At 47.3% G+C, this 59,983-nt stretch overlaps 1 protein-coding gene and 1 long non-coding RNA gene across 2 annotated transcripts; one reads left to right on the forward strand and one right to left on the reverse strand.

Annotated features, from left to right (window-relative positions):
* Positions 1–4,810: 4,810 nt before the first annotated feature.
* LOC113898848 lies at positions 4,811–8,830 on the reverse strand. The gene is made up of 3 exons (XR_003512755.1): positions 7,989–8,830; positions 6,182–6,375; positions 4,811–6,086 (listed from the first exon to the last, which is right to left on the reverse strand). It is a non-coding gene; the product is annotated as an uncharacterized LOC113898848 (long non-coding RNA).
* An 821-nt stretch (positions 8,831–9,651) lies between these two features.
* MAS1 (MAS1 proto-oncogene, G protein-coupled receptor) lies at positions 9,652–28,927 on the forward strand. Its single transcript, XM_027551975.1, has 2 exons — positions 9,652–10,090; positions 26,351–28,927. Exon 2 carries the CDS (start codon positions 26,386–26,388, stop codon positions 27,361–27,363), a length of 978 nt encoding a protein of 325 aa, XP_027407776.1. The 5' UTR covers positions 9,652–10,090; positions 26,351–26,385; the 3' UTR covers positions 27,364–28,927.
* Positions 28,928–59,983: the final 31,056 nt, after the last annotated feature.

Raw genomic sequence — 59,983 nt, forward strand, 5'->3', positions numbered from 1 at the left:
GGGACTGTAGCCCACCAGGCTCCTCTGTCCATGGAGTTCTCCAGGCAAGAATACTGGAGTGGGTTGCCATTTTCTTCTCCAGGGGGTCTTACCAACCCAGGGATTGATCCCAGGTCTCCTGTGTTGCCCTGGAAAAGTGAATGGCAACCCACTCTAGTATTCTTGCCTGGAGAATCCCATGGACAGGGGAGCCTGGTGGGCTACAGTCCATGGGGTCGCAAAGAGTCAAATATGACTGAGCAACTAACACTGACGCTCTTGCATTGCAGGCAGATTCTTAACTGTCGGAGCCACCGAGGAGAGAGCCCCACTGCAAAACTGAGCCCTCTGTGGCACCAGGCAGCTCTGGCCTGCTTCATTTGGGGCAGGAGACGGAGGAGGATGTAGGTGGGATGGTCCAGAGCTGCGGGCCTTAGGAAAGCTTGTGTCTCAGAGGAGCCTCAACATTTCACTGCAAACTAGAGTAGAATAGAAGGCGGTGTTGACCTAAGTGCTGCACAGCCCTGTTCTAGGGTGGTCTTTCCTCTTGATAAATTGCCGGGGTCCAGCCCCGGCTGATCCAGGGTATTCAAAGTGGGGACGGCGTCGGCGAGGGTCAGGATACAATAGCTTCAATTAGATATTAATTAAAGATATAAAGAGTAATAGAATAAGGATAGCTCAGTAGGAAAATTCAGTGGAGAAAAGAGGCTGAGTAGCTTGGTTTACGCGGGAGACCAATAAAACTTCAAGACAAGAAGCTTGCACCACTTACGTAGGCCGCAGCCATCCTTCCGTTCTCCCGAAGGAGAGGAGACACTGAGGCCTCCCCGGTCGGATCTTAGAAGCCCAGGCATAATTAGTAAGCATGGCGGGTTCCGAGCTCCAGATGGAGACTCAACCAGAGTAGAGAGAGAGCGACATGGGGAGACCAGTATTTTGAGAAACTGATCCCAATTCTTTATTTTCCAGAGTCTGTTTTTATACACTGAGATGTTATACAAAAGTCACGTGGGGACAGCAGTCCTGACTTTTATTAAAGTCAGGTGCTTCACACAAATGTATACAGAGGTCTTAGGGGTGTTACATCATCTTCTGGCCAGGGGGGCCTGCTGACAATTTACGACCCTCTCCTTGTGACAGTGGTCAGAATTCTTTTTTCTCCAAGGGTGATTATTCTTAAAACAGACACCACCCAAATAAAGTTACATTCCTATAGGGTGAGGGTGTAGTGGGTTTTAGTTAAGGAAAGAATTTACTTAGCCTAAGGTCTAACGCGATTAATATCAAAGGTTAATAGTTATTTCTTCTATATATTCATTAATGTGTGTAAGGGCAGGGGATATGGAGACTTAGCAACAAACATTGGCTCAACAAATGAAAAACCCTTCACCAACACAATTTCTAATCAGCCCATTATACTTATACTAATAGTTTTCTAATTTTTCTAAGGAACCTGTTTTTAGAAGGTTTAAAGCATCTCGTGCCTCTCACAGTTGGGAGGCTGTGAGCAATCACATGTGGCCGGACAAGCCTGTCAGGCAGGCTAGAGAACCTTCAGAGGAGTTTGTAGGTTAAAACACTCTTATCACGCCCAGGAATTATTATTAACTGGCGCTCTAAGTTAACTCCTTCTCCAAAAGAGGTGGTGGGGGACAGCCCCCCGTAAAGTCAGAGGTGTAGGTGAAAGCACAAAGTAGCAAAGTAGGCAGGCTCTGGTTATGGGGGTAGATGCTCGAGGATTTCCAGGGGGACTCCTGAGGCTCGATCCCGCCTTTGCGTACGTCAAGCCTCCTTCCTCATGACCTTTGGCATGGGCGGAGTACCTCACTCCGGCCCCCAACAATAAATGTTCATTGTTCAGGACGCATCAGTGATGATTGCAGACTTCGGAGAAGGCACATTCTTCCAAGAAGGCAGGATGTGGTCACTCTGAACGCCTCGAGACTACCGTATCCAGAGGGTGATATTGACTTTAGGGACACTTAGGAGTCGACTCTTCGAGACAGCAAGGCACAGGTATTGTATGTCCACGCTGGTTGTGGGAGGGACTTGGGAGCATGAGTCTGGGCATGCACTGATGTGTCTGCCCAGGCCACGTGTCCTGTGCGGGTTGGCTCCCCCTGGGCCAGGATCCTTACATTTCAGGGTATGGGCCTCCTGCTAGAAGAATCCTCTTACACAGGGGTGATGCATGCAGCATGGTCCTCAGCCAGGGAAAGGTGGAGATCTAGAACCATCCACCAACTGCTCCCAAGGCGGCCTCAACTGGGGAGATTTAATGAAACTTCCCAAAGATGCTAGACGGTTGTGTGTCCTTAATGCCCCTGGGAAACATCTCAAGTGGGGGCAACCTAGGTTGTTCATCTCCATCTGGAAGGAGTGGAGATGCAGAATCCTAACCCAGCGGCAACTGCTTTCAGGGATAAACACAAGAACTGTGTGAGGAGCTGCTGATGCGTCCTGGGGCTGCTCAGAGGTGAACAGGTGAAGGCTGGGGGCCAGAGGAAGGCCTTGGGGGCTGTTGGGACACAGGGTGTTGCTGGGGAGCCAGGGCCTGCAGGACAGGAGCAAGGTGGTCAGCTGCTGAAGCCCCCCCCCAAGAGGCCTCTCCTGCGACAGTTTAGGCCTTACCTAACTGGTCACTGTTGTGAGCTGAGTTGCATCCCCCAGATTGATGTGTCTAAGCCCCAGCACCCCAGGATGTGGCTGTATGTGAAGACAAGACCCTTTAAAGAGATGGTTAAGTTACAATGAGGTTCTCAGGGTGGGCCCTGATCCAGATGACTGGGGTCCTTATAGGAAGAGATTAGGACACAGACACACACAGAGTGACGTGAGGAGGCAGAGAGAAGACGGCCATCTGCGTGCCAAGGAGAGAGGTCTCAGGAGGAACCCACTCTGCCGGCACTGTGACCTCAGACCTCCGGTGTAAGTTAGGCAAAATAATAAAGCCTTAATTTGTCCCAACTTTAAGCTGGACACTTGTGTTTTTGTCTGATACAAGTTTTATAACCAAGCACAGGGCAGCTGAGTAGGTCTAACGGAGCTATGGTTGCAGGAGACATTTAACTATTGTTTTCTTCTGGCTGCAGACACCGCAGAGTGTCCTACTTGGGGGCAACATACACATATTGACTTACCAATATTGAGCTTGTCATATGGGTTGTTTTCAAACAATGGGAGCAAGGCTAGTTGGATCCATTTTCACCTCTGTGACCTGCCACCCAGATTGCCTGGCAGTTACACAGTAGGCCACAATAAGGCACTCTGGTTTTGCAAAAGAGTCACAAGCCCTTACCCTCTAAAATACCGCAGGCCTAACGCCCAAGGACCCCCTCAAAACCCTGAGCAAACAGAAGTCAGCAGCATGGCATCATGTTATATTCAGAAGCATTTGCTAGGTGCTAATTGTAATCAGTGGAGACAGATTAGTTCAGCAAACCATCACCTGAGGGCTTTGGAGTTTCCCTCTCAGTGACGTGAAGCCAGGTATTTGTCAAACCACCTGTCCGTGCTCAGCCCTGGTGTTCTCAGGGAATGTAGATGTGGTTCCTTCTCCAAGTGGTGTACAGTGCAGCTGGGGAAATTAAACTAACATTCAACAAAGAATTAGAAAACAAGCAGTATTTAAAATTGTGGTCCCAGGCTTCCTTGGTGTGCTCAGTGGTAAAGAATCTGCCTGCAGTGCAGGAGACCCGGGTTCAATCCCTGGGTCAGGAAGATCCCCTAGAGAAGGACATGGCAACCCACTCCAATATTCCTGCCCTGGAGAATCCCCATGGACAGAGGAGCCTGGCGGGCTACAGTCCATGGGGTCACAAAGAGTCAGACACGACTGAGCGACTTCACTATAAACTACCTGGATAACAATGAGTCTACTTAATATCTGATCATGATGCATGATCCTTTAAGAGACAATTAAAAATGACTGCCAAAACAATGGGTGTATTTGAGGAAGAGATAGTTAAAGCTTCCTGATACTTAGTAGGAACACTTATAAACATTTTATTTACAGCAAAAAAAAAAAAAAAATCTGCCCCCCAGTGCAGGACACACGGGTTCGATCCCTGGTCTGGGGAGGTCTCCCATGCCTGGGAACAACGAAGCCTGTGCACCACAACTATTGAACCTGTGCTCTAGAGCCTGAGAGCTGGGACTACTGAGCCCACGTGTCCTAGAGCCCAGGCTTCACAAGAGAAGCCACCACAATGAGAAGCCCACACACAGCACCTAGAGAGTAGTCTCCAAGACTAGACAAAAGCCCAAGCGGCAACGAAGACCCCGCACAACCCCAAACAAGGAAATGCATACAATTATTAAAAGGTAAGTAAAAAGAAAATTGTGGTACTAACTTTATACATAATTGATTTATTTAACTTACCCTTTCACTCAGCCTATGCCAGATGAGTAAGACTTTATCTCTGCCTCCAGGGCCTAAGTGTCTGGAGGTAAACAGACACATAAACAAGTAACTCTAATAAAATAATTTAATAGGTGCAGTCACTGAGCACCCAAGAATGGATGCTTTTGAACTGTGGGGTTGGAGAAGACTGTTGAGAGTCCCTGGACTTCAAGGAGATCCAACCAGTCCATCCTAAAGGAAGTCAGTCGTGAATATTCATTGGAAGGAGTGATGCTGAAGCTGAAGCTCCAGTATTTTAGCCACCTGATGCGAAGGGCCAACACATGGGAAAAGACCCTGATGCTGGGAAAGATTGAAGGTAGGCGGAGAAGGGGCCGACAGAGGATGAGATGGTTCAGTAGCATCACTGACTCAATGGACATGAGTTTGAGCAAGCTCCAGGAGATGGTGAAGGACAGGGAAGCCTGGTGTGCTGCAGTCCATGGGGTCTCAAAGAGTTGGACATGACTTAGCGACTGAACAACAGCAACAACAAATCACAAAAGTTAGCGAACTCTTCTGCATGGGTCCAAAGTCCCAGCTATTCAGGTTAGCTACTTGTGGTACTCTCAATATGTGAATTTTTGTCATTTGAAGATGACTGATATTTTCAGTCTCCTTGAAAAAATTGTAGGTGGAAAAACATTGTTTGCCCAAACCCATAGTCATTGGCAGAAAAAGACAATGGGTAGAAGTTTAATGTGTCCAAATTTGACCTTGGACTAAATTTGTAATTTCAGACATTCTTTTAAGTAGCCCTGTGGGACATTTGGAAAGGCAGGTCAAAAATGTGTCTTCAAGCTTCCTAGAAGGAAAAGAAAACCCCTAATTGCACACTTTATGGTGTTCTATTGACATAAACAAATTGGCTGCTGCAGTCCCTCCGGATGCAGAAATCTCTGACAGGAGACTCTGGAGTTACGGTGGGAAGCCTGCTAGCCGGTTCCAACATGAACACAGTCTTCATCTTTTTATGTCTCTCTCTCTTTTTTTTAATAGAGCCTCTAAATGTTAGCTGATGAATATCTCCAAAGGATAATTTAGAAAGTACAGTTTTATGAAGGGCCGAGACAATGCTGGCCAAGAATGCAGGGCTGAACCCAGGGTAATATTTAGAACATCCAGAGGGATGGACAAACTCCATGACCCCAGGCAGTGCTCCAAAAATACTCTTTCTCACAAGTGGAGTTTTCATGATGTTTGGACAAGGGAGAGCACACGATTACAATCTAGGTAAGGAATCTAGAGGGCAAGTGTCTATGTTGCCGATTCGGTGCTGACTCAGAGCAGAAGGAAACGGTCCATCTGTTATCATTAAGGAAGATGCCCGATGCTTCAGCTGTGTCTACATGGGTGACCGCCACACCACGAATGTCCCCACTGCCCCTCGGGGTCGAGAGCCATCTTGCTTGAGGACCACTGGCCTCATTGTGGGTCACTTCACACTCTCCTTGCAAAGGCGCTTCGTGCTGGGCTGGAAGAATCTTTCTGGCAGATTCTAAATACCGAGGGGAGACCGGGGGAGGCTCAGGGCAGGGGACCTAGTCCCCCACAGCAGGGCCTAATCTGAGCTCCGGCTCCTCCCAGAGTCCACGCGGAGGGGCTGCTTCCACAGCCTCTGGTGGGTCTGCTTTCCCCAGAGTGGCTCCCGCCATGGGCTCCCCTCCACCATATTCTCATGGTCCCCGGCACGCTGGCCTGCCTGGTCAGAGGAAAACATAGGGCAGGGTGTCAAACGTGCATTTCTCTTTAAGATTCGATGTTTAAGAAACGTGCACTGAAAGTAAAGATCCTTACTTGGGAGAGACCCAACTGATGCTGGGCCAGGGCAGGCGAGGAGAAGCAGGGCAAAGATTCCCCGAGGCTGATGGGATTCGGAGCAGATTTCTGTTCTCAGGGTTTTATCTTGGGCTTTTATCTGGCCAATGGCATCTGAGGTCCCTTTTGCAGGACTGGAGGGCAGAGGGCGGGGCCAGGCCCATTCTGAGATCCTGTCAATCAAACAGATGGGATAAAACTTCACTCATCACTCCAATCAAGCTTGCGAGTCCCAATTTCTAGCAGACCTGAAGTTGCTTAGCTGACAAATGGTGAACCGAGACAACTGGGGCTAAACGACTAGCCTGCCATTTTGAGGAGCTGCTGCTCCAGCACTGACTCTGGGGCCATCTTTCCCCGTGGACATGAGGGCTCACACCTGCCCCACCTGGGGCCTTTCTCTTGGTCTGAGCGGCCCGCCCTCTTCCTCTGCTAGCTCTCAAATCTTTCTAACTCTAAAGGGGAGTGCTGGCCTTTGGGAAGTTCTAAGTTCTCTAACTTCTGTGGTTCGTTGTTGCTGTTACTCGATTGCTAAGTCAGGTCCCACTCTTCATCTCCTGGAGTTTGCTCAAACTCTTGTCCACTGAGTCGGTGAGCCCACCCAACCATCTCATCCTCTTTTGCCCCCTTATCCTCCTGCCCTTAATCTTTCCCAGCACTGTTTGGGAAGGGCTTTGGGAAGCACTGGATAGCTGTTTCCCCGTAACCCAGGGCTTGATAGCCAAGGTACAGTAGAGGTCCGTCCAGATGGAGAGAACATCCTAGGATGTGACTGGAGTTCACTGGGCGTCCATGGGGTTAGCACAGAGCAAAGTCCACATGGCATTCAGAGGGTTTGGAACTTAAGAGTAAACTCTTGAGGAAACGGGGCTTCCGTGGTGGCTCAGCAGGAAAGAATCTGCCTGCAGTACCGGAGCTGCAGGAGACTCAGGTTCAGTCCCTGGGTTGGGAAGTTCCCCTGGAACAAGAAATGGCAAACCACTCCAGTGTTCTTGTCTGGAGAATCCCATGGACAGAGAAACCTGGCGGGCTACCGTCCATAGGTTGCAAAGAGTCGGACACGACTGAAGTGACTGAGCACGCATGCACACTTGATGAAGGAAAGGGTTTCTACTGTGTGTGGCTCTGTTTCTGGCTTCCACCACCTGATGGGTCTACCATTCATGTGTTGCTCTACTTCTGGGTCCACTCTGTGGCCTCCTTGGCTACCAAGCTTACTCCTCACTTGATCCCATAAAGCCCTTCCCTGGCCATGTCTGCCATGTTTCCCTGTTGTTTGATGGGATAAAGAGGGATGTTGTTTCTGTAGGCAACTTGTGGAGGTGAAAGCTAGAACTTCATCCCACCCTGGATGTTTGGGACCATGGAGTCCTCATTTTGGGCCTCTGCCGTCTCTGTTGCCCCTTCTCTCTACACTTCCCCCACCCCAGACTCTGCCTGCCTCTCAAGAGGAGGACGATTACTCACAAAGACCAGCCGGGCACAGAAATAGCCAACCTATTTGTGGTTTAAATGCAAGCAGTTTTATTTTTACAGAGAGTTGCTGCGTTTTCTCTAAGTATAAAGCATCATCTACCACGAGTGAAACGCCTGCTCCATCTGCAAGAGTCCCCGCTTTTGTTAGTGGTGCCAATTAGTCACAAAACAATCAGCGCCTCCCCCTACCCGCTTGATCAGAGGAGGAGAGTGCCATCTCCTCCAGGCTTCCCCCGGGGCGTCTCCTCCTACCTGGACCCCATCTGGCCACTCCAGGCACCGCTTCCCGCTGCCTTGTTTTTTTGTTTACCTGGTGACCGTTACCAGTTTCCAAATGTGGCATCTTGTTCCCTGCAGGATGGACAGATGCCTCTGCTCTGTTAGGAACTGGGAGAAGCAAATTGGGGAGGCCCTCTGTTCTGTTGACTTAAATCGTGACGTTGGAGACTTTCTTCCCGTGGGTCCCTCAGCTCAGAGTTTCACAGCCCCCGAAAGGACAGGGTGAAAGGTTCATAGATCCGGACAGTCCCTGAGCTTCTGAGGAGTGGAGCGCTCCCCGTCCTTCATTCCTCTTTCCCTTCTGGTCTCTTCCTTCCCGCCCGTGACCTTGGCACCTTCTCAGCCAGCCTGATCCTTCTCTCCCAATCGTACTTGCTTCTGCGTGTCTGATCTCCTCTCCTCCGACCGCTCCTTTCTCTCGGCCTGGCTGGTGGCCTCAGGCAGTCCCGGTTTCCCTGCAGTTTCTGATGATCCTCGGGGGAAAGGAAAGGTCTTCAGAAGGCTGACTCTCCTTCTTTGGAGCATCGCATCCAGGTAATGAAATCGCACTGAGTCTCCCCCATCTTCTGCTCTGCTGCTCAGCACTGCCTGCCCAGTAGGTGCCCGGACCTCACCTTGTTCTGCCTGCCGTTTGGAGATCTTCGGGGAGGTGCCCTGGTACCCCCCTCCTCTTCCACTGGAGGGCAGAGCCGCAGGTCAGGTTTCCCACAAGGCCAGTTTGGCTGGCCTCTCATCTTCCTGCTTATGAAAACAGTCCGAAGAAAGCTCCGTCTGTGGGTTCCTAAGGCTGCTTTCCCACAGAATCCCAATTTGCTTTCCTGCCCTCTGTTGATCGAGTCAGTCCCAGGAGTCCACAGCTACTTTGCCACAGTAACCATGAAGGAATACTTTGGGGAAAAAAAAAAAAAGGAATAAATGCTGCCACAAATGGGTGGTGGGGGTCTTCACCGCAAGGCTTGGCTACTCAGACCTTCCAGAAGCCTCTTGCTTGGTCTTGGCACCTTCACGTGGGGTCTGTTGACCAAGAAGAGGGTCTTGGGAGAAAGTAACTTGGCTGCCTGGGTGAGGATCTGCATCTCACAGAAACAGCTGCTCCCAGGAATCATCTTTGAGCCAGGCTGAGATGCGAGCTGGGCACTGGTGCTCGTCCACCCCTGGGACCCAGTTCTGGGCTCTCTCTCTCCTTCTCCCTCCTGCATTGCATCACGTTTGCACACTCACATGGGCATGAGACTCTCTGAACATGGGTTGTAGGAAAGGGAAGTGTCAGTCGCTTAGTCGTGTCCGACTCTTTGCGACCCCATGGGTTGTAGCCCGCCAGGCTCCTCTGCCCAGGGGATTCTCCAGGCAAGAACACTGGAGTGGTTTGCCATGCCCTTCTCCAGGGGATCTTCCCCACCTAGGGATCAAACCCAGGTCTCCCTCATTGCAGGCAGATTCTTTACCGTCTGAGCCACCAGGGAAGCCCTGCAGGAAGGGAGGGGATGTTTAATTGTTTAACCACATGTCCCTCACTGTGCAGGTGCGTTCCTACACCTCATTTAACCATTGCAGCTTTGGGTCGTGATGAGTTCCATTCTACAGGGGACAAGACTGAGTCTTCCAGAGCTTGGCAGAGATCACTTGGCCAGTCACAGGCTGAGTCAGGAATCTGAGCTGCGGCTGTCTTTCGGCTACACACGTGATTTTGCCCTTCTGTGCAGTGTTTCTCTGGGCTGTCTTCTTCCTCAACCCTGGCTGGCCCTGGTGGTTTGGGGTAGGGGGGAGGTCAGTCACCTCACGTGATCACCAGCCTAGTCCCACTCTGGATCGGAGTGAAGATTTTCACTTGAGCATGTCACTGAGCAATGCCATTTGAAGCACAGCTTCTGCTGATAAGCGTGGGACCATCTGCTTGGCACATCTCGAATTTTTTCAGCAGTGGGAGAGCAGCTCTGATTTCCTCAGAGAAGGCAGGCTGCAGCCTGCCTGGAGGGGATGTGGGCACAGGGGACCCTGCAGGTCGGCAGGACAGCAGCGCCCAGGACGCGAAGGTCCAGCCTCCCAGCCGCCACCTCTGACTCTCTCTGAGTGAATGGACTGCGTGAGCCTGCACCCTGGTTTCTAATTGTTCAGCTGACCTTGACAACCAAAGTAAGATTTTTCCATCTTCCAAAAGCTATTGCCCGGGCCACTCTTTCTGTGCTGGTGGTTTTAACGGTGTCTTAGATGTCTGCTCTGTGTTGCCAAAAACCTCTCTCTCCTGCCTTTGTTTTGGAAAACTTGCTTCTATTGCTGCATTAACTGTCCCCGGACGTCGGTTTTCAACTTTTGGGGTCGAAACTTCCACACTAACTTTTTCTTTCTGACTCGTGACAGGGGGCGAGAATCTTGGGGGCGAGAATCTTGGCAAGAATCTCAGTTCCCAGAGTCAGTGGTGGACTTAGAGGTGGTCAAGGTTGTTTACGGGGATATTATCAGGGATAAAGGAATTGGGGTTTGAAGGGGTTGTTACCGTGTGTTTGATTCCTCTGGGGACATCACTTGGCTGGAGGCAGCGGGGTTGAGTCTCCTCTGCCTTCCTCAGAGGGTACGGTGTGTTAGTCGTGGTTTCCGTCGCTTCTCAAGTCAGGTGCGCAGGTGGCGAGGTTCTGTTGAAAGGATTCCCCTGTTCTTTGATGTGAGCATCTTGGCAGCATTTCCCAGGCAGGGTGGGTAAGGGGAACTGGAGAGAGAACATGCAGGATTTCGTCCGATCGCTATGCAGAGAGCAGGGAGAAGGTGGTAAGAAGCCCACCGCTAGGTATCTTGAGCTTGGCATCATGACATTTGGGGCTAGAAATTCTTCCCTGTGGGAAACTCTTTCCTGTGGGAAGCTCCTAGGATGTTGAACAGCATCCCTGGTCTCAGCCCACTGGGTGCCAGTTCCCTCCTCCTCTCAGCGTGACCATCAAAACGCCGAATGTCCCCTCAGATATAAAATCACCCAACTCCCCCCACGTTCGAGATGAGTGGTCTAAGGTGACCTTGCTGTACCCTTGGGAAGGGAGTGAGGAGTTTCTGCTTCTCTGTGCAGACGGCTCGAGGGAACGAGGCATTTAATACAAGGACAGATGTCCCTGCCGGCACATTCCCATCAGATCCGGTGCCTGCCATGGAAATTCCACCTCTCGAATGGGTCTCTGTTTGTCCAGGTTACCGCACACACACAGAGGCAGGTGCCCGTCTCTCCGGAGCTGCACACCCGCACGGTCCAGCCTGGGGGCCGGTCCCTCCTTTCGGTTGCCTAGGAGCGTACGAAGTTTCAGGTGGCCTACCCTGGATGCTGGCTGGCTTCTCACTCTTGCTCTTTTTCCTTTCCTTTCCTTTCTCCCTCCTTCCCTCCCTCCATCCCTCTCTTCCTTCCTTCCTAAGACGGCTATGATAGCCTGAGAATTCAGGACCAGGGCGGACCTTGGGCACCTGAGTGGAGAGGGAGCTATGGCAGAGGATGCTTTTCTTTCTAGATTTTAAGAGAAAACTTCAGCAAGCACCTGAACAGAGCCTTTAAAACTCTGCCTTCTACCTCCTTGAAGCTGGAATGCCCCCATGACTCTGCCCTCTCTCATCTCTCTTGCTTTTCTGTCACCCTCGCTGCCCATCTGTTCACTGAGAAGTGAATGCAGGTAGCAGTTTCAAGTAGACCTGCCAGCCCGCTTCCTTAAACATCTATGGAAACCACCACGCTTGTTTTCTCTGCTTGTTGATTTATGATCTCAGTTTGGCGTTTCCATGAGACTTGTACTGGCAAAGTGCTTTTCAGTCTCTAGCTTTTCTGACACCCCAGGCTTCCAGAAATACAGTAAAATATGTGCCAACGCTGCGAAGAACCTGGGGTTCAGAGGGGCTAAGCTGCTTTGTTCAGGACTCACACCTGAACAAAGGTCAGTTGGAGTGAAAGTGTGGCTCTCAGGCAAAGTAGGATAAACAGACAGAATACAGTCACCCCTGGGACATAATTTGAACAATGTCCAACTTTTTTTTCTGAACATTTCTTTTGCATTCAAATGCTTTACTGACTATGATTCTTTTATGTTTGCGGGAGGGAGGTGGGTGTTATGTTCTATCATAGCCTGGTTCATCATCAGTTCAGTTCAGTTCAGTCACTCAGTCCTGTTTGACTCTTTGCGACCCCATGGACGGCAGCATGCCAGGCTTCCCTGTCCATCACCAACTCCCAGAGCTTGATCAAACTCAAGTCTATCTAGTCAGTGATGCCATCCAGCCACCTCATCCTCTGTCATCCCCTTCTCCTCCTGCCTTCAATCTTTCCCAATCAGGGTCTTTTCCAATGAGTCAGGTCACCAAAGTATTGGAGCTTCAGCTTTAGCATCAGTCCTTTCAATGAATATTCAGGACTGATTTCCTTTAGGATTGACCGGTTTGATCTCCTTGCAGTCCAAGGGACTCTCAAGAGTCTCCTTCAACACCACAGTTCAAGAGCATCAGTTCTTCAGCACTCAGCTTTCTTTTTGGTTCAACTCTCACACCATACATGACTATTGGAAAAGCCATAGCTTTGACTAAATGGACCTTTGTCAGTAAAGTAATGTCTCTGCCTTCTAATATGGTGTTAGGATTATCCTAGCTTTTCTTCCAAGGAACAAGCACCTTTTAATTTCATGGCTGCAGTCACCATCTGCAGTGATTTGGGATCCCAAGAAAATAAAGTCTCTCACTGTTTCCATTGTTTCCCCATCTATTTGCCATGAAGTAATGGGACCGGATGCCATGATCTGAATTTTTTGAATGTTGAGTTTTAAGCCAGTTTTTTTTTTTTTTTTTTACTCTCCCCTTTAACTTTCATCAAGAGGCTCTTTAGTCCCTCTTCACTTTCTGCCATAAAGGTGGTGTCATCTGCCTATCTGAGGTTATTGATATTTCTCACTGCAATCTTGATTCCAGCTTGTGCTTCTTCCAGCCCAGCATTTCTCATGATGTACTCTGCATAGAAGTTAAATAAGCAGGGTGACAATATACAGCCTTGACATACTCCTTTTCCAATTTGGAACCAGTCTGTTGTTGCATGTCCAGTTCTAACTGTTGCTTCCTGACCTGCGTACAGATTTCTCAGGAGGCATGTAAGGTGGTCTGGTATTCCCATCTCTTAAGAATTTTCCACAGTTTATTGTGATCCACACAGTCAAAGGCTTTAGCATAGTCAGTGAAGCAGAAGTAGACTGGTTTTTTTTTTTTCTGGAATTCTCTTGCTTTTTCGATGATCCAGTGGATGTTGGCAATTTGACCTCTGGTTCATCTGCCTTTTCTAAATCCAGCTTGAACATCTGGAAATTCTCAGTTTACATACTGTTAAAGCCTGTCTTGGAGAATTTTGAGCATTACTTTGCTAGCATGTGAGATGAGTACAATTGTGTGGTAGTTTGAACATTCTTTGGCATTGCCTTTATTTGGGATTGGAATGAAAATAGACCTTTTCCAGTCCTGTGGCCACTGCTGAGTTTTCCAAATTTGCTGGCATTTTGAGTGCAGCACTTTCACAGCATCATCTTTTAGAACTTGAAATAGCTCACCTGGAATTCCATCACATCCACTAGCTTTGTTCTTAGTGATGCTTCCTAAGGCCCATTTGACTTTGCACTCCAGGATGTCTGGCTCTAGGTGAGTGATCACACCATTGTGATTATCTGTGTCATGAAGATCTTATTTGTATAGCTCTTCTGTGTATTCTTGCCTCCTCTTCTTAATATCTTCTGCTTCTGTTAGGTCCATACCGTTTCTGTCCTTATCGAGCCCGTCTTTGCATGAAATGTTCCCTTGGTATCTCTAATTTTCTTGAAGAGATCTCTAGTCTTTCCCGTTCTATTGTTTTCCTCTATTTCTTTGCATTGATCACTGAGGAAGTCTTTCTTATCTCTCCTTGCTATTCTTTGGAACTCTGCATTCAGATGGATATATCTTTCCTTTTCTCCTTTGCCTTTTGCTTCTCTTCTTTTCTCAGCTATTTGTAAGGCCTCCTCAGAGAACGATATTGCCTTTTTCCATTTCTTCTTCTTGAGGATGATTTTGATCACCGCTTCCTGTACAGTGTTAGGAACCTCCATTCATAAGTTTGTCAGGCACTCTATCTATCAAATCTAACCCCTTGAATCTATTTTTCATTTCCACTGTATAATCGTAAGGGATTTGATTTAGGTCATATGTGGATTGTCTAGTGGTTTTCCCCACTCTCTTCAAGTCTGAATTTTGCAATAAGGAGTTCATGAACTGAGCCACAGTCATTTTCTGGCCTTGTTTTTGCTGACTGTAAGAGCTTCTCCATCTTCAGCTGCAAGGAATATAATCAATCTGATTTCGGTATTGACCATCTGGTGATGTCCACATGTTGAGTTGTCTCCTGTGTTGTTGGAAGAGAGTGTTTGCTATGACCAGGGTGATCTCTTGGCAAAACTCTGTTAGCCTTTTCCCTGCTTCCTTTTGTACTCCAAGGCCAAACTTGCCTGATGAGCCAAACAATATGAAAAATGACTCATCGTGGCTTGTATGAAGTGGGGGAATCTGAGCAGGGGAGGAACAGCCATCGGGGAGCAGCCCAGCTAGGTGAAGAGGGTGGTGGTGATACGGCAGGGCAAGAAAGCCATCTGCACAGCAAGGGAGGAAACCTGGGGCCAGGTTCAGATCTTCTGTTGGGAGACGTGTGTCCCAGGGCAGGAGACAGTGGCAGTGTTAGACACAGGAGAGTGATTGCCAGTAGCGGGGTTGATTGAATAGGTAAATGCTTGAGGGCGATGGGAGCCAGGTTTCTTACCATCAGAGACAGGAATTACAAACGAGAAGGGGAAGAAAACGAAACTGAACTCAGTGATGCTGGATCCAAATTGGAGATACTGATGTGAATTCATTGGTATTCAATGCATATGTAGAAACTTACAAAAATATGGATGTCAGTCTCTATATGTATGTATATATGTATTCATATACATATATTCCTTAGCTCTGTGCCTGGGAGCAGTGACACCTCAGTAGCACTGGGTATTCACAGTATCCAGATCTTGGCTTCTATAGCCCCTTCTCTGCTAGGAGGAACCAGGGCTCCTTGAGAAAAGCCTACTTCCAGGGACTGTGCAGGGAACATACAAGGTGAGTAGTGCCTGGTAAAACATCCGTTTTTTTTTGTTTGTTTTGTTTTGTTTTGGCTTGGAAGGCTAAAAACATCAGAGGAGGTATGGAACAGCCTTTTCATACTGTTCATGGGGTTCTCAAGGCAAGAACACTGATATGGTTTGCCATTCCCTTCTTCAGTGGACCAATACTCTGGCCACCTGATACAAAGAACTGACTCATTGGAGAAGACCCTGACACTGGGAAAGACTGAGGGCAGGAGGAGAAGGGGACGACAGAAGATGAGATGGTTGGGTGGCATCACTGACCCGATGGACATGAGTCTGAGCAAGCTCCAGGAGCTGGCGACGGACAGGACAAGCCTGGCGTGCTGCAGTCCATGGGGTCGCAAAGAGTCGGACGTGACTGAGCGACTGAACTGAACTGATGGAACAGCAGGGAAGCTCTGATTTCTGTTGTGGATCAGCTGAGGTTTGTGTGCTGCTATGTGAGGCCCAGTTAAAATCTCCAGGGCTATTATTAATAGCGTCTGATAGTCTGGAGAGATGTCTGAGTTAGAACTGTCAACTTGGACTCCATCGGGATATGATAATAGTTGAAATGAGGGAATCGAATGAAACCACCAGTGCATGTTTACAGAGTAAGAAGAGAGGAGGGCCAAGGATGGAGCCTGGTGACCCAAAGAGAGGGTGAGGACAGATCCAGGAAGCGAGACAGAGAAGAAACTACAGAGAGACAGGGGGAGAGCCAGAGGGAAGAAAGCACGTCCAGGCAGCAGTGTCCCCTCGAGGCCACAGCGTGGAGATGCAACGGCATCTCATAACACACGCTGTATCGTGTCTGGGTGAGGTGGGTGTGAGAACTCTATCATTCCTAATCTGTTTCGGGGGACTTGTCTAAAAGCTGTTGAATGGATCACTTTGCTTTAATTGTTTTCTAATAGAGCTGTTGATAGTGGTGATGACTGTGGTCACTCCATTTTGCAGAAGAAAGTAGTGGATGAGCAGAAACTGAAACCATTTTTATTGTTGTTCTGTGTTTGGCATTGGATAGATGGTGCTTTAATAAATAAAAATCTACCCACTGATGAGTAATAACATTCTCTGAGAAACAAAAAGTCCATTCCTTGGAACTTTAAATAAAAATCTTTACTACTAATCACTTTGATTGCGGTAATCACTCTGGTGACATTAAGGCCATTGCTAAATGTCCCCAAAGTTCTATTTGCCTCTTAACGTGGGTGAGTGAATTTCACACACACATCAACTATTGACAGAAGCCTGGGGTGGGCAGGAGAAATAGTGCCCACTTGAACCTGGGCAATGTAGGCTCCATTGCTGGCGTGGCTGCCAACTCAGTATGTGATCTTGCTAGTCATGAGCTGGATTCCTCACCTATAAGACAAAGAGTGGTTTACAGTATATATAGAATCCTTTCAACTTCCAAACCTCAATTATTAGCAGAGTACAGGCAGACTTGTAACAGTTGTTACTGTCCAGTTGCTCAGTCGTCTTCAATTCTTTGCAGCCCCCTGGACTGCAGCACATCAGGCTTCTCTGTCCTTCACTATCTCCAGGAGTTTTCTCAAATTCATGTCCATTGAGTCAGTGATGCCATCCAACCATCTCGTCCTCTGTCATCCCCTCCTTCTCCTGCCTTCTATCTTTCCCAGCATCAGGGTCTTTGTAAGGAAATGCTTTTAAGAAAACTTCAAGCTGTATCTTACATCTTCTACCCCAGTTTCAGAGGAAAGAATTTCTAACATATATGGCAAAATATTATATTTACAAAGAATTATTGCAGCTCTGTAAAAGAACATGAAAAAAGAATCTGTCAAAGAAGAAATTCAAGTGACTGTTAACATGAAAAATATTCAAACTCATGAGAGATCAAATAAATGCAAATTAAAGCAAAATGCCTTTTTAATCAGCTACCAAAGTTGGGAATTTTAAAAAGTGGAGATGCTGTGGGGACAAAAAATGTATATATGCTGTGAAAAAAAAAAAGTTATACTGTTGATATCAGTATAATTGGTACAGTTTTGGGAAGACAACTTGTTAAAATGTTTTAAAATCTTGAAAAATATTTATACTGTTTAATTCAGCAATTCCACTTTTAGAAATATGTCCTAAGGAGATGATGAAAGACGTGCACAAAATTTGTATCCAAGAAAGTTCATTATAGTCACTTGTTTTTTGAAAAATAATGGTGGAAAGTCAGAAGCAACTGGGATGTCCACAGTTAAAGGATTATTAAAAATAAATCATGGCGCATCCACACAGTGATAGTCAAAGTCATGTTCTTCTGTAATATATGCTGACAGAGAAAATGTTTCCAATATGACACTGAGTGAAAAAAAAGAAAGCAGGCAACCACACAGACTATAAAACGCAGTCTCAATTTTAAAAGACAGTGTATGTGAGATGGGGGAAAAAAAGACTAGAAAGAAACATCCCCAAATGTTCGATCAGGTTAATTTTGAGTAATGGTTTAATGTGTGATTTTTTTTTTCCTTACTGAATTTTCCAAATTTTCTTCAGTGAACAAAAATATTGTTTTATAATTAGAGAAAAAAGCAATGAAAAAAAGTTAAATCCCCCTCATTTTGTGTTAAGATTAAACTGGCTACAAAAATGAGCCCATCGGGGGAGCCCTCGGGTCCTCTGGGGCTGTGTAAGCCACACTGGCGGCTCCTTGGCTTCACGTGGACTTGGAATATGGAGACTATCCAGTGGTCTCCATCCAGCATTAGCAGAGTCATAATCAGGAATTAAATGAGAAAAAAAAAATCCTATAACATAAGAGAATGTGATGCCTTCTGTTCCTTAAGTAGGAAGGATTAGAGGCAGGCTAGATTAGAAAATTTATAACAGAGAAGCTATAAAAGGTAAGGTCTTAAAAATAGGATTCCGCCCCAGGGCAGAGTGGGATGAGCTCAGAGAAAGAATCAGGAGCTCCCAGCTGCTGGGCCTGCAGAACTGAGTTGGGATTTTATGTGTCTCCAGCTTCTCTTTAGTGGTCGGCAAAATGCGGGTGGCTGGTTAGAACAGTGGTTTCCAGACTGTTTTTTTTTTAAGTAGGAGACTGGAACTTGGGGGACCTGGATTCCCGCCCTGGCCATCAGGGTTCAGGATCCACGTGAACTTTCAGGCCTCGATGCTCTGCAGGGCCCAGGGAGCAGCGGACTCGGAGCGGATGAGTGGTGGAGCCCCCTGGAGCTGTGTGATGCAGTGACTCTGAACCCTACCCCTGCCGAGTTTTTCCCTGTAAAATGAGGGCAATGTCTCCTTCCTTCCTTATGTTGACTGAAAAAAAAAGAAACAACCCCCACTCAAAACCATACAACCTAAAAATGGATGGTGGTGTTCAGTTGTTAAGTCATGTCTGACTCTGCAACCCCATGGACCACAGCAAGCCAGGCCTCCCTGTCCATCATCAACTCCTGGAGCTTGCTCAGACTCATGTCCATCGAGTCGGTGATGCCATCCAACCATCTCACCCTCTGTCGTCCCCTTCTCCTCCCACCTTCAATCTTTCCCAGCATCAGGGTCTTTTCAAATGAGTCAGTTCTTCCCATCAGGTGGCCAAAGTATTGGAGTTTCAGCTTCAGCATCAGTCCTTCCAATGAATATTCAGGACTGATTTCCTTTAGGATGGATTGGTTGGATCTCCTTGCAGTCCAAGGGATTCTCAAGAGTCTTCTCCAACACTGCATTTCTAAAGCATCGATTCTTCAGTGCTCAGCCTTCTTTTTGACCCAAGTCTCACATCCATACATGACTATTGGAAAAACCTGGATTTTTCCTACTGGAAAAATCTACACATCCATACATAACTACTGGAAAATAATAGTTATGCTTTATTTGGTGGAAAAACAGAGGACAAAAGCTTGAGACACAGCGTCTCAGATCACTCTGAGGGACTGCTTCAGAGGATAAGAGTGGAACCAGGATATATAGGAGCTTTTGCAGCAAAGCCAGGTAGATGGTACACCAAAAGATTACTATTAATTAGAGAAAACCAGGCATCTCAAATTACGGGATTTAATGCTTATCTGTGTATGAGAAGATGTAAGGCTGGGCTCACTGAAATGACTCCTTTGATGTGTATCTCAGCTATCTGGGCCCGGATCCCGTGATTTTTCACCCGAGTCTCCTCAGGTGCACCTTTGGGGTGGCTGCAGCATCTGACTGCCTGATGGTGGGCATCAGGCCTCCATCCTGAGTTCCCTCGGGTCTTACCATCAACGGGGTGGCTCTAATGTTGGCACTTGACGGTTACAACATCCTTTGTTTACTGATAATGGCAGGCGATGTCAGTATTTTCATTCACACTTCTCAGCCTCCCAAGCCGATTGAAGGACCCAGAGCTGACCCGAAGGGAAGTCGCTTTGAACCCTGAAGTCCTATGTGACGGCATTCTCGCACTCCACCTGACGGCTGTCTCCTGGGGACTTGTAGGGAATAAGAGGGAAGAGAGGCTGGGATAGCGCTTCCCAGAATCATGCTCCACTCATATCTGTTCTCAAGCACATGGTGGGGTTTCCACCCACCACTGTGTTGCTGTGTTACTGACCACGTTGCAGGCACAGAGGGCCGTCAAGACATTCTGCCTCCATCCAGGACTGTCAGTTCAGTTCAGTTCAGTCACTCAGTCATGTCCAACTTTTTGCAACCCCATGGACACAATCCAGGACAGTCCCTGCCGGCTAAACACTGTTGTGTTGTATTAGTTGCTCAGTCGTGTCTGACTCTTTGCGACCCCATGGACTGAAGCCTGCCAGGCTCCTCCGTCCATGGAATTCTCCAGGCGAGAATACTGGAGTGGGTTGCCATTCCCTTTTCCAGGGGATCTTCCCGACCCAGGGATGGAATCCGGGTGTCCTGCATTGCAGGCGGAGTCTTTATGTTTTTTTGAGCCACCACGGCAGGTTTGCCACCTAGAAACAGACGTACATAAAGAAGATGCTGTGTGTGTTGAACAGAGGAGCCCACAGGACCAGGACTGGGTTGACCTGGAGACAAGTTACCCACGGTGGTTCATACTGCAGTGCTATTGCTTCCTCCCATCTTCCCTGCTATCTGAGCTAGACGGTCTTGTCAGTGAGTCGCACCCACCCTTCTATTCTCCTTATTCTTCCCGACCTCAAACACCCTAGTCATCCAGCCTCAGAGATGAATGGTATCCAAAATGACCAAGGTGCCCAGAGGAAGAAAGATTTGGGGAGCTGGTGAGCAGATAGGACCAGCTGTGTTCAAGGCACTTCTTGCTACCCTCTGCTATTTCACTTGAGGGACTGAAATTCAGTTTGGTCTGGTAAGTCTGGGAATGTCATTTTTAGTAATGTGTTCATTTAAGTAAAACCGTGCTGCAGCAGATCAATTTGGAGGGTTATTGTTAGTTTTTAGTGAGAATTAGTTTTAATGGGATTTTTTATTTGCTTTCCAACCACATCATGACCAAAGTCTGCCCAGGTACGGGATTCATGAGTTATATTAATCATTAGAGAACCTTTTATTAACTGTGGCTGCCTAGGCTCAAGACAGCGGTTTTCTTTCTCAGGTAACCAGGGTACATTTTCAGGGCCATTGTGATGGGCTTTATTTCTTGGAATAATTCAATAAATATTTATTGAATGGCTATGCCAAGTCCTGGAGAGTCAGACGTGAATAATACAGTTTTGCCTTGGAGGAGTTTGTGGTTTAACAACAGAGATGCAATTTTAACTCTATGGGGAGGAATGCCATGGCTATGGAGGTAATTAATGGGTAACACTGGAGTAGTGGAGGGAATATTAGAACAGGAAGGGATGGCAGCATGAGGGTCTGGGAGGGGCAGATTGGTGCAGGGAGCAAGGAGAACAGGAAATGAGGGGAGTGATCCCAGGAGGCTAGGCCAGAGGCCTGAGACTAGAAGAGGAACACGTGGTCTCAGGTGACTTCTGCATCTGAAATTTACTTTTTCATTTTCATTTTTAAAACAATTTTATTGGAGTATAGTTGATTTGCAATGTGGTGGTAGTTTCAGGTGTATACCAAAGTGAATCAGTTACACACACTGCATTTGGCAAATGCCCAGTAACAATGTTCTAAAGGTCTCCTATGTGTGTCTATTATTAGTATTTTTTAAATGCAGTTCTACTTATTAAAGGATGTAGGCCCTCAGGAGGGAGAACATACAGGTGAGCAGATCTGGAACCCACCCTTCTGTGTGTCCACTGATGCTTCATTCTCAACACACCGTGAACCCAGTTGCTGGTTCCCCCGGCCACTGTCCCTCCTGCTCCCGATCTCAGCCACCAAGCATTTGTCTACACAGCCTCTTCAGATGGGAGGCTCAGTCCACTCACTGCCCTGTCTCTCTCCCCCTTGGTGGACACAGGAATCTGACTGGCCTGCTCTGAAATGTCTCTGGAATCCGTTCGTTCCTCTAGCCACTGTCCTAGTTCTCATTTCTCACTGGGGCTATTTCAACAACACCTTACTGGCTTTCTTGCTCCGTCTGTAACTCCCTTCCATTCAGGCTGTAGACTGTGCAGGGTAACCTTTCTAAAACATGGTTCAGGCCACCTCCCAGGCCTGCACTGAAACTTTAATGGCTCCAGAGCTTTGCAAAGGGTTGTGTTTTTCAAACCATGGCCTAGGACCCATCTGCATCAGAATCCCCTGGGTTATGAAAATTCAGATTCCAAGGCCCCAGCCCAGGCTTCTTGAAATAGTGGGGCCCTGGAATTTGCATTTTTAATAAGGAACCCTATGTACTTTTTAAGCACTACTGTTGGATAAGTATAACCTATAAAATAAGTCTGATATTTAAAGAAGCATCATAGCCAGGCCTTCATGCTTCAGTCCAGTTGTTTCTATGTAAAGCCATACATCCACCCAGGGCCCACCGGGTTCCTCAGACTCCACCACCAACTTCCTGTGCCTCCTGCCGCCACACCCCTGTCCATCTGTTCTCTTTTCTTAAAATGCCTTTCTTTCTCTTCCTCAGCTAACAGACTCCTATTGACCTTTCAAGGCCCAGCCCTGTGAAGCCTTCCTTGAAATCCTGAGACGTGGCTTCCTGGTGTGTGCTTGCTCTGATGCGATCAGTCTCCTTTATTCCATTTCCCATACTGAATTAGTTTCAGTTCGGCCTGCCTCCCCTGCCAAACTGTGCATGAGGTTGTATCTTGTTTATTTCTGCATCTTTGACTCTTAGTATGGTAACTGAAACCTACATGTTGGTTGGAAAATGAAAAGATCACCTATCTTCAGAGAGGGACTTGGTGACTTGGGTTTGACTGTAATAGAAAAATGCAGTTTGGTCTCGTGGGTTGAAACATCTTTCCTAACTGATTTTCACGAGTACACGAGCGCTCTCATGCACGCAATGACAAACTAAAGGCTGAATGGTGCTGTGGTCCACACGAGATTCTGGCGTCTGAACCTGAGTCAGAAAGATTGTTCTTGTCCCTTTTCTTAGAAATTTTGATTAGGTCCTGATTTTACGTTCTAGTCTTCGATTTTGGTTTAAGTTCTCTTGGCTTTGACAGCCCCGCTAGACCTGCAGCAGCCAATACGGTGGCCACGGGCCCGCGTGGCCACCTACGTGTGAGACGTGGCTGGTCGGAGGCAAGATGCTCCGTGAGAGTAGGATACACACTGGGTTCTGGAGACTTAATGTGAAAAAAGAAACTGAAGTAGCCCATTAATCATTATAAATCAGTTACATGTTCAAAATGAGATTTTGAGTACACTGGGTTAAATAAAATATTGAAATTCATTTCGCTTGTTTCTCCTTATATTTTATGGCTCTCAGAAAACCTTAAATTACGCATATGGCTCACATTGCATTTCTGTTGGACAAAGCTGATCGAGACCCTTCCTCCCTCTACCATTTTTGTGTCTCAGGTTATTCTGTTTGTTTCTTCTCTCCCCCTGAAACACTATTACCACCACCACCACCACCAAAGCACCCAGCTCTGAAGTGCACACCATCCAACCATCTCACTTACCACCCCCTTACTGTGACCATCTACAGACCCCCGGGCCGCTCTCTCAAATTCCTTGAAGATTGAACACCTGGCTCACAGCCAGCTTTTCTCTAACGATGTCCTGTATTCCAGCCCTGTTTCCCAGTGATTTCAATGTCTATGTAGACAATTCTAACACTCGGGTCTTGATCTCATGTCAGAAGATATTGTCTTCCCGTCTCCTCTAGCTATTCACTCCCATGGTCATGCGCTACATGTATCAATACCAATAACCACACTTATCAATACCAATAATCAATACCCAAACCACGCCACCGCAGGCTCGGCTTTGGGCATCCCGCTCTTCGACCTCTGCCTCCGATTTTCCAGTTCTCTGCCTTCAGGACTCGGGCCTCAGCAGTCAGTTCTCTGACACCGATGGGATCTACAAAGGCTCCTATTTCCTGTTCACCAACTCTCACCTCTCTCCTGGCCTCAACTCTCTCCTAATCTTGTTGGATTCCATAGTCTCTGCACTTCAGTTCCTTTGGTCTCCAGTTTCCTTTGCACCAGCCCGGTAGAACCCCAATCCTGGCTAAATCCAACTCTCCTCTTTCTGCACATTCACACCTGGACAGCTGAGCCATAGCTGGAGAAAAACAAGTGCTAATCATCTCACTCAAGATTCCTGAGCCCCAGTCCAGGCAGGCTCTGTTTGCCTAGAAATGTTGCTCTCTTTCCTGCTTTCACTTAATTACATCTTGCCCGCTCTCCTTAAACTCATAACACCTCCTCATTCTTAGCAGATGACCTTGCTCTTGACTTTGCTGAAAACAGAGATACTGTACATCCAAAAGAGAACTTGTAACTTCTAACATCCCCTCTTCACTTTACCTAGCTGTCTGTACTTTAAACTGCACACTCGGCCTTCCCTCCTGCTCTCATGAATAAATTATGCTCCTAGTCTCCCAGATTCTTTTGCTTCCTTCTCCTCATCCCCCAACCCCTAAGCTTTGAAATGCCCCAAGGCTCAGTCCTTGGACCTCTTCTCCTTTTTAAGGACCCAGGTTTCATAAGCAATCTCATCTAGCCTCATGATTTTATACTTCACCTGTTCTCGCTGCTTCTGCCCCAACCCCAGCTCCCAACATGCTCCAAGACAGCTACATGTGGCAGCTGCATAAGATTCCCAAGCTCCGTATGACCCCTCCCAACCCGCTCCCCCTGCGCCTTGTCCAGACAACAAATGGCTAAAAGCCATTCTCTTTTCCTACAATAACTCCTGTCTCACCTGGTAGCAACTCAGAGTGCATCTAGACCCTAACCACGTCTCACTGCCTCCACAATTACACTCTGATTCCGCCGTGGTCCAGGCTTTTCTTTCCTCTGTGGCGCTTATTCCAATCGAAAATCCATTGGTTTGTTGCTGCTGTTACTGGGTATTGACTGCCTCCCACTGAAATATAAACTCCCAGAGGTTGGCACTTTGTCTGTTTCATTCACTGCTGTAGCCCCATTCCTGGAACAGTGCCTGACCTGAAGTTGGCATTGAATAAATCTTTGATGGACGAACTTGGGGAACACGGCTATCTCACACCTACAAACTTTTAACAAAGCCTGGTCTGTACAGCAGTGCCGTGGGACTGTGAATTCTGGGCCTTGCGTTGGGCTCCTGAGAGCTTTGGAGTCTCTCCCTCTATGGTCTGATTATGAAACGAAAAGAGAATGTGGTCCAGGAAAAATAATTTCCAGCATCTCAGCAGAGCAACTGAGGGGAGTGTTGGTAAGGAGAGGAGAGCTAGCTGTGTGGGCTCCAGGGTCTCATCACCTAGAATGTGACCACCACTCCCGCACCTGCTCCCAAAATAGCACGTCTAGGTTCTGTTCTGCCTCTGGTGAGGTCATGAGGAAAGGCGGCAGTCTGTGAACTAACTTTTTCTTTATTTTTGGCTGTGCTGAGTCCTTATTGCTGTTTGGGCTTCCCTCTAGTTGTGGCGATCGGGGGCTGCTCCCTTGGTTGCTGCGTGCTGACTTCTTATTGCAGTGGCTTCTCTTGTTGCAGAGCCTGGGTTTAGGGGCAGGTGGGCTCAGGAATTGCAGGCTCTAGGACACAGGTCAGTAGTTGGAGCACACAGGCTCAGCTGCCCCATGGCACGTGAGATCTTCCCGGATCTGAGATTGAAGTAGTTGGGGCACACAGGCTCAGCTGCCCCATGGCACGTGAGATCTTCCTGGATCTGAGACTGAACTGGTGTTCCTTGCATTGCAAGGCAGAGTCTTTACCACTGAGCCACTGGGGAGCTCCTAGTAAGTAACTTTCTAAAGGTCGATTATTTTGCACATATAGGGCCCTGGTCTGCAAGGACCAAAGCAGAGAACAATATTTTACCACCACCATCAAAAATAAAAAGCCAAGGACTCCATGAACAGAAGCAAAGAAGGTGACCTCTGTGGGCACCTGCCTTTTCTGTTCCCCAGCAGTGGAAGTGGCTTATGTACATTTGTTACATAATAGGAAAGGGGAGGGGGGCGTGCATACATTTATTTAGCAGTTCCTAAAGTGTGAGGGGAAATTGCTGATAATGGTGTTTTGCAGTCTCAGATATTTAGCATTTTACTGGGCTTGGGTCAGGGCTTTGTTTACTATTGATCGGTAGTGTTTTCCAGCGTGGTCTGGCCCATGGAGCTCGGGGATGTGAATACATCTTGTTGAAATGTGCCATCTGTTCCCCAGGGATGGTTTGCACTGCACACTTGGTCTGAGTTAGGTACACAGCTTCATCACAGATATTGAGACTATAGAAAACACATACTTCTAATTGGTCACACTTGTGAAAATATTGGTGCACTATTGAACCTATTTTTTTCTATGTCTCCCTTCTCACTCACCCATCACTTATGGCACTTTGTTCAGTAAAAGGTGACAGCAATAGTGTGGCCCCAACATGTACTTTGTCATCGAATTCTAACGCGGTTAACCTGGTCTCTCAGGCCAGGAGATGAAGGAACAGAAGATGAGATGATTTTCAAAACGCCGTTCAGAAAGCTTGGGCCAGACCAGAAATGGACACCAGAAACCTGATCCTCTTGCTCTGATGGACCCCCTTTGGTGCTGAACCACAAGCAACAGTACAGAGCCAAAGGCTGCCGGGGGGGCTTCCAAAAGGCCATTAGATCAGTTCTCTCTTGGTGAAGTGCCTCATTTTCACCTTCGTTGGAAAGAGAATTGTACAGTCCAGTAGACATGTTCTCCTGTATGACATGAAGGTTACAAGCCATAGCTGAAATCTTTTACTGCAATTCATCAACCTTGATTTTCTTTCTAAACTTATTTACAGAAAACTACCCGAAGAACCCAGACTGAGGCCCCCTCATGGATGAGGCAAACGGGACATCATTTGTTGCTGAGGAGCCCTCCAACGCCTCAACCAGCGGGAACACCTCCGTCAAGGACCCGCGCCGGGAAATTCCCATCGTGCACTGGGTGATCATGAGCATCTCCCCGCTGGGCTTTGTTGAGAACGGAATCCTCCTCTGGTTCCTCTGCTTCCGGATGAGAAGAAACCCCTTCACCGTCTACATCACCCACTTGTCCATCGCGGACATCTCGTTGCTCTTTTGCATCTTTATTCTGTCTGTTGATTATGCTTTAGATTACGAGCTGTCTTCTGGCTATTACTACACAATTGTCACGTTATCGGTGACGTTTCTCTTTGGCTACAACACAGGCCTGTACCTGCTGACGGCCATCAGCGTGGAGAGGTGCCTGTCTGTCCTGTACCCCATCTGGTACCGGTGCCACCGCCCCAAGCACCAGTCGGCATTCGTCTGTGCCCTCCTGTGGGCACTCTCCTGCTTGGTGACCACCATGGAATACGTCATGTGCATTGACAGTGAGGGACAGACCCACTCCCGAGGAGACTGCAGGGCCGTGATCATCTTCATAGCCATTCTGAGCTTCCTGGTCTTTACTCCCCTCATGGTGGTGTCCAGCACCATCTTGGTGGTGAAGATCCGGAAGAACTCGTGGGCGTCCCACTCCTCGAAGCTGTACCTGGTCATCACCGTCACCATCATCATATTCTTCATCTTCGCCATGCCCATGAGGCTCCTCTACCTGCTCTATTACGAGTACTGGTCGACATTCAAGAACTTGCACCACGTTTCTCTTCTCTTCTCTACCATCAATAGCAGCGCCAACCCTTTTATTTACTTCTTTGTGGGCAGCAGCAGGAAGAAGCGGTTCAAAGAGTCCTTGAAAGTGGTTCTGACCAGGGCTTTCAAAGATGAAATGCAGCCCAGGCAACCAGAAGACCACACGGCCACCACAGCAACCGAGACTGTTGTCTGACCAGCGGAAGGAGATCGTATAGACCAAAACAGTGGGACAAAGATGAGCCGCAGTTTGTACTTGGGAATGAAAATGAATACCCCCTAAAATACGATATGGAAGGACACCCTACCCCACATGCATGAGATGCAAATTAATGCTGAGGTTGTACTCTTGTGTTGTACCTTCTGGAAATGCCTGACTACGTGTCGAAATTTCATCCTTTCTGTAACTTCCAAAAAATTCCTTCTATTCCTCTTCAGCTCTCCTGGAAGCATTTCTCCATGAACTATAAAAATTACACCAGCAGGAAGGTTTACAGGTGTGTAAAGGCACAAGTATTTGATGAACCTTGAAAAAGTAAAGCCATATTGTAGGAAGAACATGAGTTTTGGAATCAGACTGACTCTGTCCTTTGCCGCTGGTTTGACCTGTTTTAACCCCCAGGGACCTCATTTCCTCAGTATAAAATGGAAGCAGTAGTAGTCCATACCTCCTGGACTTGTGGTGAAGATGACACTGGAAGATGAGGTATGCGAAGGGTCTGGCACACGTCAGTGTTAAGAAACATCAGTCTCTGTGACTCTTTGAAGTGGAAGAAGAAATACACATTTCTGTTTTGTAAAGCACACACACACTCCCACACACACAGCTCTATCATGTACAAATAATTGTTACATGTTTTTAAATGATGACTGTAATTTACAAAGGTCTTCTGTCCGTTTGCTGCACGAGAACTCTTTGTGGGACATCACCATCTGAGATGTTAGGACCCCCAACCGCTGTGTGCTGGGGCATCATTTTGGGTTGGGAGGGGAAGCATTTGGCCACCAGCACAGGAGTTCCTTGCGGCTTCCCTTCCCTCTGTGGGAATGCTTCATGAAATGAAAGTCTGTTTTGAAATCCTTTGCTTGATATAAATGTTCATGAATGAAATCATGCAGGTGATTGTGTTTTTGGAACCTCCTCCCTTCATGAAGAGGGTTATGTATTTATAGTCACAAAGTTCCCATTGGCACAACAGGCCAATAAATCAGCAGACAATTTGTTGGAACCAGGAATAACGGCTTTAATGGGAAAGCTAGCAGACTGAAAAGATGGCAGACTAGTATCTTAAAAGAAAAACCCCATCTTCCCTCACCGGGTTCCTTTTATTTCCAAGAGGGAGAGGGGCCCACTGCGGCACCAACTGGCACCTGGACCTCTTGCTCGAACTGGTGCCTGCCTCACTGCCACTGCGTCCTGCTCATCTCCTTGCCTTGCTCTGGAAGGAGGCTCAGCAGCAGGGCTGAGGACAGCATGGCCACATCTCAGAGGGAAACAGGACGTTTCTCCCCAGACAGACCTCAGCAGGATTTCCCCGCACTTCAGTGAGCTGTGGCTTACCTGTTGGGACCTGTGTCTGCACCTTCGGGCGGCACGTCCTAGCCTGGAGACCATGCTTGCTTTCCTGCTCTCCTTTCTGGGCGTCCCACGAAAAATGGCAATGCTCCATGTGGCTCTGTGGGGAGTAAAATGTTCACATCCATAAATGGGCCCATTACTATTTATGAACTTCCCAGGTGGTTCAGTGGTAAAGAATCCACCTGCCACTGTGGGAGACATGGGTTCAGTCCCTGGGTCGGGAAGATCCCCTGGAGAAGGAAATGGCAACCCACTCCAGTACTCTTGCCTGGGAAATCCCTTGGACAGAGGAGCCTGGCGGGCTACAGTCACAAAGAGTCGGACACGACTGAACAAGTATTTCTGTAACTGTTGGGCTCCAAAGGGTCAGAGAAGCTGTGATAACCTGGGTCTCAGTTGCCACCTGTTTCTGCTCCATCCCCTTTCTTTAACAGGAAATGGTCACCTGTAACCAAGGGGGCAGCCTCGCTGGGAGAGATGTATGAGGCTTTCCCACCCAGCCCAGTTTGGAGGTGGGAGGCTTTTCAGTGGGTGATGACATCTGATCAGAAACAAGGCAGCTTGCTTTCAGGAGTCCAGATGGATGTTGAGTGGTGACATTTAGGATGATCTTGTTTTTGATTGAAAACAGAGCATCTTCACTGGGGAAGAACAGAAAACGGGAGATCAGAGTCACTCTGCTTTGTTTATGTCATCTCCCCTAATGCCTCTGGGTCAGTGAAAAATGGAGCAACTTCATCTCGTCTCAAATGGATCTTGGTCTCAAAGAGGAACTCAGATACTCTTGGAAACAAGGAATTTTCACCCAAGGAGAATATGATGAACTAAATGGGAAGCCCCCCACTTACTGCCTTCCTAAAGCGGGGAAATTTAACGTAATAATGAATATAAAAATTCTCCTAATGTTTTAAAGAGTAATGCCTTGTAAAGAAGTGAGAGTCAGAATCTGACAGGGTTTCCAGGACAAATATCTCTCTCTTCATCTAAAACCTGCTCCCAAAAGTGATTTATAAAGTTAAAACTAAAACAAGAAGAGTTAAAATAATATGCAAATATGAAGAGGAGACTAGATCATCATTTATATCCACTGGATATTTAGACAATCTGCTTAAGTCATCATGGCTTACTAGGTGCCATTCTGAGAATTCCTAGGGCACAGGGATGAGGCTGCTAGAATAGAATGCTTGGTCTTGATGAAGAGGAAGGATTTGAAGCATTTCTGCTGCAAATATTCACACATGGCTTTCTCTGCCAAACTCCAGGATCAGAACAAGGCCAAGATGAGCAAGTAGAAGCCCCGGTCTTCTAGAATAGGAGAGGAAGGTACACACAGGCAACTACAGCTCCAAGCTGCACACAGTCAGTGTCAGGAGGGTGTTATAAACAAAGTTGGGTGGCAGTCAGGAGAAAGGGGAATCCAATCTTTTGTAGTAAAAGGGGAATGTTCCATGGAGGTACCCTTTGGTTGCTGGAAGGGAGGTGGGATTTCAAAAAACTAAGGAGCGAGAGGATTCCAGGCAGAGGGCAGGCAGGAGTGAAGGCAAGGACACGCCACATGGGGTGGGGGTGGGAGGGGTGCTGGGGAGCAAGGCCAGCCACTCTCAGTCTGCAGACCAGCTGGGGAAGTGGTCCTTGGAGACCCATCTGCTCCTGCCCACCACCCCCTCCTGTCTCTTTGTCGCTATTATTTTTGGCATCCTGGCACCACATTCCTCAAGTTCCTTGGAATACGGCTCCCAGGCCTCTTTCTCTTCCCACTCACATTGTCGTCCAGCCTGGCCAGGGTGGCATTCTAATGTCTTAGAATTTCTCCACAAGTCCTCCACTGGCCTGCTTCCCTGTGTCAATTCAAGGGACCTGCAGCTCCTCTCCTTTCTGGGCTGTACCCTGAGTCTCACTGCAACTCAAGCCAGTCTCCTGGAAACCAAAGCCCCATGGCGCGACTGTCTGATCACAATCACCTGCTTTCTCCCTCACTACCCCTGGGTTTCTACACCACAGAGACCCTTACCTCTGACTGTGGGCCCACCCCTTCTTGAGTCCCCTCTGTATCATCTCTCGCCCAGTCTGCGAGACCTCTGGTGGCCCGGGTCCAGCCACTCTCATCTTATGTGTCTCTTGAGTCTCTCACCCCCTCATTCTCTGTCCCACCCAGACTGCTGAGTGGAGCAGAGAACCCTCCCTTTGATCTTATTAGGTAAATAGAATAGGGAAAAAGGAGTCCAGAATAGCCGAGTCACAGCACCATAGATGTCGGGGGAGTTTGTAATTTCCTCGGTTCTGTCTCATTGCAACAAAAATATGAAGTGACGGACGGACCAGTATTACAGCTCTGTGTTACAGCTCAGTTTTATTTAGAAAGTAAAGGAAAATAAATCTTTGAGGCATGTGGGCATGCTGACCCAAAAGACTCGAAGAGAAGAGAGGCCCCCAGCCCAATTTTGGCTCCTCTTTTTATATGTGTTTTCTCCTCCCACTGGGCCTGCCCTATGTAAATTGGGATAGCCAGGAGTCCTGCTTGTTTTACCTGAGGTCCTAACTCCAATACTAGGACCTTCCTTTGTTCTATTTTTGTGGGCTTTTCCCTTCCTTGTCTTTTAGCCACCACCATTCTGGACTCCTTTTTGCTATTCTACCTAACCGCCTGATCAGGGCTTCTGCCCAGGGGTTGGAGTCCTAGCAGACTGGCCTCTCACCAGGTTCCCTTTAACTCCTCCTCCATCCACTGGGCAGCTCTTCTGAACTCCCTCTGTCTCCGCACTCTGCCTGGCACTTTCCCCTCACCTTTTTTCTCTCCTCACTACCCTGCTGGATCGATTCCTGAAAAAAGAAAAGCCGTTAGGCAAGAACTCTCAGATTCCCCCACCGAGGAGGACCCCAGCCCCCATAAACCTATTCATTCCACACTTGTTTATAGTTATCAGTCTTGACAGATCGGGTATATCCTGCTGAAAATAGGACCATTTCCCTGAGTACATTTTTACAAAGCAGTCTGATTGAGGTTAGATTCTCTGTGAGCAGTCTCAGTTGAGGCCATTTGTTCCCCAGGGCACTCCCTGTAAGAAAGAGAGTTCTAGGCTAACACTCCCTTTCTAATCTCTCTCAGCCAAGACCAGACTAAATGCTTGGGGCAGAGACCTCGTCTTACAAGGAGGGGAGAAGCGAGCGGACACTGCACTTGGAATGAGAAGAGGAGGGCTAAGGTGTACTAGGGTCAGCATGTTACCCTCTGACTCTGTTATCTATACTCTGTAGTATAGATATGTAGACAGTTATCTATATTGTCCAAAGCAGAGCCTGAGGCAAGGATTTTGTGTCTGTAGTCTCTGGGAATACAAGAGGGAGTGAGGAATTCAGACTGAAGCGAGGAAGTCAAAATAGGGTGACTCGGGGAGTACAGGGGCCCAGGACAGTGGGGACCCTCTAAGGGATGCAAGTAACTCACCTCAGAACTGTCCTCCTTGGGGATGAAAGTGGTGCCACCTCCCACCCCTCACAGGCATGAGCCACTCTCAGAGTGACAACCTCCAGCTCTTCTGGGCCTTTCCTGTGTCCAGGTGCAGTGTGGCTCGAGGTGAGAACACTGTTTGCAGGTGACCTCAGGGTAGCCCCGGAGTTGCCTGACAGATTCTGTTCTAATGGAGTAAGATAACCTGCCCCACAAAGTAGCTGTGCCAAGTCAGAGAGATAATGTGAGTGAAACTCCGTGTAAACTGGGAAAGCGCAGTGAAAGTGTCGGTCGCTCAGTCATGTCTGACTTTCTGTGACCCCGTGGACTATAGCCCGTCAGGCTCCTCTGTCCACGGGATTCTCCAGGCAAGAATACTGGAGTGGGTTGCCATTCTCTTCTCCAGGGGATCGTCCCAACCCAGGGATCGAACCTGGGTCTCCTGCATTACAGGAAGATTCTTTACTATCTGAGCCCCTAGGGAAGCCTAAACAGCCACCAAAAGTCAGTTGTTCCTTGAAGACATCATTCTAAGCAATGGACCAACCACAGAAGGACAAACACTACATGATTCCTCACAAGTGAGGTGCCCAAAGAAAGCAAATTCCTAGAGACAGAAAGTGGAGGGGTGGGTGCTAGGGGCTGCAGGAGGAGGAGCAGGGAGCTATTGTCTAGTGGGGACTGAGTTTGAGTCTGGGAAGATGAAAAAGCTCTGGAGACGTGGTGATGGCTGCACATCACTGTGAAAGTCCTTAATGCCACTGAACTGTATACTCAAAAATTAACATGGTGAATTTCATGTGACATCTATTTTAGGAAAATAAAACAATCAGTGCTCACACTTTTGAGGCAGTAGGTGTGCTTCTCAGCTCTCTTGATGGTGTGTAGCCCGTGCTGAGCACCAAGCTCATAGTATTAATGACAAGGAAAGGAGACAGACTTCCTCTGTCACCCAGGGTGCGTGGCCCTGGTGCTGTCCCCAGGGCCAGCACAGAGACAGGAGGTTAATCAACAACATAGCTCAGAGTCAGTATTTTCAGATGAATGTGGTCTCCTCTGAAGCAGACCCACTCGACCTCAGCAAAACCATGCAGAGGTCACAGAGGAGGCCTTTGGGGCTTGGGGGGCCTTGCAATCTATGTTTCAAGAACTCAGCTCTGCCATTTTTTTATTTGAAAGCAGCTGGAAACCATAGTAAATGAATGAGCATGGCTGTGTGCCAATTGTACTTTATTTACAGATACTAAAAATTAAATCTCGTATAATTTATGTGTGTCATAAAAATTCTTTCTTTTTTCTTAAACCATTAAAAAATGTGAAAAATCACTCTTAATTTGTAGAAAAACAAGAAGTGGTGGCCAGCTTTGGTGGCAGCTGTCCCATGCTACTCCTGACCTAGAGAATTTAGGGAATCCCTCTTCTGGAATTGCCTTCGGGTTGACAGCCCATCTACTTGAGATCCTGACCTCGCTGTTTCCTGGAGACTGGACTTTGGAAAAGGACCAGCAGACATCCGGACTCAAACCTGAGGGATGAGACTGGTGTAAAGCTGAGAAATGTCATTTTTCAAAAATCATAAGGTGATACTATTAGTAGAAAATGAAGAAGAAATAATCTATCATCGAAATACTCTTGGTTGTAAATATGATTTCAATTCTATTCTCAGAGACTGTTTTATTCAGCCATACCAAACTGTATTCTCTGAATCCAGAGGCACTTATTGGAGTTTTTCAGGAACTAGGAATGAAATATTGGTGAATAAGAATTCTTGTTAGGGTTTTAGAAGGATAAAACTCTCACATATGGCTCTTGGGTACAGCATGAATAAACCCTAATTGCTAACAAATTTAAAAAACAGAACATTCTTAATATTGGATTGATTAGTACTTGCAAGCTTTGTACCATCACCATCCTCATGTAAGAACATAAGCCTTGTCCCTAGTTGTGGGATAAATATTTCAGGATATTACTAATGCAAATGTCATGATCACACTGACGTACCGTTGTAGGCTTTTCATCAAAGCATCCCCTTTAGAATGACTCGCTCTTAGTCAAACACAGAAAGCTAACAATATTCCTTAGAACACAAGAAAATAACGGCACAATGAACCACCATTAAAAATCCTTTGGCATCCTTACAGCTTGAGTATGCACAAATATTCACGGGAAATCCAAGTGGGCTCCCAAGCCTTCCTACCTTCCTTCTTCCAAGGAGAGAGGAGATAGATGTGGCTGAGAGAAACCAAGGGGTCCTTTTCCTCCTGCGTCTGACTAAGTCAAAGACTCACTACCCCAGTGAGGGCAGCTCAGATTGCATTTTTGGAGGGCTTACCACCCCCACCCCCATCTTGCCTTTTATCTCTGCAGACCAAGAACAAGGGTGTTTGTGATTGAGTGTCAGATTTGAAGGGCCTTCTGTTAGACACATTAAGTAAGGAGATCAATGTTAGTCTCAATTGCATGGAGCGTGTCCATCAGCTGGGTGGCCCTGCTCCGTCCTCCCTGTCCTCTGTGTTCTCTGGGCCCGACCTCAGGGAGGCAGGTACAGAGCCCTCTCCACGCCCATCTGCCGGTGTTAATCATCACTCTTAGACTGCTGCTGCTCACTTTGACGTTTTTCTCACAGAATGTATCAGAGAAGGCAATGGCAATCCACTCCAGTGTTCTTGCCTAGAGAATGCCAGGGATGGGGGAGCCTGGCGGGCTGCCGTCTATGGGGTCGCACAGAGTCAGACACGACTGAAGCAGCTTAGCAGCAGCAGCACCAGCACAAAATTTATTCCTCACTTTCATTTTCCTTGTCTTAAAATCTGATGAACTGAGATGAGGGAAGATGATGCTAGAGATGGCCAAGCATCACTGAAGATACAGATGTCAGAGACCCTGGGTCCTCGTGTGTCTCCTCCCCGTGCTGGTGTGTGACTCTCTGCAATCCCATGGACTGTAGCTTACCAGGCCCCTCCGTCCATGGAATTTTCCAAGCAAGAGTACTAGAGTGGGTTGCCATTTCCTTCTCCAGCGGATCTTCCCAACCCAGGGATTGAACCTGGGTCTCCCACATTGCAGGCAGATGCTCTACCCTCTGAGCCACCAGGGAAGCCCGAAGGCAGCACAAAGGAGAACAAAACAAAACTGTAATGCTGGACGAGTGGCCCAGGAGATGGAGTGACTGGTCCCCTCTCTGAGTGAGCGGGGTGCTCATTAAAGCTGGTCCGAGTTTGGTGATGGCAGTATCAGGGAGGACAAGGCTGGACACTGGGGTCTTAAGAGTTGAGTGGTGTTTGTTAGATGCTGGAGAACTAACTGCGGGTTAAGGTTATCTCAGGAGGTGTCCCCAAAGACATGCCAGCTCCCTGCTTGGTCTGCAGCCTGGGACAAGACCAGGGGAGGACTCCTGTTCTCAGAGAAAGGCCTTCTTCCAGCCGAGTGACTCTTGGACTGGTTCCTGGTCCACAGGGAGATCACACCGAGAGGAAGCTTTGAGAAAGGTGATAGTCATTAGGGAGAAGAGTTTCACGTCTGGGTGGAGTCTGATAATGAAGACACTGGACTAGTACTTTGCACGACTTTGTCTCCCACTTCATTTTTCCAGTCGTTTTCTTTTGTCACATTTTGCAAAAGAAACAATCTGTGATGGGTCGTTAATAAAAGTAAGAAGATAATGTCCTGGTGATGGATCGTTGGGAAGCACAGCTCTGAGGCTCTGTGGACTTAGGCCGTCCCTGCTTCTTGTCCTCTCTCCCTCGGGGGAGTCGTTCTCACGAAGCCCTGCTGTGGTGTCCTGCTGTGCTGTACGGGTCACCCTGGACACAGGGCAGCCGGCATCGGTGTGTGACCTCACCAACAGAAAGTGCCTGGGCTGCTGCCCAGTGGGCTGAGTGGCGGCGTCACGCAGAGCTGGTCCGGCTACTGCTGTTGACACTGGCCGCGTCCCCATCGCCTGGAGCCTGGGCTGGGCCGCCTGTCGCCGCTGCCTGCCACGGGGTTACTGTGCTGGGCAGAGTCAGGACCCCGCTGCCGCGGGGCAGGTGGAAGGGGCTCCTCCCTCCAGAGGCCTGGACCTCTGCAGTCCACAGACGCTCCGCGTCCTCGGACCCTCGGAAACGGCAAATGCCTGGTCCGAGTCCTGGTTGGCCCACCGTCTTTGCGGCCCTGCGGTCCACACAGGCCCCGCCCCCATTTCTACGGACCACCCCCGACCTACCTCCTTCTCCAGCACAAGGCACCTCCAGTTACCGCATCAGCTCCGAGTCCAGAATGTCCGGAGGTTGCCTTTTCTTACTCTTTTTTTCTTTTTGACTATGCTGGGTCTTTGTTGCTGCTCGGGCTTCTCACTGCGGCGGCTTCACTTGTTACAGAGCACGGGCCCTAGGGCGCATGGGCTCAGAAGTTGTGACTCCCAGGCTCTAGAACACAGACTCAATAGATGTGAGGCACCGGCTTAGTGCTCCTCGGCACGTGGGATCTTCCCGGTCCAGGGATCGAACCCATGTCTCCTACATCGGCAGGCAGATTCTTTACCACTGAGCCATCAGGGAAGCCCCTCTCCCACTTTCTTGCCCTGAAATCCTGTTCTGGATTTAGAGGGAAGCAACGAAATAGGAAATTCTAAACATAAAGGCACGGGGTCGCAAATATCCATCATTTCAGTAATTAACCTCTGAAAAATTAAGATATTTTTCATTCAGTTTACATCCTGTTGAGCTTCAATTTGAGCATCTAAGTGATACATCTTATGGTACAGTTTTCACACGATCTACATGTGGTGAGTGGAGGATAATAAACAGTTATATAATGACCAGCAGCATGAGTTTTCCTTCAATTCTATGATTTTTCATAAGAAGCTATAGGACAAACTTTCTCACTGTTTCTAGAAACTTAGGCAACTTTACGTTTGGGTATGTGTGGGACTCATGTTTTAAACAGAAGGGGGAAGAGTTGATTTTGTGAGGCAAATTTTTCACATCTCTTAGAGCAATGTTCTTTGGTAAAAAAGATTCATTTCGTTGAAGCAGAGTTAATTTACAACAATGTGTTCATTTCTGCTGTATAGCAAAGTGATTCAGTTATACATACATGTTCTTTTCCTAGTCTTTCCCACTGTGGTTCATTACAGGATATTGAATATTCCCTGCGCTATTTAATGGGACTTTGCTGTTTGCTCATTCTATATTGAATAGTTTGCGTCTGCTAATCCCAAACTCCCAATCCGGCCTCCCCCTGCCCCCACCCCTGGGCGTCACACGTCTGTGTCTGTGTCTGTTTCAGGATAAGTTGTGTTATTTTTAGGTTCCACATGTAGGTGATGTCACATGGTATTTATCTTTCTCTTTTCGACTCACTTCATTTAGTAGGATAATCTCTAGGTCTATTCATGTTGCTGCACATGGCATTAGTTCATTCTCTTATGGATGAGTAGTATTCCATCGTGTATATACACCACACCTTCCGTATCTGTTGATGGACATTTAGACTGGTTCCGTGTCTTGGTTATTGTGCATAGTGCTGCTATGAACATAGGGGTGCGTCTATCTTTCTGAATTACACTTTTGTCTGGGTATATTCCTAGGAGTGAGATTTAGAGCAATGCTCTTTTCTGGACTTTGCGTGAGTTCAGAAGTAAGACCAACTGGCCACTCTTATGAGACTTTGCGTAAAGAATGACACCTACTTCGTGAGAAGTAGAAATTAATACTACAAGCTTGAATGGATATCTGCTATTTGACAGGCACTTTTCTTAGATTTAGTGAGATATCTATCTCAATTAATGCAGACTTATGAAAGTGTTAGTCGCTCAGTGGTGTCCGACTCTTTGAGACCCTCTGGACTATACCAGGCTCCTCTGCCCATGGAATTCTCCAGGCCAAGAATACTGGAGTGGGTGGCCATTTCCTTCTCCAGGGGATCTTCCCGACCCAAAGATCAAACCCAGGTCTCCTGCATTGTAGGCAAATTCTTACTGTCTGAGCCACCAGGGAAGCCCAATGCAGTCTTATAAGGACATACTATTATTATCCCTATTTTTCCGACCTACGTCCTCACGCCAGTTGATGGTAGCTGTGACTACGAGAACCCAAGCTGTGACAGTCTAACTCCAGACCTTCTCCTCATCTTACTTCTGTATTAGAATCTTTTTCATGGTGACCAAAGATGGCTTTCAGTGTGAGCTCTGAAAAGGAAGTGGAGAGATCTATATCGTGTAGATGACATGAGGAATCACTGGGGAGAGATTAAGACTTCCTTCCAGCTCGACATCTTTTGCAGAGATAAGCATGGCAGAGTTTCGCTGGTAGGAAAACGAAATCTTGCTGTTCTGGCTTCTCAGTTTTGTCCCCTGTCTTCCTCCCCCAATGCAGCAGCTAATAGCACTATTAAGCTCTAAGAAGAAACAAAGCTGGGGCCTCTCCAAGGTTCTCATCTCAGGTTTTCAAGGAAGGTTCTGTAGGATGCTAAGCTGCCACTCCCCACCCAGCAGACAGCAAGAACCGGGGGAGTGGAGGATTAGGGCAGCCTCTAGGGAGTGTCTCAAATTCCTGCTTCGTGGGCCATTTTTATTGACACTTTGTGGTGGTTCTTTGGGAAATGGATCTGGTGGCCCCATGCCTTGTAGATGTTCCTGTGCAGAATGTGGCAAGTTGCAGGGTACAGAATGAAAATGTAAGACAGATGGAGCTGGAAGCACGAAGGGCTGAAGCGTCTTCAGGGGAATCAGAGAGAAATCAGTCAATGTCACATGAGGCTAAAGGACATGACCAAACACTCGAGCAATGAGCGAAGAAGGCTGGAATTAGTTTGAGAAAGATAAGAATGAACAGTACACAAGATTATGAATAAAACATGAATTGTGTCATGGTTACAGGAATCGAAATCTTCTTTCATCAAGGAGCTTAATGTTTCAAAATAAAATTTAAGCTCTTTATGTACCCTGTCTCCCTCCCCCCTTTTGAAGCCCCTTCCTTTCCCAGATTGAGCCAGGGCTGACCCACCCACCCTTTTAGCCTCCAGAGAAGACCCCTCTCTGACAGCTCTTGTCTCAATAGCTGTTGAATGAATGAAGGAAGGAAACTTTCACAGCAAAAACTGACCATGAATAAGTGATTTGTCCTCTTTCGCCTTCTGTGTGCCAGGCTCAGATTCTGCTTTTGGAAATTCCATCAGGGCAGCCAAGACATCCACGTTGAATCCATTCCACTCCCACTGATCACTGTCTTTCAGTTAACATTTCTTCATGCATGTTACGTAACATGTCATTTACCTTTGTGTGTTTCGTAAAAAATGGTATCATGTTCTATGTAGTTTTTGTATAAAAATGATATCACGTTCTATGTAGTTTTTGTATAAAAATGCTATCATATTCTATGTTGTTTTCTGCAAATTGCTTTTTTCCCTGCACTCAACATTGTGTTGAGAAATTCCCCTATGCTCTTGTGTGTGGTGTAGTCCATTTGCTTTGACGGCTGAAAGACCACAGTTTATTTATTCTCTTGTAAGTGAATTGTTTTCAGGTGTCTTTTTTTTTTAACCAGAAATGCTGCTATTTAGAAGTTTTACTATATATGTCTTTTGGTGCTCTTGGGCGAGAATTCCCCTCGGGCACATGCCTGGAAGCGAGCTTGCGGAGGCATCATAGCGGAGTGTTTTCTGCAGTGTGATGGGTTAGGTGGCATGAACCAGCTCTCGCTTCCCCACACGTGAGTCCACCTGATCCATTCACTGGTCTGGAGGATCTGGCGGATCCTCTCTGCACATCTCAATGCTCCCAGTCGAGAGGAATGAAAACCAGTGTACTGTGGTAGACCTAATTTGCATTTACCAGAGTCTGAAAGAGCTGGACATCTTTCTGTGGTGATTAGCCATTTATGACTTGAATAGTGTCCTCTCCTCCCCCCCAAATTCATGTCCACTCCAAATAAATAAATAAAAACAAAAAAATTTACATGTCCACTCAGAATCTCAGACTGTAACCTTATTTGGAAACAGAGTCTTTGAAACTTATGCAGTTAAATTATGATGGGGTCATTTTAGACAAGAGCAAGCCTTGAATCCATTGACTGGTGTGCTGGGAAGGGTGCCACGTGGAGACACAAGTGGAGACTGGAGATGCATCTACACGCTGAGGACCGCTAAGGACGGCAGCAGCCACCAGGAGGCAAGGAAGACTTCCTCTCTCGAGCCCGTAGAGAAAGCATGGCCCTGCCGGCACCTTGAAATTTTTTCCACTGGTCAAATTTTTTAAAAAATCTCTCTGACAAGACCATACTGCCTTAATTACCAATAGCTTTAGATAAGTCTAGATATCCATTAGCGAACTTTCCTCACATGATTTATTTTTTGTAGGAGCGATGTAGCAAATGCTGTCATGTCTTCCTTGAATTCCTTTACTTGGCCATTTCACCATTAGTTTCTCAGGAACATTTCCTAATAATCCATTTTCCCATGGACCCCTCTCTCACGGTCTTTTGGGGAATGATTTTAACATTCTGATGTTACACGTACATTTTAGAATATCTTTTCGGGTTACATAAAATCCTATGGAGATTGTGTTTGGAATTGTTTGGAAAACGTAGATCAGTTTAGGTAGAGAATTATGCATTTATGATATGAAATATTTTTTACACATGAATATGAAATATTTTTCTATTTGTAAGTCATTTGAGCGAATTTCAATGAAGGTTTCGTTTTCTGAGTAATCATCTTGCACATATCTTATCAGATACATCTCTATGGTTTTCATGGCTGTTGTAAATGGTGAGGGTTTTGTTTTGTTTTAATTTTGCTTCCTAACTGCTGCTAGTGTGTAGAAATACAGTTTATTTTATGCTTGGTCCTATGTCTTTGATATGCCTGGTCATTTTTGATTGAGCTCTGGACTTTGTATATGAGAAATATGTACCAGGATCTCCTTGTCAACCTAGCGATTCCTTTTTTATTTTTGTAAATTAATTTTTACTGGAGTATAGTTGCTTTACAATGTTGTATTCGTTCCTACTGTACAGCAAAGTGAACCAGTTATACATATACACATGACCCCTCTCTTTTGGATTTCCATCCCATTTAGGTCACCATAGACCACTGAGTAGGGTTTCCTGAGGTATACAGTAGGTTCTCATTAGTGATCTATTTTATATACAATATCAATAGTGTATATGTGCCTATTCCAGTCTCCCAATTCATCCCACCCAATTCCCTCCATAATGTCTGTATATTTGTTCTCTATGTGTCTCTATTTCTGTTTTGCAAATAAGATCTTCTATACCATTTCTCTAGATTCCACATATATGTGTTAATATATGTTATTTTTCTCTTTCTGATTTACTTCTAGTGATTCTTCCTTAGAAGTGAAGTGACAGTCACTCAGTTGTGTCCGACTCTTTGTGACCCCATGGACTATAGCCCTCTGTCTATGGGATTCTCCAGGCAAGAATACTGGAGTGGGTTGCCATTTCCTTCTCCACTTCCTTAGAAGAATATTTTTAAACGCAAAGAATAAAATGCACGAGATTACAAAGAAACCAGTTATACTGAACTGTAGCTCAAAGGACCTGGGCGCCCACAGATCCTAGTTTAAGAACAGTGCAGAGGTTCTGGGTGATGTTGCTGTCCACCAGAGAAGGTTCACTGCAAGCTTTGGGGAAGCAGATGGAGTGGAGTTTGAGGACTTCAGCCCAGTCATGAGCTGAGCTGATTTGAGACTCAACTGCAGTTTTGGAAGATTCTGTCTGTTTCAGGTTTGCACTCCCGTGCCGGGGGTGCACCCTCCTTGGGTCCCAGTAGGAGCTTAGTTTACTTCTGCTGATTTCGAACAAAGAGAAAATCTCAAGCATCCCATGTCTTAGGGTATAATATATCTGGCAGAAGCAGCTATCTTTCTACAGATAATAGGCTCCGACAGATTGTAGATCTCAAGACACTTAATCACGGGGTTCTGACATTTAACAACTCAGGAGTTTGGAGTTTTGTTGGCTTTCAAAGATAAGCAGAACATAATAAGCCAAATAAATTATTCTTCAGTTTTCTGCTGAAAATGCTATAAATAACATTTTACAAGTTCTGTCTCATCTTTTTATGAGGAACATTAATTCTTCCTCTAGCATATTATTTTTGTGAAGGAAAGGACATTTCTAAATATATTTATTAATTACTGAATAACAAGACAAATGAAAGGTTGGGGTCAGTTGTCTCCTATATTTTCTTTCAATGATCCAAAAAATTGCATGTTTTTACTGTACAGTTCTGAACTTTTAGTTAATTTACATCGGGCTTTGGCAACAGAAAGGGTTATATAATTGTGCAGCTTTCTTCTACCACATAGAGATCTGAGTTTTGAAAAAATAATCTCACTATTTAAATTTAGGAAATAATGAATGCTTGGTTAAGAAGGAAATTTTTTAAGACTTAATTTTTTTTAGCGTTGTTTCAAGTTCACAACAAAATTTAGAGACAGATGCAGAGATTCCATGTATGCCCCCAGCCCCACATATGTACAGCCCCCTCTGTTATCAACAGTCTCCACCAGAGGCGATATCGGGCACCGCTGATGGATCCACACTGGCGCATCGTAATCCCCCGCAGTCCATGGTTTATGGGCAGTTCAGTGTGTGCTGTGGATTTGAATGCATAGTGATATACATCCATCACTACAGTATCTATCAACGGAGTAGTCTCATTGCTCTAGAAATCCTCCGTGCTCTAACTAGTCATCTCTCCCCCAAACCCCAGGCAACCACGGACCTTTTTTTTTTAACCGTCTCTATAGTTTTTCCTTTTCCAGAATGTTATTTATTAATAGTTGAAACCATACAGTAAGTAGCCAGTTCAGATTGACTTCTTTCATTTAGTAATTTGTATTTGAAGTGTCTTTTTGTGGCGTGACAGCTCATTTCTTTTTAACCCAGAATAATATTCTATAGTCTGGAGAAGGCAATGGCACCCCACTCCAGTACTCTTGCCTGGAAAATCCCACGGACAGAGGAGCCTGGTAGGCTGCAGTCCATGGGGTCACTAAGAGTCGGACACGACTGAGCGACTTTACTTTGACTTTTCACTTTCATGCATTGAAGAAGGAAATGGCACCCCACTCCAGTATTCTTGCCTGGAGAATCCCAGGGACACAGGAGCCTAGTGGGCTGCTGTCTATGAGGACGCACAGAGTTGGACATGACTGAAGCGACTTAGCAGCAGCAGTATGTACCATAGCTTATTTATCTACTCACCGATTAAGGCACTTTGTTGGTTCCAAGTTTTAGCAATTTTGAATAAAGCCACTGTAAACACTTATGCACAGGTTTTTGTGTGGACCTAGCTGACCTTTTCATTTGAAAAGACCCTGATGCTGGGAAAGGTTGAGGGCAGGAGGAGAAGGGGACGACAGAGGATGAGATGGTTGGATGGCATCACTGACTCAATGGACATGAGTTTGGGTGAACTCCAGGAGTTGGTGATGGGCAGGGAGGCCTGGCGTGCTGCGGTTCATGGGGTTGCAAAGAGTCGGACACGACTGAGCGACTGAACTGAACTGAACTGAGGTTTTCAACAGGCTTCCCTGGTGTCTCAGCAGTAAAGAATCCGCCTGCCAGTACAGGAGACTCAGGTTCAACCCCTGGGTTGGGAAGATCCCCTGGAGAAGGAAATGGCAACCCACTCTGGTATTATTGCCTAGAGAATTCCATGGACAGAGGAGCCAGGTGGGCTACAGTCCACAGGGTCACAAAGGATCGGACTTGACTGAGCGACTAAGCAACAACCACGTTTTCAGTGCTTCTGGGTAAATACCAAGGAGCAGGACTGTGGGGTCATATGGTATGTTTAGGATGTTTAGTTTTGTAAGGAACTTTACAAAACTGCCCAACTGTCTTCCACAGAGACGGTAACATTTTGCCTTCCCACCAGCATGAATGAGCCTTCCTGTTGTTCCGAATCCTCACCAGTAGTTGGCCTTGTCAGACTTCTGGATTCTGGCCATTCTACTCGTGCAGTGGTATCCCATGGGCATTTTAGATTGAACCAGTCAATCCTAAAGGAAATCAGTCCTGAATATTCATTGGAAGGACTGATGCTGAAGCTGAAACTCTACTTTGGCTACCTGATGAGAAGAACTGACTCATTGGAAAAGACCCTGATTCTGAGAAAGATTGAAGGCTGGAAAAGAAGGGGATGACAGAGGATGAGATGTTTGGATGGCATCACTGACTCGATGGACATGAGTTTGAACAAGCTCTGGGAGTTGGTGATGGACAGGGAGGCCTGGCGTGCTGCAGTCCACGGGTCGCTGAATCAGACACAACTGAGCGACTGAACTGAAGTGTTCTTTGTGTATTTTGAATGACAGTTCTTTATCAGATGTGTCTTTTGCAAATGTTTTTTCCCATCCTGTGGCCTGTCTTCTCATTCTCTTGACATTGTCTTTTGCAGAGCAGAAGTTTTAAAATTTTGATGAAGTTCAGTTTACCAAAATTTTTTTTGACTGCACCATCAGCTTTTGAGGACCTAGTTCCCCAGCCAGGGATCAAACGTGGGCCCCTGTCAGTGAAACTGAATCCTTACCACTGGAATGCCAGGGAATTCCTTATCAACTATTTTCTTCACAGATCATGCAAGAAGAATTTTTCCCTTTTGATTTTTTAAACAAATTTTCTCTTATTAATAAAGAATACAAAAATAAATACATTACAGTATTCTCAATATTATATTATTTCAATTACTTGAGAGCCACTAGAAGAAAAAGACAGTTCTTCATAGTATATAGATTTAAAATTGTTATAATTCTCCAACTTATCTGTTCAAATCAGTTCAAACATTTATGGAGCATCTTCTACATGCCATATACTATGCTAAGCATCAGCTTGTGGTCCTGGCTTAAAGAATCTATGTTCTGTACCAGGCTTCAGTATAAGCAGTGGAGGACTGTTCCATAGGCTGAGTGTACCAACAAGCCAGGGTCACAACCTAAGCAAAACAAAGCGTTTTTTGAACATGATATATTTGTTTTCCATAAACTTACTTAGCATTTTGCAGAAAAATCTAAATGTGATTGTTAATTTCAGCACGCATGTAAGCTTGGAATGTTATAGTTTAGTGTTCTTGTTTTGAAGTTCATCGAGGGCAGCTGGTGGACATCAGGACCTTTTCAGTGCTGGGCGCCACTAAAGGTCTCAGTGTAGTTTAAGTTCTGACTTTGCTATTCTTGGTTGAGATCAGCTTAGAAGATGGGGATGGGATACTGCATTCACCCTACCTGCTTCTCCTCCCCAGCACACCCTCAAGAATTCTTTGGGCTGTGGACAAGAAATTAAAGGAGGATGGGGACAAATCTGATGCGAAGAGCATGGGGATTTCAACGTTACCCTTCTTCCTAGAGTTCAGACAGGGCAGGAAGGGTCATAACAGAAGTTCTTCCAGGAGACGCGGTTGAGGCCGATCAAGGAGGAGACAAGACCACAAGGTGGCAGTGTTGCACAACCAGCTTTATTGGGTGACACGAGAGGTGGCCTATGAGAAGGTCCCTCTCAACAGGAGACGCTCCGGGGACAGGCGGCACGGCGCCACCACCTTATGGAGGAAGAGGACAGGGAACTCCCAGGGCAGAGGGGGCTTACACGTCCAGCTGGTGTCACTCAGCAGCAGGGTAAGTTGGAGTGCGCCCAAGGGCAGCAGGGCTCTAGGGTGGGTAATTTAATGTATCAACTTGACTGGACCATGGGGTGCTCAGATTTTTGGCTAAACATGACTCTGGGTGTTTCAGGATGAGATTAACATTTGAACTGATAGACTCCCCCTGCCCAACACGGATGGGCCTCATCCGACCCACTGGAGACTTGAACAGAAGAGGCTGAGTGAGGGAGAATGGGCCTCCTTTGCCTGCCTGCCTCCAGGTGGCGACCTCGCTTTGGACTTGGACTTGACCTGGACTCTACACCATCAGCCCTCCTGGATATCCAGTTGCCAGCTGCAAATCTAAGGAAGTATCAGCCTCCGAATCACAGGAGCCAATTCCTTATAACTAACCTTTTGTATTGATATCCATATCTTCTGTATCTATCTATCTTACCTATTGATTCTGTTCCCTGGAGAATCTAGAAGGGTCTTGTATCACCACCGGGCTCGTCTTCTCCATGGCTCATGGATACGTTATGTCTATGTGGGTTATTTCTGATATGACGATACATCAGCTTACGTGGCTCTGAACATTTTGGAGCAAGTCTTCTGGTGAACATACGTGTGCACCTGCGTTTGGTGTTTACTGGAGAGTGGGGTGGCTGCGTCGTGAGTGTGTCCGTGTCCCTCTTTAGGAGATAGGACCTGTCAGTAATGCCTAACGGAGCTCCAGACAGTCCAGCTCCAGCAAGGACCTACGCGTTTTCTGAAGTAGTGGCCCCGACAGCCGTGGACGAGGGTTCCTGTGGCTCCACACCCTCAGCAGCGCTTGGTGTCGTCAGGGTTTATTTTAATGATTCTGGTGCATGTGTAGTGGTATCTCATTGGTGTTTTATTTTGCATTTTCTTAATAAGTAAAAGGGTTTCCCAGGTGGCACTAGTGGTAAAGAACCTTCCAAACATTGCCAAAGCAAGAGATGTAGAGACGTGAGTTTGATCCCTGGATTGGGAAGATCCCCTGGAGAAGGGCATGGCAACCCACTCCAGTATTCTTGCCTGGAGAAGCCCATGGACAGAGGAGCCTGGTGGGCTACGTCCATGGGGTTGCAGACAGCACAGCACAGCGGGTGTGTTGGTTGCTGTTTCACTGGGTATGTAAAGTAGGTAGGCTCCAAATGGCTACAAATATATTTATTTAGACTATCCATGGAACAACTGAATGTATGAGAACCTGAGGTTGAGTGCCAGTGGGCTCTGAGCTAACAGTCCTAGGTTGTGTGAAGGAGAAAATGCCATGGGGACCATTTTAGGCAATGCGCTGGAACCTTCTCTGGCCCATTTATGTAACAACTCTGGAGGGAAAAGAGGAGAGTCCTTCATTAGTCAAAGTCTTGGTAGCTAATGGTGCTTTCCCTGATTCTTGAGTCCTCTTTGTTTCAGGATGGCAATGAGCTGGGGGATCTTACATTTCACGTGAACTCTCTGTCACTCCAGTCGGTCCATACCGCACCAGCGTGGAAAGGGGGGGCAAGGGCTCAGGTAACCATAGCAACAGGAACAAAAATAGCTGCATCCTCTCAGCCACCGTCTATGCCCTTACTTACCCCTGGCAGAGTGCCATGCAGCTCTCCTTGGCTGGCAGCCACTTCAGGGCACCTACTGCAGCTACTGTGTTTGCTTAATAATGCTTATCTTGTTTCAATAATTGAAATATATTAAATGCTTATTACAGAGGATCTGGGAAGTAGAAAAATACAGAGGACTAATAGTGATCAATACGAGAGATAACTCTTAACACTTTTATATACTTCCTCTTAGTAAACAGAGGAGCCTGGTAGGCTGCAGTCCATGGGGTCGAGAAGAGTCGGACACGACTGAGCAACTTCACTTTCACTTTTCACTTTCATGCATTGGAGAAGGAAATGGCAACCCACTCCAGTGTTCCTGCCTGGAGAATCCAGGGACAGGGGAGCCTGGTGGGCTGCCATCTATGGGGTCGCACAGAGTCAGACACGACTGAAGCGGCTTAGCAGCAGCAGCAGTAATTTTTTAAGCTTTTTATTGTGTATTGGGATATAGCCAATGAACAGTGTTGTGATAATTTCAGGTGAGCATTGAAGGAACTCTGCCGTACATGCACACGTGTCCATTCTCCCCCAGACTCCCCTCTCATCCAGGCTGCCACATAACGTTGAGCAGAGTTACATGTGCTATAAAGTAATTCCTTGTTGGCTGTCCACTTTAAATGTGGCAGAGTGTACCTGTCCATCCCAAACTCTCTGACTACCCCTTCTTCTCATCCTTCCTCTTCCTACTTTTAAAGGGGTATTTATAAATACTGAACATCATTACTGTTTTGTATTCATTTTTTTGCACCTTACATTAAACCATATGATTTTCCTGTGTCATGAAATACGCTTTAGAAACAAAATTCTTTTTGACCATGCTACGTGCCGTGAGGGATGCTCGTTCTGATACATGTTACAACACGGGTGAGCCTTGAAGACATCATGCTAAGTGAAATAAGCCAGACAGAAAAGGATTCCACGTAAGTGAGGTGCTTAGGGTGACGAGATTCATGGTACAGAAAGTCAAATGTTATTTGCTAGAGGTTGGGGAGAGGGACCAATGAGGGGCTGTTGTTTAATGGACATGGTTTCAGTTTTACGAGATAAAAAAGTCCTGGAGATGGATGGTGGTGATGGCTGTACAACACTGCAAGCGTACTTAGAACCCCTGAACTGTACACATAAGCATGATTCAGATGGTCCAATTTTGTTATGTTTATTTTCCACCAAGAATACACGTGCATGCAATAGTCAGCACAGGGACAGAACCTGATGCTAGAATCTAGCAGAAGCGTGAAAGACTTTAATGTATTTAGCCTTTTAACTTTATTAATCTTTTTATATTTATAAGTTTACAAACTTCTTGATGTTTTCTTTAATGGCTCCATAGGTTTAAAAAATTTATTTTATTTTTGGCCATGCCACGCAGCATATGGGATCTGACCAGAGGTCAAACTCACACCACCTGCATTTGAAGCTGAGTCTTAACCACTGGACCACCAGGGAATTCCTTCCAAGTTTTTATTTTATATTGCAGTATTGATGTTTGATTTACAAAGTTGTGTTAGTTTCAGGTAAAAGCAAAGTGATTTAGTTACATACATACATATATTTTTTCTTTTTCAGATTCTTTTCCTATGTAGGTTATTACAGATTATTGAGTTGAGTTCCCTGTGCTATAATCAACAGTATGTCCTTGTTGATTACTACTCCTATATATTATACTTACCACTACTATATATTAATATTATATATATTATATATATATATAATCTGTTAATTACACTACTGTGTATCTGTTATATTATATATATATGTTATCTGTTATGTTACACTGCTATATATCTGTTTGGGACTTCCCTGTGGCTCAGATGGTAAAGAATCTGCCTGCAATGCAGGAGACCCGGGTTCAATCCCTGAGTCAGGAAAATCCCCTGGAGAAGGGAATGGCAACCCACTCCAGATTTCTTGCCTGAAGAATTCCATGGACAGAAGAGCCTTGTGGGCTACAGTCCACAGGGTTGCAAAGAGTGGGACATGACTGAGTAGCTAACACACACATGTATCTGTTATATTATATGTATATATATATATGTTATCCATTATATTGCATTACTATATCTGTTTTATATACAGTGGTGTGTATACATTTGAGAAGATTGGCTGGCATTACCGACTCAATCAATGGACATGAGTCTGAGCAAAACCCCAGCATACGGTGATAGACAGGGAAGACCGGTATGCTGCAGTCCATGGGGATCACAAAGAGTTGGACACAATTTAGTGACTGAACAATAACAAAAATACATTAATCCCCACCTTCTAGTTTACCGTTCCCACCAACCTTCCCCCTTTGGTAATCATAAGTTGCTTTCTAAATCTATGAGTCTTTTTCATTTTGTAAATAAATTCATTTGTGTCACTTTGTAGCTTCCACATAAGCAATATCATACCGTATTTGTCTTTAGGTCCAACTTACTTCACTTAGTGTGATAATCTCTAGGTCTATCCATGTTGCTGTAAACGGCATTATTCCATTCTTTTTATGGCTGCGTAATATTCCACTGTATACATGCACCACATCTTTACCCACCCTCTGCAGATGGACATTGTGGTGGCTTCCATGTCTGGGCTGTGGTTGCAAAGCAGCAGAGGTGGATCTCGATGCTAGAACCTGGTAGAAGAGTAAAAGGCTTGTTTCAAAAAGAGTGCAGGTTGACTGCCAAGTCCACCAGGGCAGGAGTCGTACCTACCTTGCTGATATTATATGCTTTGCATGGAGAACGGGGCTGGCATCGAGGAGGTGCTCAAAGCTTATTGTAGGGATACAGCTCAGTTGGAAATGCTGAGCACAAGCAGGGGTCAGAGGGAGCCCTCTGGGCCAGACATCACCCAACTCACCTGATTACTTTCACCAACTAGCCCCTACACTCGCTGGGTAATGCGCGGGCTCTGCAAACCAGGCCTTCCCTTGTGGCTCAGCTGGTACAGAATCTGCCTGTAATGTGGGAAACCTGGATTGGGAAGATCCCTTGGAGAAGGGAAGGGCTACCCACTCCAGTATTCTGGCCTGGAGAATTCAGCATGGACTGTATAGTCCATGGGGGTCACAAAGAGTCAGACATGACTGAGCGACTTGCACACTGCAAACAAAGGTCTGATTTGCAGTGGCTCCTCCCAGGTTCTGCCAGGTGGGGGCACCACAGGGAAGGCTGAAGAGGGGCAGCTCCTTCCTGCTTGCTTCCTATGGGTTCCGTGCCTGCTTCTGTGCTGAGAAGCCAGAGCTGGTGTATTGAATCAGGAATACGCACATATGACCCGCTGAATGGGGAGCGGAGGGGAGGGCACAAAAGCCCCCTCCCAGGGGTGGCAGGGAGCTCCCTCCATATCTGAGCTCCACTTTGGGGAAGTGAAAAGCCCGGGGGTCATTTTGATTGAAGGTGCAGTTTCAATAAACCCACACGAAGGAAGTGGAGTCACAAGATGTATTATTACTGACAGATCCCAGAAGGGAGGGGGCCTAGTGAGCCAAGGAGGGGGCCAGCCCCCATCCCAGGTCACTGGGGAGCAAACAGCCACTGCATATTAGATGGTTGGGGCTGGCTTTTCACAGGCTTAACTCTTAAGTGGTCTTTTTTTTTTTATAGTGGTCATTTTTACAAGGCGCCCTGGGAAGAATAAAGCAGGAACCGGTGGCAGGCATCTTAAACTCTTATCTCCAGGCTCTGTGTGTGAGCAGGGTTATCAGACAGTAAAATGCCTAAGTGGCAGCTCAGAAAAACAGAGTTGTTTTCCTTAAAGACTTTCTCAAGAGTTGTTTTTCCCATCACAGCTTGTGATCCCATGACCGCCAGCCCCCGCCCCGGCATCACCGAGCGCACTTTAGAGACTCCAGCGCCTCAGAGACCTGGATTCCAGGGTCTTGGGGGCCTCCTCCAGGCTCACAGGCTTAGTAACACAAGCCTCGTCTCTTCTCTTTGCTCCCCAGTCTCAGGGTACATCTCCTGCAGTTCTGTGAAAAGTGTCATGCGTCCTTAAAGGTAGTTTATAGCTTCCTCTTGTATTTCAGTCCCTAGTTTACAACTTTAAATGTAAAGACAGTTTCCCTGATAGTTCAGTTGGTAAAGAATCTGTCTGCAGTGCAGGAGACCCCTGTTTGATTTCTGGGTCGGGAAGATCTGCTGGAGAAGGGGTAGGTACCCACTCCAGGATTCTTGGGCTTCAGGATTGGGCTTCACTCCAGGATTCTTGTAGTTCAGCTGGTAAAGAAACTGCTTGCAGTGCAGGAGACCTGGGTTTAATCCCTGGGTTGGGAAGATCCCCTGGAGAAGGGAAAGGCTATCCACTCCAGTATTCTTGCTGGAGAATTCCATGGACTGTATAGACCATGAGGTCGCAAAGAGTTAGACACAACTGAGCGACTTTCACTTTCACACTTTTCGCTTTCATAATTATATTTATTGACTTTTGGCTGTGCAGGGTCTTCCTTGCTGCACGGGCTTTTCTCTAGTTGCAATGTGCCGGTTTCTCTTTGCAGTGGCCTCTCTTGTCGTGGAATATAAGCTCTAGGGCTCGCACACCTCAGTACTCATGGCTCCCGAGCTCTTGAGCACAGGCTCAGTAGTGCTCCCGGACCAGGGATTGAACCCATGTCTCCTGCATCAGCAAGCGGACTCTTTACCACCCAGCCGTCATCAGGGAAGCCCCTGTAAATGACACTTACGAAATTCTTTCTGCTCACATAGCTGATGTGGGCCCTGACTCCTGCCCAGGTGCTGAATGAGGAGTTCTGCAGGAGAAGGCGTGTGTGAGGGATCCCTGGTGGGGAAGGCCCAGCCATCCTTCTTATCTTTAACTTGTGTTGAGCTTGCAGGTGGCTATTGCCACCCTCGGGGGCTTCCTACAGCTTCTGTTAGGAGAGGGCAGGAGCGGGTACAGCCAGCTGACCATCCCTCAGGGCCACACTCAAATACCAGGCAGGAGATGGAAAAGACAGGCCTGGCCAGGAACATGGCCAGGAACGCTGGGGACAGCAAGGAACCGAAGGGCCCGTGTTGGGGAGCAGACGCAGGCAACCCACTGCTGCCCTGAGAGAGGCGGGCTCCGCGGGGCCCAATCTTCTCAGGTTTTAAGAGAAGCCGCAAATCTGGATTTTCACGTGATAGAACCCCCTCCTCACCATTTCAAAACCTTGCTAAGTAGTTAAAAAACTGTTTGTGAATCAGACACGGAATGACCAGGAACTGTCATCCGCCAGCGTGTGGTGTCTGCCCGGACAGTCCACCCCCAGAAGGCCCTCACCATGCATGGCCCGGCAGGCCTGGGGTGTTCGCCTTGGTCTTTCTCTGAGAGCTTCAATGTCAAGGTCATGAGGTTCCACGGGTGCCTTTACTTCCTTCCCCAGGAGGCCAACCGACCCGGGAAAATCCCAGAGGTGTCCCTCCCAGGTTCTGCTAGCAGGGCGTGCAGATGGGGATCCCACAGGACTCTGGCTCCTTTCGGTATTTCTGACTCTACATAGATGCAATGCGAGACCCAGTCTTAACCTGGCCAGGGCTACCTTGCTGGGCTTGGAAAATCAGGGCAGCATCTCCTTGAAGCAAGGAAGTAGGGTGACTGTTAATCTGATTAGTACCTAAGGAAATGTTTGCTTGAAAACCAAAGAAAGGGCAAGATAGCCTGTTTTCATTTGTAGAGTTTTGAAGGAGAAGATGAGACCAGGATATCTGGGGCTTGGGAGGCCTGCCTGACATGCAGTGTTTTGCTCCCTGGAAATACACCAAGTCATTTCTGCTCAGGACCTGGCTTGAGGAGGGTCCCTCTGCTCAGGATGTCTTGAGGAGGCTCCTGCAGGTGGGGTGGCGTTGGGGGTGGGTGGGGCCAGAGGAGGAGGAACCAGGGGGTGATAGTGAGGTGCATGCAGGCCAATGGCTCCCTGTCTTTGCTCTGAGGTCACCCATTCACACCCCCACCCCGTGACCTGTTCACCCGGTGCCCCAAGTCCACCCACACTTATCCTTTGTTAGCAGACAATTTCCACAATTTTTGCTTCTACAAACTCACAAGCAGAAACTCACAAGCAGTCCCTAATTTTTCTCATGATAAAGGAAAAAATAATATTGTCTCTGTGGATGAAAGAGTCAACACAGGCATTAAACAGGCACAGGTTCCGCGTGTTCATCAAGCGCACTGGAGGTAGCGGCACAGTCACCAGTGACCGTAAACTGTGGGCCAAGCGTGTGTGAACGTCCCTCAGCCCCAGGGAGCTTATCGTAACTCAGACCACAGGGCTCACTGATGGGGCGAAGACCCCTAATACACATAGGGACTCTTAATTTTTTGGCCATGCTGCACAGCACGCGGCATCCTAGCTCCCAATCAGGGATTGAGTGTGCCCCTCCAGTGGAAGCACTGAGCCTTTGCCGCTGACCTCCAGGGAAGGCCCTGGGGACACTTTTTGTTTTGCACAAAAGAAAGATAATAATCAACATGGGACTTGAGGGCACACAACTGAGCTTGGCCTTAAAAGGACAGTCACTCAGGCGTGTCTGACTCTTTGTAACCACATGGACGGTAGCCCGCCAGGCTCCTCTCTCCATGGGGTTCTCCAGGCAAGAATACTGGAGCTGGTTGCCATTTCCTACTCCAGGGGATCTTTCTGACCCAGGGACTGGATGCTTGTCTCTTATGTCTCCTGCGTTGGCAGGTGGATTCTTTACTGCTAGAGCCACCCAGGAAGCCCTAAGGGGACTCTGAGTGAGTGAGTGAAAGTCGCTCAGTCATGTCTGACTCTTTGCGACCCCATGGACTGTACAGTCCATGAATTCTCCAGGCCAGAATACTGGAGTGGGTAGCCTTTCCCTCCTGCAGGGGATCTTCCCAACCCAGGGATCGAACCCAGCTCTCCCGCACTGCAGGCAGATTCTTTACCAGCTGAGTCACAAGGGGATTCTAGGAGCAAAGTAAGGGCACTTGGAGCTTCCCAGAAGCTCCACGACTGCAACATCAGCTTGGAGTTCACGTGTGAGCTCAAGGGAGGCCAAATTCACCGCCTGCTGCACTTGGCGGAGCGCGCTGCCCACCCATCCCCCACGCAGGCTGTGCTGAGGCCTCGCCCTGGTGCCCTGTTAAGCAGGCTTCTCTCTCTGTTTCTAGGCAGGCCAGTGGCTGGGAGGTCTTGCTCTCGGTGTGTTTTTGTCTGAACTGACCCCTGGGAGACAGTCTCTCTGCAGGGACAGAATTAATTATAACACCAGTGGACTTTAACATACAAATTTTCTTTTGCACTAAGGCTTTGTTCCCAAACAATAAGCCCATAAAAAGTGACCTGTTCAGCTTGGACGCAGGGCAGCCCTGAGCCGCACTCGCCCATGAGCCGATCGCCGACAGCGCCAATGCTGCCTTTGCCTCGAGTCCTCTGGGACACCTCCTTCTCCCGGATCGCACGTCCAGTGTGGCAGAAAACCCTCCTCCCTCTCCTCAGAGACCTCGCCTTCCCTCTCATCTCCCCACTCAGCCACCTGCTCCAGGCCCCCTTCACCTCGAACTTGGATCAGTGCAGGGGCCTTAGCGGGTTTCCCTGCTTCTTCCCTTGCCCACCTGCTGAAGTGCCTTTGCAGGTAACAGCCAAGTCACGTCGTCTTACTGCTCAAAGCTGACAGTGTCCCTGGCGGGACAGTGATTGAGACTCTGTGCTTCCAATGCAGGGGGCACAGGGAAAGAAATGCACCAACTCTTTCAGTCAGTTAAGTCACTCAGGTGTGTCCGACTCTTTGCGACCCCGTGGACTGCAGCACGCCAGGCTTCCCTGTCCATCACCAACTCCCAGAGTTTACTCAAACTCATGTTCATTGAGTCAGTGATGCTATCCAACCATCTCATCCTCTGTCATCCCCTTTTCCTCCTGCCTTCAATCTTTCCCAGCATCAGGGTCTTTTGCAATGAGTCAGTTCTTCGTACGAGGTGGCCAAAGTATTGGAATTTCAACTTCAACATCAGTCCTTCCAATGAATATTCAGGACCAACTCTTTATCTGATTGAAAACTGTGGGGGAAAAAGAGATTATCATGAACTTGAAAGACCTTTTTGACAAGAAGTGGGACTTGGAGGCAGTATGTTACAGCTCTATGACACACCCCACTGCTTGGCCGAAGAATTGATGCTTTTGGACTCTAGTATTGGCTCTTGAGAGTCCCTTGGACTGCAAGGAGATCCATCTTAAAGGAAATCAGTCCTAAATATTCACTGGAAGGACTGATGCTGAAGCTCCAATACTTTGGCCACCTGATGTGAAGAACTGACTCACTGGAAAAGACCAGACCCTTATGCTGGGAAAGGTTGAAGGCAAGAGGAGAAGGGGACGACAGAGGATGAGATGGTTGGATGGCATCACTGACTCAAAGGACATGACTTTGGGTAAATTCCGGGAGTTGGTGATGGCCAGGGAGGCCTGGCATGCTTCGGTCCATGGGGTTGCAAAGAGTTGGACACAACCGAGCGACTGAACTGAACTGAACTGCTTGGTCTGATGCCAAAGAGCCTAGTTGCACTGATGCTGGAAAGGGAGCACTCAGCTCCTCAGCTCCCCCTCCCCCAGGTCTCACTGGAACATCTACAATTAGGCTTCAGAACCCAAGTGTGATCTCCTCTGACGCCATGTCTCTTTCCTCCTACAGCTTACCTGAAAGGAAAGTCACCACCAGCCTCCAGGTCTACTTGTGACTGACTGGTATCATTGCTACATGGGCATCGTCAGGGGCTTCATGTCTGATCACTGATCGTTCTAGATTGGCTTCGACGGGCCCCCTTTGACGGGCCCCCTTTGACGGGCCCCCAAGAAGCCTTTGCCAAATGGTCAACAACCGCAGTCTTCCTACCTCCTTATTTTTAGGTCCTGGTTTGTGTGGAATGTCTCCAGCCTGCAGAGAAAGCCAAAGGGCTCAGTGGACACCAAAGAGGCAGGTGGACCAATGTGATGTGGATGGGCCCAGAGAGGGATCTTGGAATAAGACAGAAGAATCCTAGACACAAAGAGGGTTGAAGGAGCAGGTGGTGGAGAATAGAGAGGAGGATGGGCCCCTGGGCTGCGTGGCCCCTTCTTTGAGGTCATTGCATTTATCCAAGAGGAGGCAGAATGTGTTAACGAGGAACCCGATGTTGGGTCCCTTTGCCTGAGTCTGTGTTCAAGCTGTGCCAGTTCCCTAGCTGGCTCCTCCAAACCTCACCCTCCCCGTGACCCAGTTTCTTTATCTGCACAACTGGAATGAGTGTAATAGTGTTCATCTCATGCCTGGTTGTGAGCATTAAGTGCTACTCTATGTGCAGCACTCGGAGTGTGGTGTGAGGTCAGCTGCAGGGCATCGATCCCGGTGACTTCTCAGCCCTCGGGGCCTTGGCTGGGGATGAGACGTGGTTGTGGATGTGGAATCAGCTCAGACCAGCCGGGTACATTGATTAAACACCTTGGACATGGCTCTGGCCCATGTCAATTCACTTGCTCCCCTACAGAGACCTTGCAGGGCGGCGGTCAGCCCCTCTATACTATAAATACATGAGAGAAGTCAAGGCTCAGAGAGGGTGTCTTGCTTGGAGTCACACAGCAGGACGTGGCTTCATACTTACCTCCTCTCCTCTATCTGAACCTCCCTCCTCCCCTGCCCCTTGCTCTTGGGGAGGGTGGCCATCCCTAAGAGCATGCCTGCTGAAATTAAAGTAGGAGGCGAGGGCCCTGGCTATCCTTCCGAAGCCCTGACCAGTGACATTCCTGGAAGGGCCTCACTCCGTGATGCTGTTCTGGGGCCACCAGGGCCATTGTGGGGCCGTGAGCAGCTACGTTCCCACCTCGGGAAGCCTCTTTCATAGCTACTGTTGCCTTCGGAAGCTCCTGGTGCTCCTGGATCACAGCTTGACCACAGCTTGAAACCGCATGGTGAAGGAAGGAAGCCTGCTGGAGACCTCAGTCCGAGTTCCAGCCACCGAGCCCTGCAGAATCCCACCAATGGACTGGTCCTGCAGAGGCTCGTTCATTTCTGTGACAGGATGGTGTTTGGCTCTATGAGCTCCAATAAGAGAGCCTCCATGTCCATCTCTTTACATAAAAAGACCCACAAGATTTTACAGAACTTCCACAAGACTAGAGGATGATGCCACCCTTATGAAAGTGAAGAGGAACTAAAGAGCCTCTTGATGAAGGTGAAAGAGGAGAGTGAAAAAGCTGATTTAAAACCCAACATTCAGAAAATCAAGATCATGGCATCAGGTCCCATCACTTCATGGCAAATAGATGTGAAAAAATGGAAACAGTGGCAGATTTTACTTTCTTGGGCTCCAAAATCACTGCAGATGGTGACTGCAGCCATGAAATTAAAAGGCACTTGCTTGTTGGAAAAAAATCTATGACAAATTTAGACAGTTTACTAAAAAGCAGAGACATCACTTTGCCGACGGAAGTCTGTCTAGTCAAAGCTGTGGTTTTTCCAGTAGTCTTCCAATGTGAGAGTTGGACCATAAAGACGTCTGAAAACCTAAGAAATGATGCTTTCAAACTGTGCTGCTGGAGAAGACTCTTGAGAGTTCCTTGGACTGCAAGGAGATCCAACCAGTCCATCCTAAAGGAAATCAGTCCTGAATATTCATTGGAAGGACCGATGCTGAAGTGGGAGCTCCGGTACTTTGGCCACCTTATGCGAAGAGCCAACTCATTGGAAAAGACCCTGATGCTGGGAAAGATTGAAAGCAGGAGGAGAAGGGGACGACAGAGGATGAGATGGTTGGATGGCATCAACCACCCAATGGACATGAGCGAGCTCAGGGAGATGGTGAAGGACAGGGAAGCCTGGCATCCTGCAGTCCATGGGGTCGCAAAGAGTCAGACACACTTAGTGACTGAACAAACGGTGCAAGAGTTTAAACATGTAAGGAAAGAAAGAGAAATTGAAGCCCAAGACCTAGCTCTCTGTTTTCCTGTCTTTACCAGGTTCATATTTGCCATTCTGTTGTTCTTGGTTGTGGGAGTAATCCAAAGCCCCAAGTATGCAGAAACCAGTTGGAAGTGTTTTGAAAGGTCAGCCAAATAGGCATTTCTCTTCCAAATAACAAGTCTGATTCCACTGGATTTTTTTTAAACTTTTGTTTATCTCCACGAATTATTTGACTTTGATTTTTAGTGCTTTCTCACTGAATAAATATGCCTAAATAGGTTAAAAAAGCAGAAAAATAAGATCATCCAAAAACATGAGTCATGCAACGTGCTCTAGTGATAAGAGTCCTGGATGGGACTGAGGAAATGTGGTTTTGCTTCTGACCCTACCGTGGGGCACAGACTCTGGGCGCCACTGACCTCTCGGGGCCTATTTCTTCCTCTGTCAGATTATGTATGACTCTCAGGGAGGGGGGGAATGATTCTTTTGGGGATGTTCATTTTCTGTCTCCTTTCTCTTCTGGTCATGCAACCATGGGTTTCCTTTGGAGAACCACCCCTGTTCTGCTGCTATGTCTTCCTGATGGGGCTCTATCCGGAGCCATCTGATTTGGGGGTCCCCTCTGTGGCAGTAAAAGTGGGAAGGGATGCCTCTTGTAGCATGAAGGGGACATCCTAGGAACAAAATGTTTATAAAGTCCAAGCGGCTAACACACAAAAATATATCTCATTCCCTTTATCAGTTAACCATTGCTGCGTAACAAATTTCCACAAACTTAGCAGCTTAAAATAACACTTATTCGGCATCGCAGAGTTTCTGTGGGTGAGGAATCTGGGCAGGATTAGTTGGATCCTTGGCTACAGCACCTCACCAGGCTGTGGTCAAGATGTTGGTCAGGGCTGAGTAAGGCTGTTTCCCTTGCTCCCTCGGGTTGTTGACAAAATTCATTTACTTCCTGTTGCAAGGCTAAGGCTTCAGCTTCTTGCTGGAGGCTGCTCTCTGCAAGTAGAGGCACCCACAGTTTCCCGCCCTGTGGGCTGCTCTACCCTGGCTGTTGACTTCTTGATGGCTTCTTCAAGGCCAGTGAGGCAGCACCTAGCATGTTTGTTACAAGACAAATCTCGTCCATATGTGGTGAGCTGGCCAAGGAGTGACATCCCATCATCTCTGCCACATTCTCTTGGCTACAAGCAAGTCCCAAGTCCTGCCCACACTCAGGGGGAGGGGAATCACACAAAGGTGTGAACCCCAGGAGCCCTGTGTCCTTGGGGGTCACCGAGGGTGGTTCACACATTCTCTATTAGACCGTCTCTGGGGGAAGATGAGTCTCTAACACCTTCCTTGTTCTGGGGGTAAGGACCTCACAGTCTCAGATTGAAGCTGCCCTTATGTATGCTGTGCAGTGGTTAGTATGAAGCTGAATGTCTCCTTGTGATTTTTATATTTTAGTAATAGCTGTCCAAGGTGTTGAGGTCCAAGATAGACCTGTCTTTCATGGAATTCCATTCCAAGTCGGTATTGTCAGGGTCAGACTCCAGGGACTCTGTTTTCGTTTCGACATTGGTGTTTACCGGATGGGCTTCCTCCTGGCAAAGATGTAACTAGGAGACAAGTTGGTGTTAGGGGGTGACAGACCCTGTGCTTTTATCTTTATCCACTTGTGGGATTATCCCACTAGGGGGATACTCTTTAGCATCATCCTTGCCAAC

The sequence above is a fragment of the Bos indicus x Bos taurus genome, chromosome 9 (assembly GCF_003369695.1).
Source record: "Bos indicus x Bos taurus breed Angus x Brahman F1 hybrid chromosome 9, Bos_hybrid_MaternalHap_v2.0, whole genome shotgun sequence".
In the NCBI taxonomy this organism is placed as follows: domain Eukaryota; kingdom Metazoa; phylum Chordata; class Mammalia; order Artiodactyla; family Bovidae; genus Bos; species Bos indicus x Bos taurus.

Excerpts from the sequence above, each read along its gene's own strand:
- MAS1 (XM_027551975.1), top strand. The coding sequence starts at position 26,386 with ATGGATGAGGCAAACGGGACATCATTTGTTGCTGAGGAGCCCTCCAAC.